Consider the following 72,089-nt stretch of genomic DNA (forward strand, 5'->3'; position numbering starts at 1 on the left):
TAACATTACAGAGCGTAATTAAAGCCATGGATGCAGAATGTGTGGTTAAGGTGATACAATATTTCTATCACTTCAATAAGTTGAAGGAAAAAGAGAAGAAGTACGTAACTCATTAACATTACGATTTTATGTATGCTTCAAAATAATTGATGAAATGAATACAAAGATGAGGTTAACAATTTTTTGTTTACAATGTTGGTCTGGTTGCCCAGTTGGAGTTCATAACAGTTGGAGACACCGATTTCTAAAGGCAGCTTCTGGACCACGAATGTTGGCTGTCAATAGATGTAAGTGAGTAAACGTTATGGATGATGGACTGATATAAATGTGTTGTGATTGGGTTGGTGTGATAGTTTAATTGACTTTTTTTATACTGCAACACATTCACTTGCAGCTTTATCTCATATGAAAGCATGACGACGAGGCATAGAGGATTCGGAAAATGATGACCACCAACACAACGAATTGGTTTCTGGTGTGATGTTGAGTGTGTTTTTGTTTCAATGAACTATTGTACATGTTTCTTTGATATATTTTACACTTGTGGATAGTCGTACTAGCAACGAAGCTATGATGAGAGGAATGTTGAATTGAAAAGTAGAGGGCGAAAAAGGGGTTACGTCCAAATAGTATGAGCAGGTACTGTACAGAAATGTGATGGGGAAGGAGGTAGAGTTTGGTGCATCATGGGTGGATAAGCTGTACATGCCTCTCAACCTTGATCAGCATTGGGTGGTGGTAAAGATGAATCTTAAAGTTGAGACAATACTTATGTATGACTAATTGAAGACAGCCACCCATAAGCTACTGTCGGATCTCCTCCTTAGCCTATTAAGGGATGTGAAGAAGGGACCTTGGCCGATCGACATAAGTCCAAGGTCCCCACAACAAGATAACGGGCGAGCTGAAAGTTCAATTATTTGTTACTCAGTTTAGTTAAATTATTTACTTGTTTCTGAAACCTATTGACTTATTGTATTGGACAGGGGGGATTGCGGTGTTTTCATCTTAAAAATGATTAAGTTGTTATTCGCCGGCCTTCATTTGGATGTAACTACGCTGTCCAACATCCTTGCATTCCGACTGAGGATGGAACTTGACATGTTGCATAGGGTTCACAACATGTAGAGTGAGTTAAAATTAAGAATTTTAGTGTAGTGTTAGTGTATGGAGGCAATGTGATGAACAATGTTAGTCCATAAACAACTATTTTATTATTGATATATTTTGTTGGAGATCTTTTTCCATTAGTTCACGGGTTTGTAATTTTGTGGGATGAATTTAATGTGTTGGACAACTATGTGAGGACTTGTTACCTGTTTTGGATGACTTAAGTGACACCCCTCGCAACTTTAAGAACCTACGAATTGCAAAATACAGCTACTAGTTAACACATGAAACATAAATTAAAACGTCCTAAACATTAAATTAAATCATAAAGTAGGACAACATAAATTAAAACATTAAATTAAATCATAAATTGTTCAACTCCGTCATCAGTTGTTGTCATTGATCTCCTTGCTACTCCCTACACCTTTAACCAATGTAGTATTTCTCTCGCCATCGTTCCCCTACAGACCCATTCTTGACTCATCTCCTAGGCCAACTTCCTTGCTACTTGCTGGTTGCAGGAAGCAAATGATGAGATAATCTTTAACACTCGGTGGCAGCACGTTCAGTTCATCCTCGAACTTCTTATTCATCAGGAACCAACTTACTTCCAAATCTTCCATATCATATCCACAATTCTTAACTAACCTTCTCCTACAATACAAGCATACCTCAAATAGGTTTTCGTAACTGAGAAAAGTTGGAAACTCATCATCCCTATTTATGATTAGCACCCATTTAAGCGGTAGAAGAATGTTAATTTCTATTACAACCCTGATAGCCATTGCGTTAAGGGAATTACTAAACCCATTATCCCTTGGTTGAGTGATAGTCTGTTGGAAATGTGCCCTAAATCCAATCATATGATGATACATTACGAACATTTCACATGTTAAACTAATCTAGTTTAATATAAAGGACAAAGATTATTGTTTGAAGCTATCTCATATAAATGTTATATGCTTAAACGATAAGTCCAAGGAATATGTAATTGGGAGGATGTGATCTAAAGAAGTTAGATTCATGAGACCATTCTCTTTCGTATACATATCCTAAATGTTCCTGATCATAGAGTTGCCAATTGGGCATTGATAGTCCGTTAAGATCAGTACGTGCTATGTCTTCTCTTAAGGAGAGTGACTGGTCTCGAGTCATTGGTGTGACTGACACCAAGACAAGCATGTAGGTGCTCAATAGAGAATGAGTCCATTAAACACGATCAACAAGGAGTTCTCATACTCATGTCACATGAGAACTAATGGTTGGGATAATGCAAAGTAGTCCTTTGACCTGAGGCATCATAGTTGTCTTGTGGTTAGGTCCTTGATCTTTGACTATGTCAAAGTCACTCCATCAAAGGGTGTCCACTGCATAGTTAGGGTAAAGCCACTTAGCCATAGAGGTAGTGTTGGAAGTATGCCCACAAAGCCAATCATTTGATGTAATAGCTTTTGGAATACTTATTGTATTAAACTTTTGTATGTTTAATGAAGGGCAAAGCTTATTGTTAATCACTATTTATTGTATCATGTGTTTAAGCAATAAGGGAATCCAAGGAATGTATTTGATCTAACAGACAAGTGATTTAAGTAAGTTAGATTAACGAGACATTTCTCTTATGTTCATTCCTAAAACGTTCCTAGCCATAGGATTGCCAATTGGGCATTGACAATCCGCTAAGGTTAGTATGTGTTATGTCGACTCAAGAGTGAGTATGACTAGTCTCAAGTCATTTGGTGTTGGACGCTAAGACAAACACGTAGGTGCTCGAAAGAGTAATCGAGTACACTGAACAACGATCAAAAGAGAGTTCGAACATACATGTCATGTAAGAACTCGATAGTTGCAATATGCAAAGTAGTCCTTTGACCTGAGGCATCATAGATGTCTAATGGTTAGGTCCTTGACCTTTGATCATGTCAAAGGCATTCCATTGGAGTGTCCACGGCATTGTTGGGGTCAAGCTATCTAGTCATGTAGGCATATGAATGCACAACAAGGGATCTCTAACCTTCCATGGTGGAAGGAGAACTCTAAGATATGATTCGAGAGTCTTTGGCCAAAGCATATGAATATGACTTAGGAAGTTTGTTCCAAATCTTATTCAATAGAATCATATGGAGAAGTATCACATTGGATAATAGACATGAAACAAACTATCACTTAAACAATGTGATTAAGAGTATTGTATTAGAGAAGGACCATATTGCATTGTAGTTGTAACTGGATAGGTTCTCCAACCAATTCTACTTAGCTTGGGTAACCATGACATGCTGCTAGGTGTCACTCATGGTTTGTGGAAGCCCTAATGATTAGCAAACACTAATTTTAAGGGGAGAATTGAAATGTGGTTTCGATTCACAATCGATCGTTAAGAGTAACAATCGCCCACTACCTCGCTAAATGGAACCTAATGGATCGTACACCGAGTAAGGATGAAAGTGAAGAAATTAAATGAAATGGATATGCAATTAAATGGTTTAATTGAAGAATGGTCAAAGTTAATTAATTAGTTAATTAATTATACGAAATGTTCGTATTGGGCTTTTAAGTTGGTTTTGGTCCACAAGGCCCATTATGTTTAAGTTGTATGACAACTAAAACAAAATGGGCAATTAGCCCCATAAAATCAACATGGCCGGGCATAGGGTGAGTGGATGCAAACTTGGATTAATTACAAGTTTGCCACTCACATGTGATGAAGTATAAATTCAACTTTATAGCTTTATTTGATTTTAAGGGTTTTCTTTGAGGCAAAGAGGTGAAACATTTGTCTCTCTTTCTCTCTACAAAGAGGCTGGCCACATAGGGAAGATTTAGCTAGCAATCTTTTCTTCTCTATGTTATCCATTTCATCTTCACATCACATCCTTGGTGTGGAGACTTAGAGACATCAAACCTTTGGTGTTTTTGGAGATCCTTTCCTCACATCCTCAAGGACCAAAGGAGCACAAAAGGGGAAGGAAATCACAAGCAGGATCCAATGAGCAAGGAGGTGACTTGAAGGCCCTCCACTTGGGTGAATCCCTTGTGTAAACAAGGATGAGCTTCAAGGGTAATAAATCTCTAAATCCTTCCTTCTCTTTAATGTTGTTAAAGAGTCTTTTGGTTCACCATTAACTAGGCTTTGAAAGTCATGGGTTTTAGAATTGTTTTTGGATGCATGCCTACTTTAATGTGTTAATAGTTTGCATATGTGTTCAAATATTCTCTCATGTTCTTAGCTAGGACAAAATTTTTCCTTCAAGTGGTAACGGAGCCTAGGCCTAGTTTATGGTGAATCCTTTTGGGTTTTGTGTTTTTCATGGTTTGTGATTTAAATGTTGTAAATGTTACAAGCTTTGTTCTTGCTTTTGAATATAAATTTTGCTAGGAAATTTAGCATCTCAAATGTTGTAGATGTAGTTCATTTAAGCATGAATATTGGAACTAACATTTGGTGCCATGTATGTTGGGAAATTCGGCCAAATCCAAAGGGTGATTTTTTGGGTTCATGTTTGTCTTGTAAAAGAGTTTTAAAGTGACTTTTGGAACCCCTAAGTACCCTAGGATGTTAACCCTCTTTTATGTAGTGAAAATTTGAGTTTTATTGTGTGAAAATATTCATGGAGCTCTTATGAGTTTTCTTGCATGTTCTTCAATGTTCTTGAGTTTCTTACCAAGAACAAAAAGGTTTGGAGATTTGATTCAAAGTGTTTGGTGTTTTTCATAAAGTTTTGGTTTATTTTGATGGGTGATGGATTATTGGTGAGAGATGATAAATGCTATTAATGTTTCACAAAACATTTTTCTTACAACCCATCCCATTCACCTTTATCCTCACCCACTTATTCCACTTGCATGCACATTTATCACCAAAAACCTTTTCACACTCCTTTTCCCTAATAAAACCGGCCAACCCCAAGTGGGGGTGATTTTGGACCTTTTATGCAATTACATAAAGTTTTGATACTTTTGTGTTTTTGTATTTTGGCCCAAAAGTTTACGTTTTTACGTTAAGGCCCAAAAACTCTAAAGGACAAATTCTTTTGCTCCTTTAATGATGTTTTTACATTATTAAAATTTTGGGTTCTAGTTGTAATTATATGAAGTTGTGGACTTTTGTGTTATTACAAAATGACCCCAAAAGTTTATGTTTTTGCATTGTGGCCCAATTGTTGTGGTCATAGTTTCCTTTTGGCCCAAATAAGATGAGAACAAAATGGTTTTGTCTCTTTAATGAGAATTGGAATTTCATTTCATTTAGTTCCATTTGAATCAATTCTATGGATCTGAAAACCAATTGTTTAAGTTGTTTTCTTAGTTAATGTGATTGATTAAGAAAAGGGTGATTATGAACCAAAGGCCTAGATAATTGAGCTATGTGATTGGCCGATTTACATTATGAATGTTTGGGCTAAGTAGTTTAAGATTTGAATGTAATTTGATTAGTTCAAGTTTGTTGTAAATGGACATAAGTCTATCTAATGTGTTGTAAAAGGGCATAAGCCCTTCTCTTTATTTCAAATATTCCTATTTGTTTATTTGTATGCAAATTGGAATAGTTGGGTCCAACGCCAATAGGAAATAACGGTTTAATTGGATTAAACGCGTAACTAAAATCAACAACTACCTACCTTAGACCCAAGGTCCAACACAAGGCTCGTGTTGGATCAAATTAAATGGTTCATAATCATCCTAAGACCTAATATGACTATATAGTCCATATGAGGATGCAAAGCATTCGTTAGTAGTTCCATATAGTCTCGCTTGTTTCATCGAAATAGTGGGAGTATTATATACTACTAAATCATATTAACTTGGACCAATGGTTGTGATAGGCCCAAGTTCTTTTAATAAGATTAAAATGTTTTTGATGTAGCCCAACACTACTCCCTCAATAAAACGAATATTAAGTTGATAAGCGAGAGATGCTTTGAACATCTCTTCGTAGGCCTTCCACCATGGTGGGCTTCAATCGTTTGTGACTCATACACCGTATTCGTCCAGTTCTGGGGTATGCAAAGTATGTGCTTACATTCAGGAGAAGCCTATAAACATATGATGAAGTGAAGGTAGGCAACGAGTATGGTCAATATGATATTCTTCTGAGGCCATTCTTGAACCCCTACTTGAACTAGCATGGTGGGAATGACTTAACTAAGTGCAATGGTGCCAATATGATATTCTTCTGAGGCATCATTTTCTAGAGGCCAAACTAGATGGGTAATTACAAAAGTTGTAAATGGCTAAAGCGTTATCCTCTCATCATTATTATTGCTAGCCAATATGATATTCTTCTGAGGTGGGCTTGGTAATGGTGAGCCTCCCATACCCCGCTAAGAGTTCAACATAACTCTCGAATTCCATTGAGGGATGTGGAATTTGCCGAAAATAGTGGGTGGTACTATTTGATTTAAGACCCAATCAAGTAGTTTTAAAATCAACAATCTAATACGATTTCTGTTATGTTATGTAGTTAACGACATGCCTAAAATAATACCCACCATTATACTTGACAAAAGGGGCCTTAGGGGCCAACGTTTCCTTGCTTGGTATCGCCACATTGAGAATGTCTCAAAGGTGAAAGACATATTGTATGTGCTTAAGCAATCCCCTCCTCATGTACCTCCTACGAAACTAGCTGCAAAGGAGGAGTGTCAAGATTATGCTAGACACTATGAGGATGACTTACAAACCAAATGCTTAATCCTCACTTCACTTAGTGAGGAGCTTATGAAGCTACATAAGCACATGGACACTTCTTGTGCCATGGTTGAAAGTTTGCATAAGATGCATGACATTGAGACTAGTAATATACGATTCTCAAATGTTTGTAGTCTAATGAATGCCAAAATGGCAAAGGGGACATCGGTCCATAAACATGGACAAAAGATGGAAAAGATCTTTCAAGATCTTGAAAGTTTAGGAACTTCCATTGATGGGAAAATGGCCCAAGACTTTTTCTTTGCATCTCTCTCGGATCATTTCACTAAGTTTATTGTAAACTATAAAGTGAATAGATTCGATCATACTTTAACCGAGATGATTGACATGTGCTGTAAGTTTGAAAAGGGTTTCAAAAAGGGCAGTGGGAGTGAGAATGCAATAACAAGGAAAAGGTTGCATAAGAAGAAGGCAATAAAATCCAAAGGAACATGCTTTCATTGTGGAAAGGATGAACGTTGGAAGAAGAAATACAGGGTGCGCATTGCGAGCCTTATGACACGAACTTTTGAAGAGACTATTTCCGTCATAGAGAGTGCTTTTACAGTGAGCTCCAATTCCTGGATATTTGATTCAAGCGCTAGTCAACATATCTGTAATACGATGCAGGGACTAGCAGAGAGCAGGACATTGCGCAATGGAGAGATGGTTGTGCGAGTTGGGAACGGCACTAAAATCTTTGCAAAAGCAATAGGCACCTACATGCTTAAACTACCCTCTGGGGAAGTCATGGAACTTAAAAATTGTTTATATTTTCCTTCATGTATAAAGAATTTGATTTCTATCTCTAAGCTTTTACGAGATGGGCACTCAGTATTTTTTGACAAAATGAGTTGCACTTTATACTTGAACAGTCATATTATCTCTCATGGTAATATGATAGAGGGACTTTTTCATCTAGAGACAAATAGTGGGATGCACTGTATTGAAAGCAGGAATACCTCAAAACCCAAAAGGGCTAGAGAAGAAGTTAACCAAGAAAGGATGTGGCATCTTAAACTTGGACATGTGAACCTTGATAAGATTCGCAAGATGTCGAAAGACGGATATCTCCGCCCATTAGGTAATGACCAGATGGGTACTTGTGAATGTTGCTTGAAAGGGAAGATGACCAAATCTCCATTCACTGGGAAAGGAGAGCGTGCCACTGAAATTCTAGGGTTAATCCACACTGACGTTTGAGGACCTATGTCTACTACGTTGAGAGGAGGCTTCTCCTACTATATCACATTCACCGATGATCACTCTCGGTTTGGCTATGTGTATCTTATGAAGTACAAGTCAGAATCCTTTGAAAGGTTTAAAGAATTCAAGAATGAAGTTGAGAAGCAAACTGGGAAACAGATAAAGACCCTAAGATCGGATCGAGGGGGTGAATATCTGAGTAATGAATTCCTAGACTACCTCAAGGAGTGTGGAATAGTATCACAGTGGACTCCACCAGGAACTCCTCAACATAACAGAGTTTCTGAACGGAGAAATCGAACCTTGATGAACATGGTTCATTTTATGATGAGTTCCGCTGACTTACCAGTTTCATTCTGGGGATATGCACTACAAACATGAGCTTATTTGCTAAATAGAGTGCCTTCCAAGTCAGTTCCACAAACGCCATATGAGATATGGCATGGCAAAAGCACAAATCTTCATCATATTAGGATTTGGGGTTGTTCGGCTTACGTAAAAAGGCTTGAAGCTGACAAGCTTGAAGCAAGATCAGTTAAGTGCTATTTTGTGGGGTATTCCAAACAGACTTTGGGATACGAATTCTATAACCCTGACGACCAGAAAGTCTTTGTCGCCAGAACTGCTATGTTCCTTGAGGACGAATTCGTTCTCAAAGGAAGTAGCAAGAAATCGATAGAAGTGAAGGAAATTAATGAGATTAATGATGAACCACAAACAAGCACTCGACAAGTTGACAACCCTGTTCCTGAACCCCTAGCTCCACGTAGATCTGAACGGGTTAGTAAGCCACCTAAGAGGTATGGCTTAGATAATGACTTTGGGGAATTGCACCTTCTAGGTGACAATGACACAAAGGAGGACCCTAGAGACTACAATGAAGCAATGTCCGACATTGATTCAAAGAGATGGCAAGAGGCCATGAAATCCGAGATGGATTCCATGTATCAAAATCAGGTATGGACTCTTGTAGACCCTCCAGAAGGTATAGTACCTATTGGAAACAAATGGGTCTTCAAGAGGAATATATGCATTGATGGAAACGTGGAGACTTATAAGGCTAGACTAGTAGCCAAGGGTTATAGGCAATAAGAAGGGATTGACTATGAAGAAACCTTCTCTCCTGTAGCCATGATTAAGTCCATTCGGATTTTGCTTGCTATAGCTGCGTACCATGATTATGAGATATGGCAAATGGATGTGAAGACGGCCTTTCTGAACGGCTACCTAGGGGAAGAGCTCTATATGACTCAACCCGAAGGTTTCGTGTCCAAGTCTGAAAAGACTAAGGTATGCAAGCTTCAAAGGTCCATTTATGGACTTAAGCAAGCCTCCAGGAGCTGGAACATTCGTTTTGATACTGAAATCAAATCGTTTGGTTTTACTCAAAACGAAGACGACAATTGTGTTTATCAAAAGGTCGTTGGGGATGCAGTTGTATTCCTAGTGTTATATGTAGATGACATATTACTATTCGGGAATGACACTGCAATACTTTCTTCTGTAAAAGTGTGGTTGTCCAAAACCTTCCACATGAAAGATTTGGGAGATGCATCTTATGTACTTGGGATAAAGCTCTATTGTGATAGATCCAGAAAATTAATTGGATTATCCCAATCTATGTACATAGATAAGGTGCTAAGTAGGTTCCAGATGAAATAATCTAAGAAAGGTCTTCTTCCTGTGAGACATGGAATTCACCTTTCTAAGTCCATGGGACCTAAGACTCCTGAAGAGATACGGCAGATGAATGCTATTCCTTATGCTTCAGCCATAGGAAGTCTCATGTATGCCATGATATGCACAAGGCCTGATATCGCATATGTTGTGAGCATTACTAGTCGATATCAATCTAACCCAGGATCAGAACACTGGAAAGCTGTCAAGACGGTCCTTAAGTACTTAAGAAGAACTAAGGACATGTTCCTCGTTTATGGAGGAGGGATAGAGTTGAGAGTAGAAGCCTATACAGACGCAGATTTCCAATCTGACGTCGATGATAGAAGTTCCAACTTCGGATATGTATTCACTCTGAATGGTGGGGCTGTTAGCTGGAAAAGCAAGAAACAAGAAGTAATTGCTGATTCCACGACAGAGGCAGAATATGTCGCTGCAGCTGAAGCCGGCAAAGAAGCGTTCTGGATGAAGAAGTTCATTACTGAACTTGGAGTGGTTCCAACCATTACATCACCAGTAACTTTGTACTGTGATAATAGTGGGGCGATAACTCAAGCCAAGGAACCCAGGGCTCATCAAAAGAACAAGCATTTTGACAAGCGTTTTAATATCATTAGAAGATATGCTGCCGAGGGGAAAGTAAACATACTCAAAGTTGCCTCAGCCGATAACGTAGCAGATCCACTGACCAAGCCAATGTCTCAAATCCAACTTGACCGCCATATGGAAAAGATGGGTATTAAATACATGGGGAGGTGGCTTTGAGTGCAAGTGGGAGATTGTTGGAAGTATGCCCACAAAGCCAATCATTTGATGTAATAGCTTTTGGAATACTTATTGTATTAAACTTTTATATGTTTAATGAAGGGCAAAGCTTATTGTTAATCACTATTTATTGTATCATGTGTTTAAGCAATAAGGGAATCCAAGGAATGTATTTGATCTAAGAGACAAGTGATTTAAGTAAGTTAGATTAACGAGACCTTTCTCTTATGTTCATTCCTAAACCGTTCCTAGCCATAGGATTGCCAATTGGGCATTGACAATCCGCTAAGGTTAGTATGTGTTATGTCGACTCAAGCGTGAGTATGACTAGTCTCAAGTCATTTGGTGTTGGACGCTAAGACAAACACATAGGTGCTCGAAAGAGTAATCGAGTACACTGAACAACGATCAAAAGAGAGTTCGAACATACATGTCATGTAAGAACTCGATAGTTGCAATATGCAAAGTAGTCCTTTGACCTGAGGCATCATAGATGTCTAATGGTTAGGTCCTTGACCTTTGATCATGTCAAAGGCATTCCATTGGAGTGTCCACGACATTGTTGGGGTCAAGCTATCTAGTCATTTAGGCATATGAATGCACAACAAGGGATCTCTAACCTTCCATGGTGGAAGGAGAATACTCTAAGATATGATTCGAGAGTCTTTGGCCAAAGCATATGAATATGACTTAGGAAGTTTGTTCCAAATCTTATTCAATAGAATCATATGGAGAAGTATCACATTGGATAGTAGACATGAAACAAACTATCACTTAAACAATGTGATTAAGAGTATTGTATTAGAGAAGGACCGTATTGCATTGTAGTTGTAACTGGATAAGTTCTCCAACCAATTCTACTTAGCTTGGGTAACCATGACATGCTGCTAGGTGTCACTCATGGTTTGTGGAAGCCCTAATGATTAGCAAACACTAATTTTAAGGGGAGAATTGAAATGTGGTTTCAATTCACAATCGATCGTTAAGAGTAACAATCGCCCACTACCTCGCTAAATGGAACCTAATGGATCATACACCGAGTAAGGATGAAAGTGAAGAAATTAAATGAAATGGATATGCAATTAAATGGTTTAATTGAAGAATGGTCAAAGTTAATTAATTAGCAAATTAATTATACGAAATGTTCATATAGGGCTTTTAAGTTGGTTTTGGGCTTCGGGGCCCAAAAGCATATTGGTCCACAAGGCCCATTATGTTTAAGTTGTATGACAACTAAAACAAAATGGGCAATTAGCCCAATAAAATCAACATGGCCGGGCATAGGGTGAGTGGATGCAAACTTGGATTAATTACAAGTTTGCCACTCACATGTGATGAAGTATAAATTCAACTTTATAGCTTTATTTTATTTTAAGGGTTTTCTTTGAGGCAAAGAGGTGAAACATTTTTCTCTCTTTCTCTTTACAAAGAGGCCGACCACATAGGGAAGATTTAGCTAGGAATCTTTTCTTCTCTATGTCATCCATTTCATCTTCACATCACATCCTTGGTGTGGAGACTTAGAGACATCAAACCTTTGGTGTTTTTAGAGATCCTTTCCTCACATCCTCAAGGACCAAAGGAGCACAAAAGGGGAAGGAAATCACAAGCAAGATCCAAGGAGCAAGGAGGTGACTTGAAGGCCCTCCACTTGGGTGAATCCCTTGTGTAAACAAGGATGAGCTTCAAGGGTCATAAATCTCTAAATCTTTCCTTCTCTTTAATGTTGTTAAAGAGTCTTTTGGTTCACCATGAACTAGGCTTTGAAAGTCATGGGTTTTAGAATTGTTTTTTAATGCATGCCTACTTTAATGTGTTAATAGTTTGCATATGTGTTCAAATATTCTCACATGTTCTTAGCTAGGACAAAAATTTTCCTTCAGGTAGGTGAATGCGCAACAAGGAATCTCTAACCTTCAAACCGTTTTCGGGAGAATACTCTATGATATGATTAAGAATCTCTGGCCAGAGTATGAATGAGATTTAGGAGGTGATTCCAAATCACATTCAAGATAATCATATAAGTAAGAGAATCACATTGGATAGTAGACATGAATAAACAATCAAACCAAACAATGTGGTCAAGAGTATTGTATTAGAGAAAGATTGTATTGAATTGTAATCCTAAACTGAATAGGTTCTCCACCTCTTCTGATTAGCTTGGGTAGCCATGACATACTGCTAGGTGTCACTCATGGTTTGTGGAAGCCTTAAAGGTGTGTAATCACTAAAGGGAAAATGGAAAGTAAGTTTCAATTCACAATTGATTTGAAGAGTTCTAATCGTCCACTGCCTCACTAAAAGGAACCTAATGGATCGTACACCATGTAAGGTAGAGATTGAAGAAATAATGGAGATGAGTAAGGATAATTAAATGGTTTAATTACTTTTGGCTAGGATTAATTAATATGTTAATTAATCAAATGAATAAGTTCATTATAGACCTCTGGTTAGTTTTGGGCCGTAAGGCCCAATAGGATTTGAATGTCAAGCCCATTAACTCAAGTTGTATGACAACTTGAATACACAAAGGGCTTAAAAGCCCAATAAACCCTTAAGGCCGGCCACATTAGAGGATGAAGGGTTTTGGTTCTTTTGTCTAGGGGTGGGTTCAAAAAACCGAAAACCGAAGCTGCCAAACCGAATCGAACTGAATCTGGCTGGTTCGATTTCAATTTTTGAGGTCTGAAAATTGAACCGGACCGAACCGAACCAGAAAAAAAAAGTAATATATAAATACTAAAAAACATGCAGGCATCAAGGTTTGAACCCCTTCCCTACAGGTTGGGGTTAGTCGTTGCAAGCCCATTTGACTGTAGGCTTTGAATTGTTATAATTGCACCAGTACGTTATTTATAGGTTTCTTGTATTTAATGCTTTATAAAATTTCTTAACTTTACAAGCCCTAGCCGTCTCACTCCCATTTCCCATTTCCCATTTCCCATTTCATATCTCAAACACTCTCTCTCTCCCATTTCCCATTTCCGCTACTTCCTCAGTCTCTCTCTCTCTCTCTCTCTCTCCCCTTCCTCTCTTCCTCCAAATCATTCTCTCTCTAGTCTTCTCCTGTCCTCCTCCTCTTCTTCCAAATCATGATTTTCCCGTCTTCCACACCATGATTTTCCCTCGCCCCTTTCGAGTCGGAACCCCCTCCAAATTGGAAGATTCTAATCCTGGTTTTCCGATCTCTCACAGGTAATTTTCAAATCAAAACGAATATGATTTATAATTTTATATTGTGATTTACTGAATTAAAATGGGTTTTTCTTTATTTTGTTGGGATTTTATATAATCTTCCAATTTGGCAACAGATGCATAGGTGTTGCCATGGCTGACGAGAGGTTTGGGACTAAAAACAAACCCCCAAGGTAAAAATCTCTCATGGTTGGCTGCTATTTAGCTCTATTGGGTTTATTTTCATGGAAAAATCAAAGAATTAACACATGCATGTGTGTTTTTCTCTGCATAAGCTCTCAAATCCATAACAAGAAAGGCGCACTAACACCTAATAATGTCAGATCCATGGCAGATTTGTTCCAGATTAAAAAAAAAAGCTTTATGTGTTCAAGATCCATGGCAGATTTGTTCAAGAAAGGCTCTCTGTGTTTTTCTCTTCAGTGCTCAATCAATCTTTTCAGATTTGTTCCAGATTAAAAAAAAAAAAGTCTTGAAAAAACCGAAACCGAACCGGAAAAACAGAACCGAAAAAAAACCAAACTGAGAAAAAACTGAAAAAAATTGAACCGAATCGAAATTTTGGTTCGGTTTCAGTTTTGGAAAAAAACCGAACCACTGAGAACCGAACCCAGCCCTACTTTTGTCACTTCATTGAAGGGACTATATAAAGAACTTTATAACATTTCATCGTTAGGGTTTCTTTTATAGAAAAGATGAGAACACAATGCTCTCTTTTCTCTCTAAGAGGCCGGCCACCCTAGAGGAAAATAGCTAGCAATCTTATTTCCTCTAGGTCATTTATCTCTTCATCAATGCTCTCCTTGGTGTGGAGACTTAGAGGTTCTCTATTTTGGGAACTTGGAGAATCCATTCTACCATCCTTATCCAAGAAATCCATGGAGCTAAGAAGTAAGGAATGAAGGCCATATCTCTTGGGTAATTAGCCTTTGCTTATGCATAAAGGAATGAACAAAGGTATAATATTTCTCACCTCACTTTGTTCTTGAGTTGAGTCTTGGTTCACCATAACTACTAGGCCTTGAATTTTATGGGTAAAGTTTTGTTTTTGAGTGCATACAAGCATGATTCCGCCCTTGAACTGTTAATAGCATGCATAGATGTTGCTCAAATGAACTAGTTTTCACAAATATTTCCTTCAAGTGGTATCAGAGCCTAGGTCTAGTAGTTGGTGAATCCTTTTGGGTTTTGTAGATCATAGTCTTTGATTTGAATGTTGCAATTGTTACAATTTTTATTCTTGCTTCTTTGAATGTAAATTTTGCTAGAAAATTTGCCATCTCAAATGTTGTAGATGTAACATGAGCATGAATTTTGGAGCTAAAATTTAGTGCCATGTTTTTGGGGAAATTTGGCCAAATCCAAATGGTGGATTTTTGGGCTCATGTTTGTCTTGTTAAAAGTGTTTTAAAGTGACTTTTGGAACCCCCTAAGTACCCTAGGATGTTAACCCTCTTTTGAGTAGTGAAAATTTGAGTTTTAATGAGTGAAAACATTCATGGAGCTCTTATGGGTTTTAATGGATGTTCTTCAATGTTCTTGGTTTGTTCTTGTTGTTCATACCAAGAACAAAAAGGTTTGTTGTTTTGATTCAAAAAGATGTTTGGTTGTTTATTTGTTTTTGCTAAGTGATGGATGGTAAGTTTTTCAATCAACACCCATACCTATTTTACTATTCACACCATACCAATCACTTACAACTTTCAATCCTTTCAAACTAATCAACTCACACACACCATCACTCACACTACTCCTTGGCCGGCCACTCTTTCAAAAGGAGTACTTTTGGGGCTTTTATACAATTACATAAAGTTTTGATACTTTTATGTATTTGTGCTTTGACCTGAAAGTTAACGTTTCTACGTAAAGGCCCTAAATCACTTACGGACAAATTGTTTTGCTCATTTAATGAAGCTTTTGTATTTGTTGAAATTTTTGGGTTCTAGTTATAATTACATGAAGTAGTGGACTTTTTTGTCTTTACAAAGTGACCTCAAAAGTTTATGGGTGTTATGGGCGTGACCCATTGAGCAGAAAGCAAAAGAAGATAAAAAGAAGCAGACATAATTGCGGTGGTGATGGCATACAGAAAAGGGAATTATGGGCGTGACCCATTGAGCAGAGGATCGGATTTTCTTTTAAATGATGTGATTTATTTTTTTTATTTTTCAGAGACATCTGTATAACCCCATCAAAGGGTAATCATAAAAAAAAAAAAAAAAAAAAAAAAAACGGCAAGCCCAAAATAATGGGCTGGAATGTTATATGGGGGCGAAGGCCCATATGCCCAAAAGAGCCAGGCCCTCTATTATCACGAACCAAGTGATCAAAAGTATGTCTAGTACTACAAAAAAATTATTTGGCAGCCTACCACTATTATCACCAACCCGATGATCAAAAGTATGTCCAGTACTCCAAAATTATTTGGCAGCCAGGCCCTCTATTATCACTAATCAGGTAATCCAAAGTACGTCTAGTACTACAAAAAATTATTCGGCAGCCTGCCGCTATTATCACCAACCAGGTGATCAAAAGTACGTCCAGTACTCCAAAATTATTTGACAGCCTACCTCTATTATCACCAACCAGGTGATCAAAAGTACGTCCAGTACTACAAAAAATCATTCGGCAGCCTGCCGCTATTATCACCAACTAGGTGATTAAAAGTATGTCCAGTACTCCAAAATTATTCGGTAGCCTGCCGCTATTATCACCAACTAGGTGATCAAAAGTACGTCCAGTACTCCAAAATTATACATGAGCATCACTTATGTCAATCATACATAAACATTCATGAGCATCACTCATGTCAATCATACATAAGCATTCATGACCATTGTTTGTACCATACTTAGGGCCTCCGTATTTAGATCTCGTATAAATACTCGGGGGACTCAAATGTAATTATGTAATAAAGGAAGAGGCAAATATGTAATAAGTGAGGAGCCCTTATTCTATAAAAGGACTCCTCACTTTTCTCATTAAGAGAAGCCAATTTTTAAGCCTGACCCTCACCCTCTCAAAGCCTCACTCTCATTACAGAGGCTCTCTCTCTCCCTCACAATCCACTTAGAGAAATACAATATCAGTGTGGATGTAGCCCAAACATTAGGGTGAACCACGATACATCTTATGTTATTTACTTTCTTGCAGATTCACGGTTGGATTTACGTTGTTCCAAGACCCCTCCGGTTTTGTACATCAACATTTGGTGCCGTCTGCGGGAATCGACACGAAAAGTTATGTCGGTTCTCTCTCAATTTTTCACCTCTGCTGTGAATTTGCAAAATCGGCAAAAAACCCAACAACCCAAAGCTTTCCCAGAAAAACCCAGAAGCAGTCAAACTCTCTCATTCTCACTCTTCTCCCTTCTCTCTCTTTCAACTCTCGCCATCTCACCCTTCTGTGTGACACAGAGAAGCCGAGCACCAGAGAGCCGCCACCCCACCGGACCACCAAACCTCTGGCTCTCATCTTTGTCATACACTCTCTTTCGGCCCTCTCTATGTGCACGCTGCACAGAAACGTAGCAGGAACACCACCCTCATTGGCCATTTTTCACCGACCGAGGTTGGAATGCAGAAACAATTCAGGAAACATGTCCCATTTTTCCGGCGAGGAGACCCGCGAGCCTCCTTGTTTTTTTTCTTTATGTTTAATTGAAAATATACATACCCCGAAACCCGACCCATTACCCAACCTCGCCTCTAAGTCCACCAGCGCCATCGACATCACAACCTCATAGATGGCCCTCAAGATATATACTTCGGTAAGCATATACACAAAAGATATGGGATCCGAGTTCGAATTCGTTTGTGTCACCGGGGCGTCCAGTTTCATCGGCTCTTGGCCGTCATGAGACTTCTAGAGCATGGGTACACCGCCCGTACCACCGTGCATGACCCCACGAATCAGAAGAAGGTGAAGCATCTGCTGGACTTGCCAAAGGCGAAGACACACTTGACGTTGTGGAAGGCAGATTTGGCGGATGAGGGAACCTTTGATGAAGCCATACAAGGCTACAGCGGAGTGTTCCATGTCACTACACCTATGGACTTTGAATCCAAGGACCTCGAGCAGCACAGAGACAGAAAAGGGGAGTTAACGATGAGTGGATTAGGTTTGGGTTATCCAAGGAGGTAACGAGTCAATTGGAGGTTGGGGATGAATTGGGTCGAGGGCATTTTGGATATACTTGCTCTACTAGGTACAAAAAGGGGGAGTTTAAGGGTCAGTAGGTCGCTGTGAAGGTCATCCCTAAAACAAAGCTCAATAGCGACAGGAACGAGATTCTCAGGCGGAATCTGACCGAAAATTTTGATCTTTCCGGTGATTTGCCAAACAATCCTGATGGGAAGCTGAATAAGGCAGTTCTTCATGGCCCAATTTCTTTGCAATCTATGATCGTGTCTATTACTGGCCACATTTTACAGCGATTCCAACTTTAGTAGATGCTGATGGAGATACCAAGAAAAGCAAAGATGACATCACCGTCCACTGCCAATGATGAAAGTAGAGATACAGATAAGCTGTCTTACAACATTACCATTATTATTCCGCTTTGGTGTTGTCTGCCATCTGCCAAAAGAGAAAAGAGAAAGAACAGAAGTGCGAGAAACAAAAGCAGAAAAGAAAAGAGAAAACGAAAGCAAAAGCAAAAGCAAAAAAAGGAAATGGCATTATTCCCTTATCTGTCATCTGCCAAAAGAAAGAAAAATAAAGAGAAAGGAAAAGGTAAAACGTTCAGTAAGTGCAATACGCACATGGAAAAAGATCTGTAACAACCCAGTGTGCACCAACGATCTGCAACTGTCGAAACCTTTATTTTTGAATGATGTAATTTATTTTTCTTATCTTTCGGAGACATCTGTGTAACCTCATCAGAGGGTAATAATAATAATAAAAAAAAAAGGCAAAGCCCAAAGTAATGGGCTGGAATCTTGTGTGGAGGACGAAGGCCCATAAGCCCAAAACAGCACCAACTAGGTGATCAAAAGTACCTCTAGTACTTCAAATTTATACATGAGCATTACTCATGTCAATCATACATAAACATTCATGAGCATCACTCATGTCAATCATACATAAACATTCGTGAGCATCACTCATGTCAACATTCATGAGCATCACTCATGTCAACATCCATGAGCATCACTCATGTTAATCAACATAAACATTCATGAGCATCACTCATGTCAATCAGCTTCAAAAGCTTCATTTACAAAAGCTCTAGCTTCAAAAGCTTCATTTACAGAAGATTCATTTACAAAGCTCTAGCTTCAAAAGCTTCATTTACAGAGCTCTAGCTTTGAAAGCTTCATTTACAGAGCTCTAGCTTCAAAAGCTTCATTTACAAAAGCTCCAGCTTCAAAAGCTTCATTTATAGAGCTCTGGCTTCAAAAGCTTCATTTACAGAGCTCTAGCTTCGAAAGCTTCATTTACAGAGCTCTAGCATTAAAAGCTTTATTTACAAAAGTTCCAACTTCAAAAGCTTCATTTACAAAGCTCCATCTTCAAAAGCTTCAAAAGCTTCACCTACAAAGTTTCAATGCAGGGTATACAAATACCGCCTCTGAACAACCACCACTTCGGTCCATACATGGATTCAATTTGAAGTCTCCAGCTAACAGACTCTATTGACCGAAGACTTGGGGGACTACATTATGTACCATATATTGGGCCTCAACTGGGCCTTATGAGAAATACTTGGGGCACTTAGCCCATTATTTATGTACTGAAGAGCGAGCCCTTCTTCTATAAAAGGGACTCCCTCACTTTCATTAGAGAGCACCCATTATTCATGTATTGAGGAGCGAGCCTTTATTTTATAAAAGGGACTCCCTCACCATCATTAGATAGCATTGCCACCTACTGAGCAACCGCCTCGCCGTAAACATCACTCCTAACCCATTATTCATGTATTGAGAAGCTAGCCCTTATTTTATAAAAGGGACTCCCTCACCGTCATTAGAGAGCATTGCCGCCAGCTGAGCAACCGTTTCGCCACGAGCATCAACTCTAACCCATCATTTATGTATGGAGGAGCGAGCCCTTATTCTATCAAAGGGACTCCTTTACTATCATTGGAGAGCATCGCTGCCTACTGAGCAACCGCCTCATCGCGAGCATCAACTCTTAGCCCATCACTTATGTATTGAGGAGCGAGCCTTTATTCTATAAAAGGGACTCCCTCACCTTCAACGCCACAAGCCGAGCCAACCAAAGCAACATAAGCCACAAGCATAGCAGCCTCGCAACATATGCTACTTCTAGTTGAGCATCATTTCAGATTAAGCACCGCCTCATATCGAGTATCAGTTCTAGACGACATCTAGTTACTTCGGCCCACACATGGACTGAATTTCAAGTCTCCAGCCAAAAGACTCTCTTGACTAAAGACTTGAGGGACTACTGTTTGTACCATACTTACGGCCTCTGTATTTAGATCTCATATAAATACTCAGGGGACTCAAATGTAATAAAGGAAAGGGCAAATATGTAATAAGTGAGGAGCCCTTATTCTATAAAAGAACTCATCATTCTCCTCATTAAGAGAGGCCAATTCTTAGGCCTGACCTTCACCCTCTCAAAGCCTCACTCTCATTACAGAGGCTTTCTCTCTCCCTCACAATCCTCTCAAAGAAATACAATATCAGTGTGGACGTAGCCCAAACATTGGGGTGAACCATGATACATCTTGTGTTATTTACTTTCTTGCAGATTCACGGTCGGATTTACATTGTTTCAAGACCCCTCCGGTTTTGTGCATCAACAACCATCATTCATGTCAATATTCATGAGCATCACTCATGTCAACTTTCATGAGCATCACTCATTTCAACATCCATGAGCATCACTCATGTCAATCATCATAAACATTCATGAGCATCACTCATGTAAATTAACATAAACATTCATGAGCATCACTTATGTCAATCAGCTTTGAAAGCTTCATTCATAGAGCTCCAGCTTCAAAAGCTTTATTTACAAAAGCTCTAGCTTCAAAGCTTCACTTGCAAAGCTTCACCTACAAAGCTTCAGTGTAGGGTATACAAATACCACCTCCAAACAAAAGCCACTTCGGCCCATACATGGATTCAATTTGAAGTTTCCAGCCAAAAGACTCTATTGACTGAAGACTTGGGGGACTACACTATGTACCATATATTGGGCTTCCACAACTTGGCCTTATGAAAAATACTAGGGGGACTTAGCCCATCATTTATGTATTGAAGAGCGAGCCCTTATTCTATAAAAAGGACTCCGTCACTTTCATTAGAGAGCACTCATCATTTATGTATTGAGGAGCGAACCCTTATTCTATAAAAGGGACTCCCTCACCATCATTAGAAAGCATCGCCGCCAGCTAAGCAACCGCCTTGCCACAAGCATCACTCCTAACCCATCATTTATGTATTGAGGAGCGAGCCCTTATTCTATAAAAGGGACTCCCTCACCATCATTAGAGAGCATTGCCGCCAGCAGAGCAACCGCCTTACCACGAGCATTAACTCTAGCCCATCATTTATGTATTGATGAGTGAGCCCTTATTCTATAAAAGGGACTCCCTCACCTTCAACGCCACAAGCCGAGCCAACCAATGTAACATAAGCCACAAGTATAGAAGCCTCGAAACATGTGCTACTTCTAGTTTAGCATCATTTCAGATTGGGCACCACCTCATATCGAGTATCAGTTCTAGACGACACCTAGCTACTTCGGCCCACACATGGACTGAAGACTTGGGGGACTACTGTTTGTACCATACTTAAGGCCTTCGTATTTAGACCTCGTATAAATACTCGGGGGACTCAAGTCTAATTATGTAATAAATGAAAGGGCAAATATGTAATAAGTGAGGAGCCCTTAGTCTATAAAAGGGACTCCTCACCCTCACAATCCTCAAGCCTGACTTTCCTCATTAAGGAGGCCAAGTCTTAGGCCATAGGAAGAGAGCACACAGAAAATAGGCTAGAGAGCACACTGCCTCTAGCCTTCTCGTATATTCATCATTCAGAGTGAAACAATATCAACATCAATGTGGATGTAGCCCAAACATTGGGGTGAACTAGGATACATCTTGTGTTCTTTACATTCTTGCAGATTCACGGTCGGATTTACGTTGTTCCAAAACCCCTCCGATTTTGTGCATCAACAAATGTTATTAAAACAATTTGGTCCTATTACAACTATTGTTCCATATGATTGATTTAGTAGTATATAATACTCTCACTATGCTTGTAAAACGGTTTTTAAAGCAAGAATATATGGTACTACTAACATAAGCTTTACATTAATTGATGGACTATATAGTTGCCTTAGGGCCTTAGGATGACTATGAACCTTTGATTCGATACAACACGAGCCTAGTGTTGGATCTTGGTCTAAGGATGGTGATTGATTTTAGTTACGCGTTTAATCATATCAAGGCGTGTTTTCTTATTGAGCGTTGGACCCTACTACTCCAATTTCATGCATATCAAATAAAACAAGAAAATGAGTACTTCAAACTAAAGAAGAGCTTATGCTCTTTTACAACATTTGATCAAAACGAATTACTTTAAAGTAAAGAAGAGCTTATGCTGTTTTACAATATTTGATCATGTTGATGCACAAAATCGGAGGGGTCTTGGAACAACTTAAATCCGACCGTAAATCTGCAAGAAAGTAAAGAACACAAGATGTTTCGTGGTTCACCCCAATGTTTGGGCTACGTCCACACTGATGCTGATATTGTTTCACTCTGAATGGTGAATATACAAGAAGGCTAGAGGCAGTGTGCTCTCTAGCCTATTTTCTTTCTATCCCATTTTCTGTGGCCTAAGCCTTGCCTTCAATCTTGGCCTCCTTAATGAGGAGAATGATGAGTCCTTTTATAGAATAAGGGCTCCTCATTTATTACATATTTGCCCCTTCATTTATTACATAATTACTTTTAGTCCCCCGAGTATTTATACGAGGTCTAAATATGGAGGCCCTAAGTATGGTACAAACTGTACTCCCCCAAGTCTTCAGTCAAGAAAGTCTTTTAGCTGGAGACTTGATATTCAGTCCATGTATGGGCTGAAGTAACTAGATGTTGTCTAGAACTGAATACTCGATATGAGGCAGTGCTCAATGTGAAATGATGCTTAACTAGAAATAGCACATGTTGCGAGGCTGCTCGGCTTGTGGTTTATGTTGCCTTGGTTGGCTCGGTTTGTGGCGTTGAAGGTGAGGGAGTCCCTTTTATAGAATAAGGGCTCGCTCCTCAATACAAAAATGATGGGCTAGAGTTGATGCTCGCGGCGAGGCGGTTGCTCAGCAGGCGACGATGCTTTCTAATGATGGTGAGGGAGTCCCTTTTATAGAATAAGGGCTCGCTTCTCAATACATAAATGATGGGTTAGGGTTGATGCTCGCAGTGAGGCGGTTGCTCAGCAGGTGGCGATGCTCTGTAATGATGGTGAAGGAGTCCCTTTTATAGAATAAGGGCTCGCTCCTTAATACATAAATGATGTGTTAGGAGTGATGCTCGTGACGAGGCAGTTTCTCAACTGGCGACGATGCTCTCTAATGATGGTGAGGGAGTCCCTTTTATAGAATAAGGGCTCGCTCCTTAATACATAAATGATGGGTGCTCTCTAATGAAAGTGATGGGGCTTGCATAAACTACCGGGGATTAGGCGCCAAATGTTAATGCACAAAACTGGAGGGGTTTTGGAACAACGTAAATCCGACCGTGAATTTGCAAGAATGTAAAGAACACAAGATGTATCGTGGTTCACCCCAATGTTTGGGCTACATCCACACTGATGTTGATATTGTTTCACTTTGAATGGTGAATATACAAGAAGGCTAAAGGCAGTGTGCTCTTTAGCCTATTTTCTGTGTGCTCTCTTCCCATGGCCTAAGACTTGGCCTCCTTAATGAGGGAGTCAGGCTTGAGGATTTTGAGGGTGAGGAGTCCTTTTTATAGACTAAGGGCTCCTCACTTATTACATATTTGCCCCTTCATTTATTACGTAATTACACTTGAGTCTCCTGAGTATTTATACGAGGTTTAAATACGAAGGCCCTAAGTATGGTACAAACAAGATTAAAAAGTATGCTTATATGTGATGAGACCTAAAACCGTCACCCAAACCATTATTAAGTTGACAAGTGTGATAGTGCTTTGAACACTTTTTCGTGGCCTTCCATCGTGGTAGGCTCCGATCATTTGTGACTCGTACACCAACTTCACCTTATCATGGGGGAGTACAAAGTGCGTGCTTACACTCAGGAGGAGTCCTATACACATACATGATGTTGTGAAGGTAGGCAACGAGAATGGACAACATCATATCATTGTGAGGTTGTTCTTGAACCCCTACCCTGACTTGCATGGTGGGAATGGTTTAACTAAGTGCAATGGAGCCAACATAAAATCATTGTGAGGCATCATTCTCTAGAGGCCAAAAAAGATAGGCACTTACATGAGATGTAAATGAGTAAGCGTACTCTCTCATTATTATTGTTGCTAGCCAACATCATATCATTGTGAGGTGGGCTTGGTAATAGTGAGTCTGCCATACCCTACTAAGAGTTTCCTCCAAAACTCTCGAATTCCGATGAGGGATATGGAATTTTCCAAAAATAGTGGGTGATGCTATTTGATTTAAAGACCTAGATCAAATGACTTAAAATCAATCAATTTATATTCGTTATGTATTTATTTACCGATATATTTGCAAATGCTATCCAAACTTGACAAAGAAAAGTCGAAGGCTTTAGTTTCCAGACTTGCTACCACAATCCCATAGATTGTCTTGAATGGATTGTATATGTACCTAAGTAGTCTCATTCTCACAATCTTCCTATTGATAATGTATCATTGGAAGAACATGTTAGATAAGTCTATCATAAAGAGGACAACACTTTTAGTGTCATAATTCTTCACTTACAAATCGTTGTATGAAGAAATAAGAGTTGCTTTGAACAACCCTGAGTTAACGCAAACACTAGTGCTTGTTTCTTTGTTAAATGAACAAGGAACTTGAGAAGTAAGCACAAAGGCATGGACGCTTTATGTGCCATGATTCTTCACTTACAAATTGTTGTATGAAGAAATGAGAGTTGCCTTGAACAATTCTTGAAAGTTTGTAATTATGTTTAGAACATAATGGTTGATTGACAAAAATAGTCCATCAACATGGACTTATGATGATTTTGAATCATTGAGTATTGAAGTGTTAAACCACTTCAAGAGACGGAAACTAGGCAAGGACTTCACCTTTGTGTCCCTATCCAAATGGTTCACTAAGATTATTGTAAACTATATAGTGAACATTAACTGCACACTCTCCAAATTATTTGATGTGTATAACACAATTGAAATAAGTTTCAAGAGAGATAGTGGGAGTTTAGGGACCATGACTATTGTAGCCAAAGGAGAAGTCAAATGAAGAAGGCGAAAAACTCCAAGGGAACAACCTTTCTTTATGAAAGGATGGACATTGGAAGGGGTATTTGAAAGAAATTTCTTGCAAGTGTCCAGAACACACCTTTCGAAGGTGTTGTAAAATGTTCTTGAATAGTTCAAAATAGTTGGTTCTTCTACTTGAATGTTTGATTCCGTATTAGTAAATGTGTTTTACAATCATTGTAAAAGTGTGGCTAATAAGAAGTAGAAGATTAATGAGAGAAGAGAAAGTACTTCACATTCGAAACGTGAATCAAATATAGATCTTTGCGAAAGCAGATAGTGCTTACTTCCTCATATGCACTACCAAAGAAATTGGAAAACCAAAGATTATCTTTACATTCCAATTTGAATAAGGAACTTAATTCCATCACTATAGTTTTAAGAGATGGATAAATGTTTTGTTTAAAAAACATTGTTCTTTATTAATGAATGATTGGATTATAGTAATCCAATTAATTGTCTCTATATTGTAGAGATAATGTGGTAGTGTTAACTGTTTAGAATATAACGAAGCTTAAAACCCAAAAGGTTGCAAGGTAGTGACTAATCCCACTGAGTTGTGTTACCTCTAAAACATAAATTACAAGTTGGTTATAGATGATGCTTTGGATCGTTAGATCCTGATCCAATGCCTTCTTATTAAAATTGTATAGAGGCGAAATGTTCGAATCTTTATTCTTTTGGAAAGAATAAAGAATCACAAAGTTGTTAAGGTTAATTCACTTAGATGTTAGTGGGACTTGTCCACAACATAATACTACTAATGTTGTATGATATTCACCAAAGATCGCTCTCGGTTGGACTATCGTTTATTTTGATTAAACACAAGTCCAAATACTTTGCAAAAGGTTTCAAAGAATTCAAGAATGTAAGTTGATGAGTAAGATGTCTAAAGTATTTATCTCCTTAGATTTGATCCAAGAAAATATAACAGTTTAGAAGAGTTTCCTTGAAAGATAATGGATTTCTCCATTGGGAGAAGAACAAACTCGAATAAGATTTAGTTCGTTTGATGTTATCAAATACCCATATATAGGATATATATTTCTAAGACAATGATTGTCAATTACAAGATCTTCCAAAATTTTCATGACTCCATAGGATGTAGTGAAGGAAAATTTTAGGGAAACATGTTCATTTGAGCAACATCATATAGCATGCAATTAACAATTAAAGGCGGAATCATGCTTGCAAGCACTCAAAAACAAAACATTACCCATGAAATTCAAAGCCTAGTAGATTGGTGAACCAAAACTCAACTCAAAACAAAGTGAGTTGAAATTGTACCTTTGTAGATTCCTCTTTGCATAAGCAAAGGCTAATCACCCAAAGAGAGGGCCTTCATTCCTTGCATAATAAACCTATGGATTTGGATGGATGAATAGGTTTCTCCAAGTTCCCAAAATAGGGAACCTCTAAGTCTCTTCACCAAGGAGAGATTGGAGAAGAAATGAGTGACCTTGGAGTAGTGGGATTGCAAGATGCACCCCCAAGGTGGCCGGCCTCTTTAGAGAGAAATGGAGAGACATGTTCTCTCCAATTTTCTCCAAAACAAACCCTTAATGAATTTTGGCTATAAAGTCATATTTATACCTTTATTCATTTGAGTGGCAAACTTGTAAATAAGTCCAAGTTCACTACCCTAAACAATATGGCCGGCCATTAGGATATTTTGGACTAATTGGGCCTTTGTGAACCATTATTCATTAAGTTGTCATACAACTTAAGTTAATGGGCTTGACGTTCGAAGCCCATTGGGCCTTAAGGTCCAAAACTATCCCGAGGTCTTTAACGAACTTATTCGTTTGATTAATTAACATATTAATTAATCCTTGCCATAAATAAATGATTAAACCATTTAATCATTCTTACTCATCTCCATTGTTTCTTCAATCTCCACCTTACACGGTGTGCGATCCATTAGGTTCCTTTTAGCGAGGCAGTGGGCGATTAAAACCATTTTATATCGATTGTGAATTGAAACTTACTTTCAATTCTCCCTTTAGTGATTACACACGTTTAGGGCTTCCACAAACCATGAGTGACACCTTGCAGCATATCATGGTTACCCAAGCTAATCAGAAGAGGTAGAGAAAACCTATTCAGTTTGGGATTACAAATGCAATACGGTCTTTCTCTAATACAATACTCTTGACCACATTGTTTGGTTTGATAGTTTATTTATTCATGTCTACTATCCAATGTGATTCGTGTGCTTATATGATTACCTTGAATGTGATTTAGAACGACTTTTCTATATCTCATTCATACTCTGGCCAGAGATTCTAAATCATATCATAGAGTATTCTCCCTCAAACAGTTTGAAGGTTAGAGATCCCTTGTTGCGCATTCACTTGCCTCCATGGCTAAGTGGCTTAACCCCAACGATGCCGTGGACACTCCAATGGAATGACATTTGACATAATCAAAGATCAAGGACTTAACCACAAGACAACTGTGATGCCTCAGGTCAAGGGACTACTTTGCATTATCCCAACCATGAGTTCTCATGTGACATGAGTATGAGAACTCTTCGTTGATCGCGTTCAGTGAACTCATTCTCTACTGAGCACCTACGTACTTGTCTTGATGTCACACACACCAATGACTCGAGACTAGTCACTCTCCCTGAGAGAAGACATAGCACGTACCGATCTTGACGGACTATCAATGCCCAATTGGCAATCCTATGATCAGGAACATTTAGGATGTGTCAACGAAAGAATGGTCTCATGAATCTAACTTCATTAGATTGCATTCTCCCAATCACATATTCCTTGGACTTTATCGTTTAAGCATATAACATTTATATGAGACGGCTCAAACAATAATCTTTGCCCTTTATATTAAACTAGATTAGTTTAACATGTGAAATGTCCGTAAAGTATCATCACATGATTGGTTTTAGGGCACATTTCCAACAATCTCCCACTTGCACTAGAGCCAATCAGCTTGGTCATCAGTGATGATACCTCTTCTGTAGTCATTTCATAAATGGCTGAATAGTAGGCCTAGACAATGGATATCTATATGTTATCCATAGAAGCAACCTTGAGAATAACGACGTCACCATTATACATGATTCTTAATCATGTGGTTCAGTCTCTCATTTGAGTTCGGACCTTGATGAGACTTTGATTCCCTAGCTTGAGCTATCGCCCCATTAGTGTCATAGTGTCAGTACACTAGATACACTTTCTGGTTGGAACCGAATAGAGAGTTCATAAATGAACTTTCCCATCCAAACAACATTGTTGTAAGCTTCTATATGGCTATATATTTTGCATTCATAATGGAACACACTAAAGTCATTACTTTAATGTTTCCATCCAAATATCTCTTTAGTCATAATAAAGAGATATCCGTTTATCTCTTCATTCATAATGAAGAAACATCCAATGATGGATTAGATTCATAATCTAATACATTTACGCTTCCATTACGTTACTCTAATTCTTCCTCATTCTTTGAGGAATCTATCCTTTAGTATTTCTTAAATACTTAAGGACTCACTTGATAGTTGCCATGGTTCTGATCCTGGGCTTGCACTGATATTGTCTTGTACCGTTCTAGGTACAACTCATATCAATGTTTTTCATACAATATGAAATACATAAATCACCTTCTGCTTATGCATAAAGGATTCTATTTACGCATTATTTCTTTGGGAGTCAAAAGGGCACATTCCCTTTGAGAAGGGCAACTTGCTAGTCACATTAGAGTCATCCTTCTAATTGAAGTTTATCATCATATGAGAAACTTCCTAGCAACTTTTGTCTATTATTAGGGATTGATATAATCAAATTATATCTTGAAATCTATCAATATAGATTTCCATCCCATGTATATAGAATGCTTAAAGTCATAACTTTAACGAAGAAATATTCTTTTCATTTCCAAAATTAATATATCATATATACATTCATATATATCACATATATATATATATATATATATATATACAAATTTAGGAATATGATTAACTCCCACTAATCTTTTGTAAACCTAGTAAACAAAAGATTCATTTACATCTTTATGAGAAATCAAGCGATTTGACCTTTCTCTCATAAGACGCTTATAGCTCCCACTAGCTTGCTAAGATCCATGATGGATGGATCTCTACAACTTACATGTCTTGTGATTCATAGTTTTAGACATATATTATCAAGACTATCTTAATAATGGTTTCGAAAAACCCATATTATGTCCAAACATTGAATCACCATTTAGTTGTAGCTAGCAATCTTCGAATTAATTGAAACCAAGACTATCTCAAAGATGGTTTCTTCAAAGTCAACCATTCTCTTTGATTGTAGTGACCTTAAGCTACCAATTAGCTTATAAAGGTTTCATTATTTCGGGTCAAATGGTACTTTACCATTTCCTTGAGTATATATCATATATATACACTCAATGTAGTCATAAGGATTTTCATTCTTATTTCTTTCGAATTAAGAGGTGTAACTCTATGACATAGTCATAAAGTTCAAACCATTCAACTGAGACGGTTTATAAATCCTTCTCGACTACCTTGGAGATTTTGGTATAGGAGCTAGGTTGTTATATTTGTTGATTAATTTCTTGTCTCTCAAAGAACCCATTCTTTGAGTTCTATCTCTCGTTCATTTGCTCTTAGGCAAATCACATTGTAGGATTACAATGAACTATCCAACAAAACAACATTTGTTAATTGGTTTATAGAAGCGATATCCAAAAGTTAATTTAAGGATATCCTACAAGATTGTTATCAAACAAATATTGCTTATAAGCACACAACCCCAAATCTTAACATGCTTAAGATTTGTCTTTCTTTCCAACTACATCTTATGGAGTCATGAAAAATTTGGAAGATCTTCTAATTGACAATCATATTGTCTTAGAAGCATATATATCCTATATATGGGTAATTGATAATATCCAACGAACTAAATCTTATTCAAGTTCGTTCTTCTCCTAATGGAGAAATCTATTATCTTATGATGCTTCTTTCCTTGATATCTTTCAAGAAAACTATTCTAAAGTGTAACCATTCCTTGGATAAAATCTAAGGATGTAAATACTTTAGACGTCTTACTCATCAACTTACATTTCTTGAATTCTTTGAAACCTTTTGCAAAGTATTCGGACTTGTGTTTATTCAAAATAAACTATAGTCCAACCGAGAGTGATCTTTGGTGAATGTCATCCAACATGAGTAGTATTATGTTGTGGACAAGTGCCACTAACATCTAAGTGAATTAACCTCAACAACTTTGTCATTCTTTCTTCTTTCCAAAAGAATAAAGATTCGAACATTTCGCCTCTATACAATTTTAACAAGAAGGTATTGGATCCGGATCTAACGATCCAAAGCATCCATCTATGACCAACTCGTAATTTATGTTTTAGAGGTATCACAACTTTAGTTGGGATTAGTCACTACCTTGCAACCTTTTGGGTTTTAAGCATCATTTTATTCTAAACAGTTAACACTACCATATCATCTCTACTATAGAGACAATCAATTAGATTACCATAATCCAATCATTGATTAATAAAGAACAATGTTTTGTCAAACAAAACATTTATCCATTTCACATAGTGACGGAATTTAGTTCCTTAAAATTGGAATATAAATACAATCTTTGGTTTTTCCAATTTCTTTGGTAGTTCATATGAGGAAGTAAGTACCATCTGCTTTCGCAGAAATCTATATTTTATTCACTTTCCGAATGTGAAGTACTTTCTCTTCTCTCATTAATCTTCTACTTCTTATTAGCCACACTTTTACAACGATTGTAAAACATAGTTACTAATACGGAATCAAACATTCAAGTAGAAGAACCAACTGTTTTGAACTATTCAAGAACAATTTACAACACCTTCGAAAGGTGTGTTCTTGACACTTGCAAGACATTTCTTGCAAATACCCCTTCCAATGTCCATCCTTTCATAAAGAAAGTTTGTTCCCTTGGAGTTAATTTTATCTTCTTCATTTGACTTCTCCTTTGACTACAATAGTCATGGTCCCTAAACTCCCACTATCTCTCTTGAAACTTATTTCAATTGTGTTATACACATCAAACAATTTGGAGAGCATGTGTTTATTGTTCACTACATAGTTTACAATAAACTTAGTGAACCATTAGTATAGGGACATAAAGGTGAAGTCCTTGCCTAGTTTCCGTCTCGTTAAGTGGTTTATCACTTCAACACTCAATGATTCAAAATCATCATAAGTCCATGTTAATGGACTATTTTTGTCAACCAACCATTATGTTATAAACATAATTACAAACCTTCAAGAGTTGTACAAGGCAACTCTCATTTCTTCATACAACAATTTGTAAGTGAAGAATCATGGCACATAAAGTGTCCATGCCTTTGTGCTTTCTTCTCAAGTTCTTTGTTCATTTAACAAAGAAACAAGCACTAGTGTTTGCATTGACTAAGGGTTGTTCAAAGCAACTATTATTTCTTCATACAACGATTTGTAAGTGAAGAACTAATAACACTAAAAGTGTCCTTGTCATTATGCTAATCTTCGTAAGTTCCTTTGTTCATTTAACAAAGGATTAAGCATTGGTTGTTTGTGTTGTCCTCTTCATGATAGACCTTTCTAACATGTTCTTCCAATGATACATTATCATTAGGAAGATTGTGAGGATGAGACTGCTTAGGTACATATACAATCTATTTAAGACAATCTTTGGGATTGTGTTACCAAGTCTGGAAACTAAAGCATTCGGCTTTTCTTTGTCAAGTTTTGGATAGCGTTTGCAAATATATTGGTAAACAAATACATAACGAATATAAATTGATTGATTTTAAGCCATTTGATTCGGGTCTTTAAATCAAATAGCACCACCCACTATTTTTGGCTAATTCCATATCCCTCATTGGAATTCGAGAGTTTTGGATGAAACTCCTAGTAGGTTATGGGAGGCTCACTATTACCAAGCCCACCTCACAATGATATGATATTGGCTAGCATTAATAATAATGAGAGAGTACGCTTACTCATTTGCAACTAATGCAAGTACCCATCTTATTTGGCCTCTAGAGAATGTCACCTCACAATGATATGATATTGGCTCCATTGCACTTAGTTAAGTCATTCCCACCATGCTTAGTTCATGAAGGGGTTCAAGAATAGCCTCACTATGATACGATGTCGGCCATCCTCGTTGCCTACACTCACCTCATCATATGTGTATGGATTCCTCCTGAGTATAAGCATGCACTTTGTACTCCCCCATGATAGGGTGAAGCCGGTGTACAAGTCATAAACGATTGGATCCCACCACGGTGGAAGGCCTACGAAAGAGTGTTCTAAGCACTCTCACGCTTATCAACTTAATAATGGTTTGGTTGAGGGTTTTAGGTCTCATCACATATAAATATACATTTTAATCTCTATTAAAACTATTTTGGTCCTATTACAACTATTGGTCCATATGATTGTTTTTAGTTGTATATAATACTCCCACTATGCTTATAAAACGGTTTTTAAAGCAAGAGTATATGATACTACTAACATAACCTTTGCATTCATTTGATGGACTATATAGTTGCCTTAGGGCCTTAGGATGACTATGAACCTTTGTTTAGATTCAACACGAGCCTTGTGTTGAATCTCGGTCTAGGGATGGTGATTGATTTTAGTTACGCGTTTAATCACATTAAGGCGTGTTGTCTTAGGGGCCTTGGACCCAACTACTTCATTTTCATGCATATCAAATAAAGCAAGAAAGAAGTACTTCAAAGTAAAGGTGAGTTTATGCTCATTACAACATTTGCATAAAATAAATTACTTTAAAGTAAAGAAGAGCTTAAGCCCTTTTACAACATTTGATCAAATCAAATTACAACCAAAATCTAATCTACACATTCCCATGGTTCAAACAAATTTGAAACGGCCTATCACATAGCTCAATTATATTAGGCTTAGGTTCATAATCACCCTTTAATTAATTAACACTTTAACTAATTAAATTGAATGCAACATTTTCATTTGGTTTTTGTATCCATAAAATTGATTTAAATGGAGCTAAACAAAATGAAAATCCAATTCTCATTTAAAGAGACAAAACAATTTTGTTCTCAACCTAATTTGGGCCATCATGCAATAACCACAACTTATTTGGGTCATTAAGCAATTAACCTCAACTTTTGGGCTATGTTGCAAAACTTTTGGGGTCACTTTGTAAAGACACAAAAGTCCACTACTTCATGTAATTACAATAGAACCCAAAATTTAATCAATGCAAAAACTTCATTAAAGGAGCAAAACAATTTGTCCTTTAGCGTTTTTGGACCTAAACGTAAAAACGTAAACTTTTGGGCCAAAGTGCAAATACACAAAAGTATCAAAACTTTATGTAATTGCATAAAAGGCCCCAAAAGTACCCCCACTAGGGGGTGGCCGGTTTTGGAAGAGGATATGAGTGATGTGTGTGTTGATTTGTGAGTTTTGACATAAAGCATGCAAGTGCACAAGTGGTGTGTGTGAAAGGGAATTAATCCTTTCACACCCACCATTATTTCTATTGCCATTTAAACAAATATCTAAAACATTTAAACATTTGAAAATGCATAAAACATAAACTTTATGAAATAAATCAAAACTTTGAATCAAAACACAAACCTTTTTGTTCTTGGCAAAAATGTCAAAAACAATGAAGAACATTCATGAAAAACCCAAAATTTTTCCATGAACTTTTTCCACCCAAAAACATTCCAAAACCATTCAAACTTTAGGGAAATAACATCTAACCAAACTAGGGTACATAAGGGTTCCAAAAGTCACTTGAAAACACTTTTAACAAGTCAAACAAGAACCCAAAAATCCACCCTTTGTTTTTGGCCGAAAATTCCCAAAGTCATGGCTCCAAATTTTAGCTCCAATATTCATGCTCATATGAACTACATCTACAACATTTGAGATGGCAAATTTTCTAGCAAAATTTACATTCAAAAAACAAGAATAAACCTTGTAACATATTACAACTTTTAAATCACAAACTATGAACTACAAAACCCAAAAGGATTCACCAACTACTAGACCTAGGCTCTGATACCACTTGAAGGAAAATTTTAGGGAAACATGTTCATTTGAGCAACATCATATAGCATGCAATTAACAATTAAAGGCGGAATCATGCTTGCAAGCACTCAAAAACAAAACATTACCCATGAAATTCAAAGCCTAGTAGATTGGTGAACCAAAACTCAACTCAAAACAAAGTGAGTTGAAATTGTACCTTTGTAGATTCCTCTTTGCATAAGCAAAGGCTAATCACCCAAAGAGAGGGCCTTCATTCCTTGCATAATAAATCTATGGATTTGGATGGATGAATAGGTTTCTCCAAGTTCCCAAAATAGGGAACCTCTAAGTCTCTTCACCAAGGAGAGATTGGAGAAGAAATGAGTGACCTTGGAGTAGTGGGATTGCAAGATGCACCCCCAAGGTGGCCGGCCTCTTTAGAGAGAAATGGAGAGACATGTTCTCTCCAATTTTCTCCAAAACAAACCCTTAATGAATTTTGGCTATAAAGTCATATTTATACCTTTATTCATTTGAGTGGCAAACTTGTAAATAAGTCCAAGTTCACTACCCTAAACAATATGGCCGGCCATTAGGATATTTTGGACTAATTGGGCCTTTGTGAATCATTATTCATTAAGTTGTCATACAACTTAAGTTAATGGGCTTGACGTTCGAACCCCATTGGGCCTTAAGGTCCAAAAATATCCCGAGGTCTTTAACGAACTTATTCGTTTGATTAATTAACATATTAATTAATCCTTGCCATAAATAAATGATTAAACCATTTAATCATTCTTACTCATCTCCATTGTTTCTTCAATCTCCACCTTACACGGTGTGCGATCCATTAGGTTCCTTTTAGCGAGGCAGTGGGCGATTAAAACCATTTTATATCGATTGTGAATTGAAACTTACTTTCAATTCTCCCTTTAGTGATTACACACGTTTAGGGCTTCCACAAACCATGAGTGACACCTTGCAGCATATCATGGTTACCCAAGCTAATCAGAAGAGGTAGAGAAAACCTATTCAGTTTGGGATTACAAATGCAATACGGTCTTTCTCTAATACAATACTCTTGACCACATTGTTTGGTTTGATAGTTTATTTATTCATGTCTACTATCCAATGTGATTCGTGTGCTTATATGATTACCTTGAATGTGATTTAGAACGACTTTTCTAAATCTCATTCATACTCTGGCCAGAGATTCTAAATCATATCATAGAGTATTCTCCCTCAAACAGTTTGAAGGTTAGAGATCCCTTGTTGCGCATTCACTTGCCTCCATGGCTAAGTGGCTTAACCCCAACGATGCCGTGGACACTCCAATGGAATGACATTTGACATAATCAAAGATCAAGGACTTAACCACAAGACAACTGTGATGCCTCAGGTCAAGGGACTACTTTGCATTATCCCAACCATGAGTTCTCATGTGACATGAGTATGAGAACTCTTCGTTGATCGCGTTCAGTGAACTCATTCTCTACTGAGCACCTACGTACTTGTCTTGATGTCACACACACCAATGACTCGAGACTAGTCACTCTCCCTGAGAGAAGACATAGCACGTACCGATCTTGACGGACTGTCAATGCCCAATTGGCAATCCTATGATCAGGAACATTTAGGATGTGTCAACGAAAGAATGGTCTCATGAATCTAACTTCATTAGATTGCATTCTCCCAATCACATATTCCTTGGACTTTATCGTTTAAGCATATAACATTTATATGAGACGGCTCAAACAATAATCTTTGCCCTTTATATTAAACTAGATTAGTTTAACATGTGAAATGTCCGTAAAGTATCATCACATGATTGGTTTTAGGGCACATTTCCAACATGTAGTTGGAAAGAAAGACAAGTCTTAAGCATGTTAAGATTTGGGGTTGTGTGCTAATAAGCAATATTTGTTTGAGAACAATCTTGTGGGATATCCTTAAATTAACCTTTGGATACCACTTCTATAAAACAACTAACAAATGTTGTTTGTTGGTCAATTCATTGTAATCCTACACTAGGATTTTCCTAAGAGCAAATGAACGAGAGATAGAACTCAAGGAATGGGTTCTTTGAGTGACAATATGATGATCAACACATATTACAACCTAGTTCCTACACCACAAGCTCCAATGTAGTTGAGAAGGATTTAAAAACCATCTCAGTTGAATGGTTTGAACTTTATGACTATGTCAGAGTTACACCTCTTAATTCGAAAGAAATAAGAATGAAAATCCTTATGACTACAGTGAGTGTATATACGACATATACTCAAGGAAATGGTATAGTACCATTTGACCCGAAATAATGAAACCTTCATAGCTAAATGGTAGCTTAAGTTAACTACAATCAATGAGATTGGTTGACTTGGAAGAAATCATCTTTGATGTAATCTTGGTTTCAATTAATTCAAAGATTGCTAGCTACAACTAAACGGTGATTCAATGTTTGGACATAATATGGGTTTCCGTAACAATTATCAAGATAGTCTTGATAATATATGTCTAAAGACTAGGAATCACAAGACGTGTAAGTTGTAGCGATTCATCCATCGTGAATCTCAGCAAGCTGGTGGGAGCTATAAGCGTCTTATGAGAGAGATCAAATCGTTTGATTCCTCATAAGATGTAAATGAATCTTTTGTTTACTAGATTTACAAAAGATTAGTGGGAGTTAATCAGATTCCTAAATTTGAACATATATATGATATATTAATTTTAGGAATTCTTCTTCATTAAAGTTATGACTTTAACATTCTATAACGATAGAATGAATATGGGAGTCATAGTCTATATACATGGAATGGAAATCTATAATGATATATTTCAGGATATAGCTGGATTATATCAAGCCCTAATGATAGACAAAAGATGCTAGGAAGTTTCTCATATGATGATGAACTTCAATTAGAATGACAATTCTAGTGAGACTAGGAAGTTGCTCTTCTCAAAGGGAACGTACCCTTTGACTCCCAAATAAATAATGTGTAAATAGAATCCTTTATGCAAAAGTGGAAAGGTGATTTATGTATTTCATATTGTATGAAGAACATTGATATCAGTTGTACCAAGATCGGTACAAGACGATATTAGTGCAAGCGCAGGATTAGAACCATGGCAACGATCAAGTGAGTCTTTAAGAATTTAAGAAATACTAAAGGATAGATTCCTCAAGGATGAGGAAGAATTAGAGTAACGCTAACGAAGCATAAATGTATTAGATTATGAATCTAATATCATATCCAACATTGGATGCCTCTTCATTTTGAATGAAGAGATAATAGGATATCTCTTTATTATGACTAAAGAGATATTTGGGTAGAAACGTTAAAAGTAATGACTTTAGTGTGTTCCATCATGCAAAATATATCGCCATATAGAAGCTTACAACATTGTTGTTTGGATGGGAAAGTTCATTTATGAACTCTCCATTTTGATTCCAACTAGAAATAGCTCAAGTCAAGGAATCAAGGTCTCATCAAGATCCGAACTCAGATGAGAGACTAAACCACATGATTGGGAATCATGTATAATGGTGATGCCCTTATTCTCAAGGTTGCTTCTATGAATAACATATAGATATCCATTGTCTAGGCCTACTACACATTTTTGAAATGAATTCAGAAGAGGTATAATCATTGACGACCAAGCTGATTGGCTCTAGTGCAAGTGGGAGATTTTTGGAAATGTGCCCTAAATCTAATCATATAATGATACATTATGGACATTTCACATGTTAAACTAATCAAGTTTAATATAAAGGGCAAAGATTATTGTTTAAAGCCGTCTCATATAAATGTTATATGCTTAAATGATAAGTTCAAGGAATATGTAATTGGGAGGATGTGATCTAAAGCAGTTAGATTCATGAGACCATTTTGTTTCGTATCATATCCTAAACGTTCATGATCATAGGATTTCCAATTGGGCATTGATAGTCCGTTAAGATCAGTACGTGCTATGTCTTCTCTTAGGGAGAGTGACTGGTATTGAGTCATTGGTGTGACTAACACCAAGACAAACATGTAGGTGCTCAATAGAGAATTAGTCCACTGAACACGATCAACAAGGAGTTCTCATACTCATGTCACATGAGAACTCATGGTTGGGATAATACAAAGTAGTCCTTTGACCTGAGGCATCATAGTTGTCTTGTGGTTAGGTCCTTGATCTTTAACTATGTCAAAGTCACTCCATCAGAGGGTGTCCACGGCATAGTTGGGGTTAAGCTGCTTAGCCATATATGTAAGTGAATGCGCAACAAGGGATCTTTAACCTTCAAACCATTTTAAGGAGAATACTCTATGATATGATTAAGAATCTCTGGCCGGAGTATGAATGAGATTTAGGAAGTCGTTCTAAATCACATTCATGGTAATCATATAAATAAGAGAATCACATTGGATAGTAGACATGAATAAACTATCAAACCAAACAATGTGGTCAAGAGTATTGTATTAGAGAAAGACTGTATTGCATTGTAATCCTAAACTGAATAGGTTCTCCACCTCTTATGATTAGCTTGGGTAGCAATGCCATACTGCTAGGTGTCACTCATGGTTTATGGCAGCCCTAAAGGTGTGTAATCACTAAAGGGAAAATTGAAAGTAAGTTTCAATTCACAATCGATTTGAAGAGTTCTAATCGCCCACTGCCACACTAAAAAGAACCTAATGGATCGTACACCATGTAAGGTAGAGATTGAAAAAATAATGGAGATGAGTAAGGATAATTAAATGGTTTAATTATTTATGGCGAGGATCAATTAATATGTTAATTAATCAAACGAATATGTTCGTTATATACCTTGGGTTAGTTTTGGGCCTCAAGGCCCAATAGGATTTGAATGTTAAGACCATTAACTCAAGTTGTATGACAACTTGAATACACAAAGGGCTTGAAAGACCAATAAAATCTTAAGGCCAGCCACATTAGAGGATGAAGGGTTTTGTTTCTTTTCACTTAATTGAAGGCACTTTATAAAGAACTTTATAACATTTCATCATTAGCGTTTCGTTTGGAGAAAAGATGAGAACACAATGCTCTCTTTTCTCTCTAAGAGGCCGACCACCATAGAGGAAAATAGCTAGCAATCTTACTTCCTCTAGGTCACTCATCTCTTCATCAATGCTCTCTTTGGTGTGGAGACTTAGAGGTTCTTTATTTTGGGAACTTGGAGAATCCATTCCACCATCTTCCTCCAAGAAATCCATGGAGCTAAGAAGTAAGGAATGAAGTTCTTATCTCTTGGGTGATTAGCCTTTGCTTATGCAAAGAGGAATCAACAAAGGTATAATATTTCTCAACTCACTTTGTTCTTGAGTTGAGTCTTGGTTCACAATAACTACTAGGCCTTGAATTTCATGGGTAAAGTTTTGTTTTTGAGTGCATACAAGCATAATTTCATGGGTATAATATTTCCTTCACGGTCATCATGATTTCTCGATCCCTAAATTGCATTGGTATTCGAGGGATTTTGACCCACACCCTTAAGTATGTTATCTGGTCTGATTCCTTGAACTGCTCCGTCCACCCTTGCAAGTGGAAAATCTTCCCTTTCACATACCAAGGATGATTTTCGAGGACGTAACAACTTCGTCCTTGTCAGTGAAATGCACTGTGAACCACTTGTTATCAAAGTGATCCACAAATGTGGTGTTTTTAACACATTTTTTCCAACACACAGCGAGTTCCCTGTGGATGAACTCCGTATCCTCGGATTTCCCAAACATTTTACCCATCAACACCCTGGACTTTAAATGGGTCATGTTCACAGTGGAGACCTTGTTGGTATCAACCCTTGTGACACCCCTTTCCAATGTGAACAGTTGTCTTTTTCCACGACAAATAGGGGTTGACCATGGTTAGGGACCGAGAATTAATTTGCCCATGAAGGAAGATTGGGAAAAGAGATTGATCTCCTATGGCAGGAGGAAGTTCCAAGAACTTGTAAGTTGGCAGTCATTGGAAAAGTGAAAAAAGACTAAAAGGTAGTTTTCAAGTTGGGGTTTGAATGATGAAATAGCAAGGAGATTATGGCAAGCACTTAACACCACCATCTTTAAATAGAGGATTAAGGTGGCATGCATAACATAACTAACAGTCAAATAATGATGACCAATATAGCAATTATCTATGCATAGTGAAGTCATATGTGCATGCAAACTTCACACCCTTAAGGCACATAAAGGGCATAACCTACCCACCAATACTTTGCATGGCAAGAGGAGATGTCTCTGCAGTTATTCCTACCCCTTCATCTACCAACGTGGGTGTTAAATTTGTAGTCAAAATTTTATTTCACATGGGATGATAGTTTATGACATGTTATGACACTAAACCCTAGTAAAGAAACCTCGACAAAGAAACCACCTGGTTTGGACACGTGTAGGGTATGATTGGATGTTTAGGCCAACACCGAAGGCTGAAGTCAAAGCTCCCCCATCACCAAATTTACCACATGGGTGGCCAAGATTAATCCTCGTCATAAGCATTTCCCCCTTCAAAAACTTCATTTCCCTCTATTGCAGCTGGCGCCTAAAGTATCCACGTGGTGTGCTCAGATAATGCGGCATGGAAATATGCTAGGAATATTGAATTTTTATGAATAAAAAATGATAAAAAAATAAAAAAAAATGTTAAAAAATCACCAAAATGATGGTTAATAGTGTTTTCACTAGATTGGCCATAAATTTGTAAAAAAAATGAAGTAATTTTTTTCATAAATGGAAATATATGAAAAAATAATAGCAATGCTTGTATGGACAAGAGATGTGATCCTGAGCGTCTCCTTACTTTTTGGAAATTTTTAATATTTTTATTTTATTTTATTTTATTTTTATCATTTTGTTTCATGAAAATTCAATATTCCTAGCATATTTCCACGTAGTATTATCTGAGCACGTCATATGGATACTTTAGGTGCAAGCTGCGGGTAGGAAATGGAAAATTTGGGGATCATTTTCCTCCCCCCCTAATTGCCCTCAACACAGTGCATTAACTCCCATCTCCCATCTCTTTTTAATTCTCACCTCTCCTTGCATCTTTATTTCCTAACTCTCCTTACATGTGTGATGAATCAATCACTCCACTCAATCATGGCAACACCACCCAAATCGCCTCCTCAACCCTATCCAATACCCCAACACCCAAAACTCCTTGCGAATTCCTCTTTAATACACCAATAGCCATAATTCATCTTCCGATCATTGTTAATACCCTACTCGGAAGACCAGTCCAATCCTATTTCATACTCCCACTCCCACTCCCACATATGTTTATCCTACACCAAATTCCAAATCTAAGAAACCAATCACCAGTAATACACCCCATGGAAAAGAACTAAAGTGTGGCAACAAGGGCCACAATCAAGGCGGAATGGTGGTAGGCATCATTACAACAGTGCGTTTTCAAGTATACATTGGTCAAAACACATTGTTTTGTTTTGCAAGAGGAAACACGTCAAGTTGGTTAGGGAAATTGAACATAGTCGTCACCAGTTAGGGTCTGTTGAAAAGGCAAACCAAGACTAAAAAAATAGAGGCAACGAGGATTCTTGCCTCCATCCGTCACATGAAATACTTGAAGAAACACGTTGTGCATGAATGGGTTAATAGTCAGTGTGCAAATTTATTTTGTGCTTCTGGAAGTACCTAAATGACAACACAGCGGCATAGCTGAGACAAATATTCATAATTGCTCATAAACCCACACACAACCAAAATGGCGAAATATCACACCCCATTGAATTGATATCCTATAAATACAAGCCAAGAGTGTGACTCCCATTTGTTTGATGGGTTTGACAAATTTTGTTCATTGTAACTGTAAGGGATCTGATTGGGACTGCATTTTGCCCTCGCACAAGGAGGACATCGTAAGAGATGGTGGTGACTACGAGGACCATGAGTATGTAAAAGTGGCTTATAAGCCACCCAATTGGATCCTTAAGGTCAAATCTCCCTTCTTATATATTTACTACTCGTTCTTATGTACATTTTGCGCACTTTTTTAAGTATATCATAATGTCAAGCTTCAGTAACTGACTCAATTGTTATTGTCATAATTGTTCATAAGCTGTCACAAATATTCATAAACATTCATCATATGTCACAATTCGTGTAGGCCAATTTCCAGCACTGGTGTTACATTGAAACTTTATAAAACAATTGTGGCACATATAAACAGTAGTTGATCCCCCATCCAAAAACACTTCAATGTGTACCTAGTATAGGTCTTCACAATTGCAACACAATGCATCAGAACCCAGCACAACCTTTAGACGTATCTTCCCAACAAAAACACCTAGTAAAAGAAAAAAAAATAAAGGTATAAGATTACTGTACCCCTCTCTAGCGGACAAAAACACCCCAGTGAGCAAAAAAAAGAAGTATTTAATTACTGGACCCCTCTCTTTAGCCGACCCTAGTAAACGAAAAAACAAAATTAAAGGTGTAAGATTACTGTACAATCTCTCTAGCGGACAAAAACACCCCTAGTGAACAAAAAAAAAAGGGTATAAGATTACTCTACCCCTCTCTCGAGCCGACAAAAACACCCCTAGTAAACAAAAAAAAAAGTGGGGGGGGGGGGGCGTATACGATTACTGTACCTAACTCGCTAGCTTACAAAAACACCCCTAATGAACAAAAAAAATTCAAGGTATAAGATTACTCTACCCCTCTCTCTAGCAGAGGAAAACACCCCCAATGAACAAAAACAAAGTATAAGATTACTGTACCCCTCTCTCTAGCCGACAAAAACACCCCCAATGAACAAAAAAAAAATTATAGGTATAAGATCACTCCCTATCCCCCTCTATTTGTTTCCCCTTCGATGTGTGAAAGTATACATCAAATGCCCGCCTTTAACTTTCTCTCGGACAAATACATACCCAACAAAAAAAAATAATTTAAATGTTTTAATCACTCTGGCGCACAACAACCCTATTCAACGCATGAAACTGGGTCATTACTGACCTATCACTGTTTGAAAATGGTACCCGATATCATTTGAATTTTTTGGGAATTTAAGTTGTCCCCACACCCCCCCCCCAGCATCAACAGTTACATCATAAAGTTTTCTTTTCCTCCCAAAACTCTCCATCTCCTACCACCCCTCAAACATCATTCTAGTGGAAATGTTGCATACGTTGGAAACATTCTTTGTCGTTCGAAACCCAGTCATGGTTTTGTTTTGCTTCTCATCACCAGCCTACCCAGTACACAATGTTTTCTTGATTTGCGTTGGGTTCAGAGTCGTTGCTTTCCAAATAGTGGACGACATACTTCATTCCTTAAACTAAATTTCAAATTTGGTGAGTTTGGAAATACCGAACCCTACAAATAAATTAGGTTATTTATGTTAATTTGATTGATTATGGAAGTTGGTTGATGAAATTTGTTGAATTTGAGCTCAGAGTTGATGAAATTATTTGAAAATACTGGATATTTGTGGATTTTTTGGAAATTTTCTGTGGGTTGTGGGTCTATGAAATGCCGTTCACAAGTTGTGTATAAGGGGTAGGTTGTTCTGTTTATGTTTTCTTTTAGTTATATTGTTCAGGTACGAATGATTTGCGTTGATGAAAACATTGTTAATCATATGAATTAAGTTGATATTACTTTAGTCATGAAGGTTTGTTCCCCCTAGGGTTGCCATACTTCATCGAAGGTGTCTTGATAGGAGTGAAAAGTAATGTGGCTATGAACCTAGAGTTCTTCGAGCTCGTAAATGACATGGATAAGTTCAACGGTTATTCATATGGTGGGATTTCGTTTGAACAACTACATGAAAGCCTCTCTTTTACTGCTTCTAGGAGAGGAAGAGGAATAATGGATGGTTATATGGAAGGAGTATGGAGGACGAAAAGGAAGAAGGTCAGGGGAACTAAAAGGTGATAGAGATCCAGATAGGGTTGCAAAGGGTTTAGTTATGCTTTTCAAGTACTATTGGTTAGTTCATTGAGCAATAATACTGTTTAAATTATTGTGATTAAGTCCTAATTCAGTTTATGTGCAAGTGTGCGCATATGAAATAATTCCCCAACTGGAGAAGCCATTACAGTATTGTAAGATGATTGATCCAGCAGCCATCCCAAGAATTCTCTAGTGGTCAACAACTAAAAAGCATTCTGATAGGAGCATATTTATGCGACTTAATTAGCTTGTTTCCTTGCATTTGCATTGCTAGTACTTAGTAATTTTAGTATTTAAAGCTATTTTTGTGCAATTTCAGGTTTTAAGGACAAAGTATGCAAACATGTGCATTTTGGAGCCTTTTGGAGCAGTTTTGGGCATGAAATGGATAGCTTATGCTTGGAGCAAGGTGGATGGACGAAATTGAAGATCAAAGAAGGCTAGGAATGAATAATGAGATGAAAGAAATGAAGAAATGAAAGTGAAAAACAAAGAGTTCAGAATTGGAAGCCAAAGTTTCTAAAGTTGGAAGTTTCTATTCTTGGAGGTTTCCATCTTTGGCTCTAAACTTTCCTAATCCTAATTCACCTATGTTCCAACTGCAAGGAGGCTTCCTAAATATGTTACGTTGCCTAATTACATATTTCTAGAAGCCCTAAACCTTCCCTAAAGTCCATGCCACCCCAAATCTGCAAGGATCCTTCCTTGCCGCAATTCCCTTTCCCTTTCTCTTCCAAAATCTGCACATATCCCTCTTTCTTACCTATTTTCTGACCCAAAATTGCATTACCCTTTTGTCTCAATCCTTGCCGCACAAGGGGAGAGGATTCTTACCTATTTTGTGACCCAAAACACATTCCTAAATCTGTCCTACAATTTCTTCCGAATTTCCCTTTCCTATTCTCTTTAATTCCTGCACCTTTCTTGCCTATTTTCCATTGATTTCTGTTTCCAAATTTAATAAATTCGTAGCCCTTCCTTTCCCTATAAATAAGACCCCTTTCTCACCATTCTAAGCACTCCACCTTTCACCATAACCAACCTATATCCATCAACCACCACAAAAACCTTCAACCATCCCTTGTGCCGCAGCAAAGAAGAAGGAAGGAGACCCTTGGACGTGCTCGCCATTCAATTTAGATTGCTGGAGCGTTTTTAGGTGTTTTCATTCTTTGTTTTTAATATCTAAATTTATGTATCTTTGTTTTGCGTTTATGAGGAACTAAGCCCTTCTTGGCTAGGGGGCTATTCAATACCATGATTATACTTGCATTATGAATTGATTACCTTCAGTTGTTATTTCATAAGTTGTGAATTCAATTTGCTTAACCGTTTGATTGATAACTTATTCTTCTATGTTTATTAAGAGTGCACACTTAGATTTCATGCAAGGATTTGAAGCTAAAATATAAGGGAGTTTCACCTAATAGTTACAAACTTATATTTGCAAGTAGTGGAGATCGCTTATAAACGATTGTGTTAAGTGAATTCTTGGCAAAAGTTTCATGCTTTTCATAGTTACAATTGTCTTGTCAATGCTTATAGTTTTCATGAAACTTAATGATCTTTGATTGTACCTTTATTGTGCTTTTCACATAGGGGACTTTTAGAGAATGCTTTGAATTGTTGTATGTGCTTTCCCATCCAATTCATTAACTTAAGGAGAACTTGAAGGTTAAAAAAGTGCTGTCACAGTTAACCTGGAGTATTGAGTTTCATGACTTATTGAGAGAAGCAATTGGAAATCAATTTGAATGCAAGTGTGTCATGTGTGGAGAAGAACTCTTTAGCTAGCCCATCATCCATCTAATTCAACAAATTTCGTGCAAATCTGTTTAGTTTTAATTCTTGCTTTGTTTTCCTTATTTTCGTCCAAAACCAAAATCCCCTTTACTATATTGAGTCATATTAGTTAGAACTTATTTTAGATTGTGTTTTTAAGTGTTTTGAGTCAAGATATAATCAATTTTCGTCCAAAACTTGTGTTAGTAGCAGAAACTGCCTTAGTGTTGTTTTTGGGCAGTTTTGAGTCTTTTAAGTTTGTTTTGAGTCTTGTGAGTCTTGTTAAGTGTTTTTAAGTTTATTTTTGCGTTTCTAAGTCAGTTTAGAGTAGATTAGCAATCCCTCCTAATCCCCAGTCCAGAACGATCCCTACTTATCCATACTACAATTGTCAACAAGAGGGTTTAATTTGTGTGTTAAGTTAATTTTCGCATCACATTCCATCCATGAGCAGTTGCAAATGTACATTACTGAGAGCCAAAAGGTATGACTTAATTTGAAAATTATGAACTAGGTTAATGATGGTGAACATGTGTGAATGTTTATGAATGTTTGTGAAAAATATGTGTGACAAATGTAATTCTAAGAGTTGCGTTAAATGGCAGCCAATGGGGATTCGAGAGATTGTGCCCGCTGAATCAGAGAGGGACAAAGGATACTACACATGGGGCGATGATGTTAATGTAGTGATGCTTAACACCTTTACTCCCAATACAAATGATGTGGGCGAGTTCAAAGTACAAATAAGGGAGTTGAAGGTGGCTTTGGCGTGCTTGGTGCATGAGAAGGATATTTCAGAGAGGAAGGTCTTGAACATGGTGGAAGAGTTGAGCGAGAAGATCAAGGAATTGAGAAGTAAAACATGTGGAGCGGAAGAATGAGGAAGAAGAAGAAGAACACAAAGATGTGGAAAAGGAAGAGGAAGAGGAGGAGGAAGAAGAAGAAGAAGAAGAAGAAGAAGAAGAAGAAGAAGGAAAAAAAAAATAGATGAAGAATGAGAAGGAGGAGGAGGAGAAAGAAGAAGAAGAAGAAGAAGAAGAAGAAGAAGATGATGATGATGATGAAGATGAAGAAAGAGAAAAAGAAAAAGAAGAAGAAGAAGAAGAAGATGATGATGATGATGATGATGAAGATGAAGAAAGAGAAAAAGAAAAAGAAGAAGAAGAAGAAGAAGATGATGATGCTGATGATGATGATGAAGATGAAGAAAGAGAAAAAGAAAAAGAAGAAGAAGAAGAAGTAAAAGAAGAAAAAAAAAAGTATATGAAGAATGAAAAGGAGAAGGAAAAGAAGAAGAGAAGAAGGCAATCAAAATGGGGTTTATGAAGGCAAAAATGGGGAGGCCGAGGGATGAAGGGGGAAGGATGCCATGGGAGGTGTGGAGGGATGAGGGTTTGAACTAGCTTCTATGCACTATTGAGTGGGATAGTCCTAACGCTGTATGTGAGGAGATTCTTGGACTAATTGGAGAAGTTATACTAGTCAAGTATGAAGAAGCCAAAAGTTCCGATGATGAGGTTGTTATTTACGCAGCTGAGGGTTAGGAAAAAGACTACAGGAACTTGTACCGGTTGAGTATAAAGAAGCCAAAAGGGTCGACACATGAGAGGACGTCAAAGACTGTGGGAAGGTGAAAAAGAAGACGAAAGTCGTTTGCCATACAACTTTGATCTTTGATGTCACAAAGTGCAAAAAGTTGCAAGAAGGTGAGATGAAGGACAATGTTCTATAAAGAGGTGACGTATTTAAAGCATTGGACATAAACTGTGTGGTTAAGGATGTCGAGTATTTCTATCAATTCAAGAAGGTGAAGGAGAATCATAAAAAGTAAACGATAATTAACGTCTGGATTTTATGCATTGGAAATTATATTGATTAAACTACTACAACGATGAGCCTTATTGTTTTTTTTTGTTACATTGTTAGTCTGGTTACCCAGTTAGAGAATACGGCAGTTGAAGACACTGATTTCTGAATGCGGCTCATTCACAAGGTAAGGTGGTTGTCAACCAATGTAAGTGACTAAACTCTACTTGGTTTGGAGTTATATTAATGTGTTGGGATTGCATTGTGTCATTGTATAATTGTAATTTCGGTATTGCAGCACATTTATTTGCAGCTGTATCTCCTAAGGAAGCATACAGAGGCTCGGAGGGTAGGGAAAGTGTTGGCCGCGAACACAACCGACTGGTTTCTGGTAAAGCATCCAACCAAATGTCTATTAATACTATAAAGTTTGGAAATTCTGATGTTGGGTGTGTTTTCAAATGTTTTAGGTGTTGTACGTTTTTTTAATTTACTTTCCAATTATGGATAGTCGTGTTGGACGTTGGACCATAATCCAACGGTTAATACGTCTACACAGTTAATTTAAGGATTTCTTGGAATATAAATAAGATTAGGATTTAGTTAATAGCTATAACTTGTATCCCAAGTAAAGTTAATATATTCCAGATTTCCTTGGGCAAAAGGGCTCCTAATTCTATCCTATTTGGAATCAGATTTGGTGTATCAATTATTCTTGGACTACAAGGATTCCTAATGATATTATTATGGGTAGATTCATTAGGGTTAAGTCCATATAAATACAAGGCTAAGGTCTCTGCTCACAACACACAGAAACTCATATGAATGCCCCATTAGTTCAAGTATAAAGGAGTGTTGAGTGTGTAGAAGATTTTGGTCAACTGACACATTATTCCACAGGATTCCAATATGATTTCCACCAGAGTAAAAGTCCATAATTGATCTTATTTCGCACTGTTCTATCAAAGATGGTTCATCTTTCCTACATGCCATGTTGACTTTGAGTACTTTATCTGTTGAGCATTATTTATGGATTCATTTAGGTTAGTGTTTTTAGTTGTTTATGAAATATATAAAGTCTAACAGTTGGTATCAGAGCAGGTCATAATACAACTAAAGACCTACTCAGTAAACCCTAAAACATGATGTCTTGAATCGATGGCATGTTTTAAGTTTTGCTCAATTTCCATACTCATGTTTCACTGCAAAAAGAAATTGGTTTTCTATGTGAACTGCAGTTTTGATCTTACATCCAAATTGTGCACTTGGCAACACCATCATGCTGAACCTCCATGAAAACTGCATAACTTTTCCTGCATATAATTGCATGCACATGGCAACACCATCGTGTTGGATTAATCTGTGGAATTTGAGGATTATTAATAGATTGTATAACCATTCTATTTTAATCAAGAATATCTTTTAATAATCTTATGGTATGAATCTGGGGAAACTTTATCAAGAATAGCAGCAAATCATGGATCAATCCTATAATAGTGGCATGCCGAATGTGGAGAAGCATATATATAAATCTATTTGTTTTATTTTTCTAAACATAAATAATTTTGGGAATTTATATATATATATATGTCGCAACTGACACACTCCGACCTAAATCAAGGCATGCTAGACGTCACGTGAGGGTGACGTAGCCATGTGCGCCATGCGGAAATGAAGGTGATAAGATAATGTGGGTAAATAAAAACCAAACTAGCTAATTTACACTAGGTAAGTATATAAGTGCGAGTGAAGGTATTTAAAGTATAGATACACATATTCAGAGCATAGGCAACCTAAATGTAGTCCAACAGGCTAAATGTTAATTATACAGGATATGAAAGAAACCCTACATTGTTTGGAGTTTGTCAGAACCGTCGTACAGTCCTCGTGAGCCACCAACACGAATGCCTAACTAGAACCTGGAGGGGCGCAAAACAGAAAATGTTAGTGGGCAAAAACAAAGCTTTTAAAAACCATTTCACTTTTCAAAAGTAATAACCCCTCACCGTAAAACCCGTATACTTTCCCAGAAAATACTAATACATACGTATAGAGAAATCATGCTCAAGAATAGCAAAAACCAATTATATGCCATGTCAAGTATCTCATCAATGAACTAGGTAAGTCAGGTAAAATAAATCAATGTAAAATGATGTGCTAGCCTGAATCTCCTAACATGACATGTACGGTTGAACAAAATTTGATGTGGTAGAAACTAACACACAAATTAAACCGTATAATTTCGACAATTGTAGTATGAGCAATTAGGGATCGTTCGGAGGGATGCTAATCAACACAAATTAAACTTAAAAACTGGAAACTAAGCTAGACTAACACAAAATAAGAACTGAGGGGGATTTTTGAACGAATTTTAACAAAAATAAAGTAAATTTCAGCAAACGAATTAGGTCTTATACAAGATATAGGTGAAAGGCTAGCTAGAGGTCTTCTCCACACATGAAACATATGCACATAAATCGATTTCCAGTTATTCTTCCTATAAACCATGAATGACAATGCCCTAAATTAACCGTGAACAACACTAATTAATTCTTAGATTTTCCTAAGTTTATTGAATTGGACTCAGCGACGCAACCAAATTATTCTTCTCAAGTTCCCTAACTATGAAAAGCATGATAAAGATACATCTCGAAGATCATTAAGTTCTGTGAAAATCATAAGCATTGACGAAGCATTCGTAACTATGAAAAGCATGATACTCCTGCCAAGAATTTACTTAGCTCAATCATGACTAGTGACTTTTACTACTTGCAAATATAAGTTCATAACGATTAGGTGAAACGAGTGTGCACCCTTAATAAACATACAAGAATAAGTTTTCTATAAAGCAGATAAGTAAATCGCATTCATGTTTTATGAAGTAATAACTAGATGTAATTAATTTATATAAAACATATGATCATGGCTTCGAATTCACCTCTAGGTAAAAAGAAACTTAGCTACACATGTTCATCATAATTGAAAAGCAATCTAAAATAAACATTAAAACTAAACAAGGATAGAAAGAACTCTAGAAACTCCAATGGATGAGTTGCGGCACAACCTTTGAATAAGCCATGTGGGAAGTATTTAGAATAGGATAAGTATTTTTTTTTAAGCTGGAGATATTATGAGATAATGTTGTATAAAATGGGATAAGGTTAGATAAGATAAGGTAAACTGGATAAGATAAGATAAGTCTGGATAAGGTTAGATAAGATCATATCTTTCCTTGTCTTCCAAGCTTCCAAATTTGATTCCTCTAGATTTTAGCACATATTTAACACATGTTAAACACCAAAAATGTCCAGCCCCACTGCTCTACATGCATGCTATCCAATCCAAGTCCAAAACTGCTCCAAATTGCTCCATTTAGCCATTTATTGTCATCTTTACCAATTGGACCGACAATAATACGAAAATAACATAAATTACCAAAATAAATGGAAATTAACTAAGAAAATGAAAAGAAATAAGATAACAAAGTCACATAAATATGCTCCTATCAAACCTATGAAGGATTTATTTTGAAAAACATGTTCATTTGAGCAACATCATATAGCATGCAATTAACAATTAAAGGCGGAATCATGCTTGTATGCACTCAAAAACAAAACATGACCATGAAATTCAAAGCCTAGTAGATTGGTGAACCAATTAATCAACTCAAAACAAAGTGAGTTGAAATTAATACCTTTGTAGATTCCTCTTTGCATAAGCAAAGGCTAATCACCCAAAGAGATAGGGCCTTCATTCCTTGCTTCTTAGATCCATGGATTTGGATGGAAGAATAGGTTCTCTAAGTTCCCAAAATTGAGAACCTCTAAGTCTCTTCACCAAGGTTAGATTGTAGAAGAAATGAGTGACCTTGGAGTAGTAGGATTGCTAGATGTACCCTCCAAGGTGTTGGCCTCTTTAGAGAGAAAATGGAGAGACAATTCTAACCAATTTTCCCCCAAAATAAACCCTTAATTTTTCCTTAATGAATTTTGGCTATAAAGTCATTTATATAGTCACTTCTTTAAGTAACCTAAACAACCAAAACCCTAATTCATCTAATATGGCCGGCCATTTAGGGATGTTTGGGCTTTTGGGCTTTAATGAATCTTTATTCATTAAATTGTCATACAATTTAAGTTAATGGGCTTGACGTTCGAAGCCCATTGGGCCTTAAGGTCCAAAACTATCCCGAAGTCTTTAACGAACTTATTCGTTTGATTAATTAACATATTAATTAATCCTTGCCATAATTAAATGATTAAACCATTTAATCATTCTTACTCATTTCCGTTTAATCTCCAATCTCTACCTTTTACGGTGTGCGATCCATTAGGTTCCTTTTAGTGAGGTAGTGGGCGATTAAAACCATTTTACATCGATTGTGAATTGAAACTATTTTCAATTCTCCCTTTAGTGATTACACACGTTTAGGGCTTCCACAAACCATGAGTGACACCTAGCAGCATATCATGGTTACCCAAGCTAATCAGAAGAGGTGGAGAACCTATTCAGTTCGGGATTACAAATGCAATACGGTCCTTCTCTAATCTAATACTCTTGACCACATTGTTTGGCATGATAGTTTATTTACTCATGTCTACTATCCAATGTGAATCGTTTGCTTATATGATTTCCTTGAATGTGATTTGGAACGCATTCCCCAATCTCATTCATACTCTGGCCAGAGATTCCAAATCATATCATAGAGTATTCTCCCTCAACTGTTTGAAGGTTAGAGATCCCTTGTTGCGCATTCACTTGTCTCCATAGCTAAGTGGCTTAACCCCAACGATGCCGTGACACCCCGAGGGGGTGAATTAGACATAATCAAAGATTAAGGACTTAACCACAAGACAACTGTGATGCCTCAGGTCAAAGGACTACTTTGCATTATCCCAACCATGAGTTCTCATGTGACATGGAATATAAGAACTCTTCGTTGATCACGTTCAGTGAACTCATTCTCTTATTGAGCACCTACGTACTTGTCTTGATGTCACACACACCAATGACTCGAGACTAGTCACTCTCCCTGAGAGAAGACACAGTACGTACTGATCTTAACGGACTGTCAATGCCCAATTGGTAATCCTATGATCAGGAACATTTAGGATGTGTCTACGAAAGAATGGTCTCATTAATCTAACTTCATTAGATTGCATTCTCCCAATCACATATTCCTTGGACTTTATCGTTTAAGCATATAACATTTATATGAGACGGCTCAAACAATAATCTTTGCCCTTTATATATTAAACTAGATTAGTTTAACATTTGAAATGTCCGTAAAGTATCATCATATGATTGGTTTTAGGGCACATTTCCAACAATCTCCCACTTGCACTAGAGCCAATCAGCATTGGTCATCAGTGATGATACCTCTTCTGTAGTCATTTCATAAATGGCTGAAAAGTAGGCCTAGACAATGGATATCTATATGTGTTATCCATAGAAGCAACCTTGAGAATAACGACGTCACCATTATACATGATTCTCAATCATGTGGTTCAGTCTCTCATTTGAGTTCGGATCTTGATGAGACCTTGATTCCCAGGCTTGAGCTATCGCCCCATTAGTGTCATACACTTTCTGGTTGGAACCGTATAGAGAGTTCATAAATGAACTTTCCCATCCAAACAACATTGTTGTAAACTTCTATATGGCAATATATCTTGCATTCATAATGGAACACACTAAAGTCATTACTTTAATGTTTCCATCCAAATATCTCTTTAGTCATAATAAAGAGATATCTGTTTATTTCTTCATTCGTAATGAAGAAACATCCAATGATGGATTAGATTCATAATCTAATACATTTACGCTTCCATTACGTTACTCTAATTCTTCCTCGATCTTTGAGGAATTTATCCTTTAGTATTTCTTAAATACTTAAGGACTCACTTGACAGTTGCCATGGTTCTGATCCTGGGCTTGTATTGATATCGTCTTGTACCGTTCTAGGTACAACTCATATCAATGTTTTTCATACAATATGAAATACATAAATCACCTTTCTGCTTACGCATAAAGGATTCTATTTACGCATTATTTCTTTGGGAGTCAACAACTTCTTAGTCTTACTAGAATTGTCCATTTGATTGAAGTTTATCATCATATGAGAAACTTCCCAACATCTCTTGTCTATTATTAGGGATTGATACAATCCAATTATATCCTAAAATCTATCAATATAGATTTCATTCCCATGTATATAGACTATATCTCCCATATACATTCTATCTTTTTATAGAATGCTTAAAGTCATAACTTTAACGAAGAAGAATTCATTTCATTTCCAAAATTAATATATCATATATATTTTAAATTTTAGGAACATGATTAACTCCCACTAATCTTTTGTAAAACTCGTAAACAAAAGATTCATTTACATCTTGATGAGAAATCAAACGATTTGATCCTTTTTTCCTCATAAAATGCAAATAGCTCCCACTAACTTGCTAAGATCCATGATGGATGGATCTCTACAACTTACATGTCTTGTGATTTATAGTTTTGGACATATATTATCAAGACTATCTTAATAATGGTTTCGGAAACCCATATTATGTCAAAACATTGAATCACCATTTTAGTTGTAGCTAGCAATCTTCGAATTAATTGAAACCAAGCCTACCTCAAAGATGGTTTCTTCAAAGTCAACCATTCTCTTTGATTGTAGTTACCTTAAGCTACCAATTAGCTATGAAGGTTTCATTATTTCGAGTCAAATGGTACTTTACCATTTCCTTGAGTATATATCGTATATGCACTCAATGTAGTCATAAGGATTTTCATTCTTATCGACTACCTTGGAGCTTGTGGTATAGGAACTAGGTTGTTATATTTGTTGATTACTATCTTGTCTCTCAAAGAACCCATTCTTTGAGTTCTATCTCTCGTTCATTTGCTTTTAGGCAAATCACATTGTAGAATTACAATGAACTACACAACAAAACAACATTTGTTAGTTGGTTTATAGAAGCGATTTCCAAAAGTTATTTTAAGGATATCCTACAAGATTATTATCAAACAAATATTGCTTGTTAGCACACAACCCCAAATCTTTAACATGCTTAAGATTTGTCTTTCTTTCCAACTACATCTTATGGAGTCATGAAAATATTGGAAGATCTTCTCATCGACAATCATATTGTTTTAGAAGTATATATCCTATATATGGGTAATAGATAACATTTAACGAACTAAATCTTATTCAAGTTCGTTCTTCTCCTAATGGAGAAATACATTATCTTATGATGCTATTTTCCTTGATATCTTTCAAGGAAACTCATCTAAAGTGTTACCTTTCCTTGGATCAAATCTAAGGAGGTAAATACTTTAGATATCTTACTCATCTATTTACATTTCTTGAATTCTTTGAAACCTTTTGCAAAGTATTCAGACTTGTGTTTATTCAAAATAAACTATAGTCCAACCGAGAGTGATCTTCGGTGAATGTCATATAACATGAGTAGTATTATGTTGTGGACAAGTGCCACTAACATCTAAGTGAATTAACCTCAACAACTTTGTGATTCTTTCTTCTTTCCAAAAGAATAAAGATTCGAACATTTCGCCTCTATACAATTTTAACAAGAAGGTATTGGATCCGGATCTAACGATCCAAAACATCCTTGTTTCACCAACTCGTAACTTATGTTTTAGAGGTATCACAATTTAGTTGGGATTAGTCACTACCTTGCAACCTTTTGGGTTTTAAGCATCATTATATTCTAAACAGTTAACACTACCATATCATCTCTACTATAGAGACAATCAATTAGATTACTATAATCCAATTTCTTTGGTAGTTCATATGAGGAAGTAAGTACTATCTGCTTTCGCAGAGATCTATATCTTATTCACGTTCCGTATGTGAAGCACCTTTTCTTCTCTCATATATCTTCTACTTCTTATTAGTCACACTTTTACAACCATTTGTAAAATATAGTTACTAATACGGAATCATACATTCAAGTAGAAGAACCAACTGTTTTGAACTTTTCAAGAACATTTTACAACACCTTCGAAAGGTGTGTTCTTGACACTTGCAAGACATTTCTTGCAAATACCCCTTCCAATGTCCATCCTTTCATAAAGAAAGTTTGTTCCCTTGGAGTTATTTATCTTCTTTATTTGAGTTTCACCTTTGACTACATTAGTCATGGTCCCTAAACTCCCACTATCTCTCTTGAAACCTTTTTCAATTGTGTTATACACATCAAACAATTTGGAGAGTATGTGGTTATTGTTCACTACATAGTTTACCATAAACTTAGTGAACCATTAGGATAGGGGAAACAAAGGTGAAGTCCTTGCCTAGTTTCCGTCTCGTTAAGTGGTTTAACACTTCAACACTCAATGATTCAAAATCATCATAAGTCCATGTTAATGGACTATTTTTGTCAACCAACCATTATGTTCTAAACATAATTACAAACTTTCAAGAGTTGTACAAGGCAACTCTCATTTCTTCATACAACAATTTGCAAGTGAAGAATCATGGCACATTAAGTGTCCATGCCTTTGTGCTTTCTTCTCAAGTTCTTTGTTCATTTAACAAAGAAACAAGCACTAAGTGTTTGCATTGACTAAGGGTTGTTCAAAGCAACTCCTATTTCTTCATACAACAATTTGTAATTGAAGAATTATGACATTAAAAGTGTTGTCCTCTCTATGATAGACCTTTTCTAACATATTCTTCTAATGATACATTATCAATAGGAAGATTGTGAGGATGAGACTACTTAGGTACATTTACAAGCCATTAAAGACAATCTATGGTTTTGTAGTACCAAGTCCGTAAACTAAACGTTCGGCTTTTATTTGTCAAGTGTTGGATAGCGTTTGCAAATATATTGGTAAACAAATACATAACGTATATAAATTGATTGATTTTAAGCCATTTGATTCGGGTCTTTAAATCAAATAGCATCACCCACTATTTTTGGCAAATTCCATATCCCTCATTGGAATTCGAGAGTTTTGGATGAAACTCTTAGTAGGTTATGGGAGGCTCACTATTATCAAGCCCACCTCACGATGATACGATATATGGCTAGCAACAATAATAATGAGAGAGTACGCTTACTCATTTGCAACTAATGCAAGTACCCATCTTATTTGGCCTCTAGAGAATGTAACCTCACAATGATATGATATTGGTTCCATTGCACTTAGTTAAGTTCTTCCCACCATGCTTAGTGCGTGAAGGGGTTCAAGAATAGCCTCACGATGATACGATATATAGCTATCCTCGTTGCCTACACTCACCTCATCATATGTATATGGATTCCTCCTGAGTATAAGCATGCACTTTGTACTCCCCCATGATAGGGTGAAGCCGGTGTACAAGTCATAAACGATTGGATCCCACCACGGTGGAAGGCCACGAAGAGATATTCTAAACATCTCTCGCTTATCAACTTAATATTGGTTTGGTTGAGGGTTTTTAGGTCTCATCACATTTCAATATACATTTTAATCTCTATTAAAACAATTTTGGTCCTATTACAACTATTGGTCCATATGATTGTTTTAGTTGTACATAATACTCCCACTATACTTTTAAAACGGTTTTTAAAGCAAGAGTATATGTTACTACTAACATTAGGTTTGCATTCATTTGATGGACTATATAGTTGCCTTAGGGCCTTAGGATGACTATGAACCTTTGTTTAGATTCAACACGAGCCTTGTGTTGAATCTCGGTCTAGGGATGGAGATTGATTTTAGTTACGCGTTTAATCACATTAAGGCATGTTGTCTTAGGGGCGTTGGACCCAATTACTTCATTTTCATGCATATCATATAAAGCAAGAAAGAAATACTTCAAAGTAAAGGATGAGCTTATGCTCATTACAACATTTGCATAAAACAAATTACCTTAAAGTAAAGAAGGACTTATGCCCTTTTACAACATTTGATCAAATCAAATTACAACCAAAATCTAATCTACACATTCCCATGGTTCAAACAAATTTGAAACGCCTTTCACATAGCTCAATTATATTAGGCTTAGGTTCATAATCATCCTTTAATTAATTAACGCTTTAACTAATTAATTGAATGCAACATTTTCATTTGGTTTTTGTATCCATAAAATTGATTTAAGTGGAGCTAAACAAAATGAAAATCTAATTCTCATTTAAAGAGACAAAACAATTTTGTTCTCATCCTATTTGGGCCATCATGCAATAACCACAACTTTTTGGGCCATATTGCGAAAACATAAACTTTTGGGGTCACTTTGTAAAAACACAAAAGTCACTACTTCATGTAAATACAACTAGAACCCAAAATTTAAATAAATTCAAAAACTTCATTAAAGGAGCAAAACAATTTGTCCTTTAGCGTTTTTAGGCCTTAACGTCAAAACGTAAACTTTCGGGTCAAAGTACAAATACACAAAAGTATCAAAACTTTATGTAATTGCATAAAAGCCCCAAAAATACCCTATTTTATTAGGGTGGCCGGTTTTTAGGGATAAAAAGGAGTGGTGGGTGTTTTGATTTATTAGTTTTGTCAAAAACAATCAAGTAGTGCTTTCACCTTTCATAAAAATAATATATGTTTTGATGATTGATATTTCTTTCATCATTTATACAAATATTTAACACTTTAAATACTTTCATAAAAATAATATATGTTTTGATGATTGATGTTTCCATCATCATTTATACAAATATTTAACACTTTAAATACATGATAAATCATTTGAAAAACATATATCATAAACTTTATGAAATAAATCAAAACTTTGAATCAAAACACAAACCTTTGTGTTCTTGGCAAGAACATCAAGAACATATGAAGAACATCCATGAAAACCCATAAGAGCTCCATGAATGTTTTCAAGCCAAAAAACTCAAATTTTCATCATTCAAAGTGAGGCTAACATCCTAGGGTACTTAGGGGTTCCAAAAGTCACCTTAAAACCATTTTAACAAGACAAACATGAACCCAAAAAATCACCCTTTGGATTTGGCCGAAAATTCCCAAAATCATGGCACCAAATTTTAGCTCCAATATTCATGCTCATATGAACTACATCTACAACATTTGAGATGGCAAATTTTCAAACAAAATTTACATTCAAAGAAGCAAGAATAAAGCTTGTAACAATTACAACTTTTAAATCATAAACTTATGAACTACAAAACCCAAAAGGATTCACCAACTACTAGACCTAGGCTCTGATACCACTTGAAGGATTTATTTTGAAAAACATGTTCATTTGAGCAACATCATATAGCATGCAATTAACAATTAAAGGCGGAATCATGCTTGTATGCACTCAAAAACAAAACATGACCATGAAATTCAAAGCCTAGTAGATTGGTGAACCAATTAATCAACTCAAAACAAAGTGAGTTGAAATTAATACCTTTGTAGATTCCTCTTTGCATAAGCAAAGGCTAATCACCCAAAGAGATAGGGCCTTCATTCCTTGCTTCTTAGATCCATGGATTTGGATGGAAGAATAGGTTCTCTAAGTTCCCAAAATTGAGAACCTCTAAGTCTCTTCACCAAGGTTAGATTGTAGAAGAAATGAGTGACCTTGGAGTAGTAGGATTGCTAGATGTACCCTCCAAGGTGTTGGCCTCTTTAGAGAGAAAATGGAGAGACAATTCTAACCAATTTTCCCCCAAAATAAACCCTTAATTTTTCCTTAATGAATTTTGGCTATAAAGTCATTTATATAGTCACTTCTTTAAGTAACCTAAACAACCAAAACCCTAATTCATCTAATATGGCCGGCCATTTAGGGATGTTTGGGCTTTTGGGCTTTAATGAATCTTTATTCATTAAATTGTCATACAATTTAAGTTAATGGGCTTGACGTTCGAAGCCCATTGGGCCTTAAGGTCCAAAACTATCCCGAAGTCTTTAACGAACTTATTCGTTTGATTAATTAACATATTAATTAATCCTTGCCATAATTAAATGATTAAACCATTTAATCATTCTTACTCATTTCCGTTTAATCTCCAATCTCTACCTTTTACGGTGTGCGATCCATTAGGTTCCTTTTAGCGAGGTAGTGGGCGATTAAAACCATTTTACATCGATTGTGAATTGAAACTATTTTCAATTCTCCCTTTAGTGATTACACACGTTTAGGGCTTCCACAAACCATGAGTGACACCTAGCAGCATATCATGGTTACCCAAGCTAATCAGAAGAGGTGGAGAACCTATTCAGTTCGGGATTACAAATGCAATACGGTCCTTCTCTAATCTAATACTCTTGACCACATTGTTTGGCATGATAGTTTATTTACTCATGTCTACTATCCAATGTGAATCGTTTGCTTATATGATTTCCTTGAATGTGATTTGGAACGCATTCCCCAATCTCATTCATACTCTGGCCAGAGATTCCAAATCATATCATAGAGTATTCTCCCTCAACTGTTTGAAGGTTAGAGATCCCTTGTTGCGCATTCACTTGTCTCCATAGCTAAGTGGCTTAACCCCAACGATGCCGTGACACCCCGAGGGGGTGAATTAGACATAATCAAAGATTAAGGACTTAACCACAAGACAACTGTGATGCCTCAGGTCAAAGGACTACTTTGCATTATCCCAACCATGAGTTCTCATGTGACATGGAATATAAGAACTCTTCGTTGATCACGTTCAGTGAACTCATTCTCTTATTGAGCACCTACGTACTTGTCTTGATGTCACACACACCAATGACTCGAGACTAGTCACTCTCCCTGAGAGAAGACACAGTACGTACTGATCTTAACGGACTGTCAATGCCCAATTGGTAATCCTATGATCAGGAACATTTAGGATGTGTCTACGAAAGAATGGTCTCATTAATCTAACTTCATTAGATTGCATTCTCCCAATCACATATTCCTTGGACTTTATCGTTTAAGCATATAACATTTATATGAGACGGCTCAAACAATAATCTTTGCCCTTTATATATTAAACTAGATTAGTTTAACATTTGAAATGTCCGTAAAGTATCATCATATGATTGGTTTTAGGGCACATTTCCAACAACCTATAGCTCATCCACCAAATCCTGCACACGAGTCAGAACCACCCAATATGGTCTGTACGACAGGCTGGGTGTAAATAGGTACGCTCAAGTGCTACGATTACGTGAAGGCTAAGTGAAGTATCAGAAGTCACCTACTAGTCAGAACCACCTAATGTGGTTTGTACGACAGGTTGGCACCTGCCTTAGATCCAAGGTGAGCATATGGTGCGGGAGGCGAACGATCACATGAAGGCTAGGCCCTGGCCTTGGGCGGAGCACTAACACCCGGGTGTAAGATAATGAGCATTAAATATATCTCAACATAACCAAACATAGTATAATCATTATTACCAATATGTACTCACCTGAAGCTTACCTAAGCGTTCGCAGCATCATGTAATAATATGCATATCTATACTAATGCACATACTAAAATGTAATGCATTTGACATGGCATTTAAGAATGTAAATCCATTTAAAACAATTTCTTGGAAAACTGTAAAGCATTATACATATATATAGAAAACAAAAAGCCCACTCACTAGTATGTAGCAGGGTCGTAACCCCTGAGTCTCGCCTGGCTACACTCGTCCTCCGGAAATGTCTCACCTATATGCAAAACAACTAAATTAACGTTAATTCGAAAGTACATAACCAAAACCGTGTAATAACTTCTCATACATTGCTCAATTGGGTTATTTGAATATATCATCGTGGCCTACTCAACACCATGAGCATCCCCATGTTTTTACAATAATTTTTCGATGCCCCACGCACCCTCACATGCCGACCAAGGCATGGCCATACGTGCCTGCCACGCGCAGGCACATGCCTGGCACATTGGACGGAATCTTTAACGTCGTTAGAGAATTTTCCGCTAAATAATAGAATATTCTATTAAATATACCTAAAGATGTTAGTATATTCCGTCAAAGTTGATGGAATATGCTCATTTCTTCTCAGGTGTTTTGCCGGGTTCCGTCGCCGGCCGTCGCTGCGTCACTAGATTCTGGAAAAATCTTTAAACCTTAATATCTTCCTTGTTTTTCAACCAAATTGCACAAACTTTATATCAATTTGAAGCCCTAAACAAGTAGAACCCAATCTTACCTCTCAAAGGTCCTAAAACTGATGAAATATAGTCGGAATATTCCAGTCAACCTGCAACTCAAGGAACTAGCCTATCCCAATGTCCAAAACCTTCCAAAAATTGTTCCTACGTCTCTATGGAGTAGTTTTAGGACTCCCTTAAGCTTTAAAACCCCTTGAAATAACCACGATCACGACGGTGCAACAGAACACCATGCCAGAGCTCTTAGGTTCTTGGGTTCCCGTGATCTGTTCTTTGATCCAATGGTTTGGATGGTGTTTGAGAGTTGAAGGCTCGGATCGTATGGACAAGGGAGAAGAGTCAAGAAGGTTTGCACGTGTGAGTGTATGTGTGTATTACAGGATTGGGCAGAAATAAAAGAAACTAAGCCTTGATTGGGCTATGGAATTAGGGCCTAACAATTGGTCCAAGGTTGTAGGAAAAGAAAAGAAAATGATTGGTAGATTAAGTGTAAAACCAAAACTTATTCATCTACACCTATTTGTTCATAACATTTCCGTTACGAACTCGATTTGATCCTAATTTACGTCGACTCTCTCATGACGTCAAGTACAATTTGATCACATTAGTGGAAAAATAATAATTTAAAACTATATACATTCGAGTGCAAAATCGTCATTTCCACACATTCGAGGATAAAAATATATAATTATTTTGGATGGGTCATCACAACCTACCCCTCTTAATAAAATTTCGTCCCCAAAATTTATCTACACCAGCACACAACATATCAATATCGAACCAAAAGTTCTGTACACCAGCACACAACATCTCAAAATATCTTCTAATTTCTAGATGGTTCTACGGATTGCCTGTCTATCTGTGGATGATATGCCATACTATAATGCAATTTCAAACCAAGAGATTCCTGAAATGCCACCCAAAACTTAGAAGTTAATCTAGAATCCCGATCGAAAATAATACTAATCGGAACCCCGTGGTATTTAACAATCCTTGCTATAAATAACTCAGCTAATCGGCTTAAAGAATAGTTCTCTCGAATTGGTATAAAGTTTGCTAACTTAGTAAGCCGATCCATTATCACCCAAATGCCATCGTAACCATTTCGCATACGAGGAAGCTTGTACACAAAATCCATAGTAATATTTTCCCATTTCCACTAAGGAATGGGAAGTGGCTGCATTAATCCAAAAGGCTTCTTCCTCTTAGCTTTAACTTGCTGACAAATCGCACATCAACTCACATATTCAACAATCTCTCTTTTCATGCCAGGCTAAAAGTAGAAAGGTCGAATAGTGTGATAAATCTTGGTACACCCAGGATGCATCGCATAAGCCAATATGTGTGCCTCATCTAGAATATCTTTCTTTAATTTTGCAATATTCAACACGTACATCTGACTTCCCTGCATAAGCATAACATCAGATTCTCGAATTCTGAGATCTTTCTTTTTCCCTCGTCACACTGCCTCTGCTAATTCGTGAGACTCTTCATCCTCCGCTTGAGCTTCTAGCATACGATCTATTAAAATCGATCTGGCCTAGAAACTAGCAAGTAAAGCTTCTTCCTGATCTATCACTCTCAAATCAACTTCAGTAGATCATAATTCTATAAGGAGAGAGATATGGCGAGTATATAAGGCATTAAGACGACCTTGAGATTTCCTGCTAAGCGCGTCTGCCACAAATTTGCATGACTAGGGTGATACTCAATCGTGCAATCATAATCACTGAGTAGTTCTACCCACCTCCACTGCCGAAGGTTAAGATCTTTCTGGGTGAAAACGTACTTGAGGCTTTTATGATTAGTGAAAATTCGGCACTTCTCTCCGTATAAATAATGCCTCCAAATCTTTAGAGCAAAAATAATGGCTGTTAGCTTGAGATCATGGGTAAGGTAATTCATCTCATGAGGTTTCATCTGTCGCAAGGCTTATGTGAATACCCTACCATGCTGCATTAACACATAGCCTAAACCATTCAAGGAAGCATCATTGTAAATCTCGAAGTTACCACTATCGTCTGGAAGCGCCAAAATAGATGGGTGAGTGAGACAATACTTTAACTGTCGAAAACTCAACTCAAAATCATCGTCCCATTTGAATCTAACATCTTTTCTAGTCAACCTTGTCAGTGTTAAAGCTATAGCAAAAAATTCTTTAACAAACCGTCAGTAATAACCTGATAAGCTGAGAAAACTCCGTACCTCAGCGATGGTTTATGGTTGCTCCTAGTTTTCGACTGCACCTACCTTCTATAGGTCCACCTAAATACCCTGAGCTAATATTACATGCCCTAAAAATGCCACTTGATCTAACGAAAATTGGCATTTGATAAACTTAGCATATAATTGGTGTTCCCTTAATTTCTTCCAAACCAGAGTGAGATGTCGAGTATGCTCTGCCTTAGACTTAGAATACACCAAAATATCATCAATGAAGACAATAACAAACCTATTGAGGTATGGATTAAATACTCGATTCATTAAATCCATAAAAGTTGCGGGTGCATTTCTTAATCTGAATGGCATCACGAGGAATTCGTAATGACCATATTGAGTCCTGAAAGCCATCTTAGGAACATCTTCACTTCTGATATTTAATTGATAATACCCAAACCTCAAATCAATCTTGGAAAACATGCAGGCACCTTGAAGCTAGTCAAATAAATCATCTATACATGGCAATGGATAACGATTTTTAATTGTTACCCGATTCAGTTGTCGATAATCGATACATAGCCTCAAAGTCTTATCGTTTTTTTGTACAAATAATACTGGAGCTCCCAAGGTAAAGTACTAGGCTGAATAAAACCCTTATCAACTAATTCCTGCAACTGGGTTTTCAATTCCCTCAACTCAGCAGGAGCCCTTCTGTAAGAAGTTAAGGAAATAGGATTTTTACCCAGAAGTAAATCAATAGTGAACATTATTTCTCTATTTGGTGGTAATCCAGGTAAATCATCTGGGAAAACATCAGGGAAATGTCTAACTACTCGAACATCCTCCACACGGATAGGAGTAACTTCATTCAATACCACGTGAGCCAAATACCCCTGATAGCCTTTCCTCAATAGCCTTTTAGCCCTCACGACAGAGATAATGTCTTGCTTCAATCCACTATGTACACCCACAAATGTAACCACAGGCAAGCTCGGCCGATGAAAAGTAACTGTCTTCTCATAACAATTTATCTTGGCACGATTGTAGTGTAACCAATCCATGCCTAGAGTAACATCGAAATCAATAATATCTAATAGAAAAAGATTAGCTAGCATAACAATGTCCTCCACCAGAACAAGACATCCTTGATATACCCAGCTAACATAACATGTCTCACCTCTAGGCATCGAAAACTCTAACTCATAACCGAGAGGTGTGGGGTAGGGTTGCATCATTTGAACAAACGTATGAGAAATAACAGAGTGTGTGGCACCAGAATCAATTAATACTCTAGCAAAATGGCCAATAATATTTAATGTACCCATAATCAGATATGGGTTGTTCTGACCATCCTGCAAGGTGATATGGTGAACATGGCCATGTGGCAGTTGTCGTCCTTCACGACTCTTGTTACCTTGATTTCCACGTCTTTGTGTACCTCATCCCTGACCAGGCTAGTTAGGTTGCCTTGATGATCCTGCATTGCTAGAAGTAACCTCAACGTTTTTGGACTATCCTCCGAGATACCACTGTGATGCACCAGCTGGATATGTCGAATATGACGCATAACCTCCTGTATACTAAACGTAATCACTCTACTGATATGGATCATGTGGATCCTAATACTATCCGCCAGAATATGGAGCTATATCACCCTGATAATGATATGCTCTACCATAACCAGTCTGAGTATTACCACTAGGTCCTGGAACCTGCTGAATAAGAACTGGTGGTGGTAAGGCAGATGATTGGGGCTTCTGCTGGCTTTGTGGGCACTGGATAGCCCAATGTCCCATCTGACCACAAACAAAACATCCTTTGTTACCTTACTTGCACTCCCCAAAGTGTCGACTATCAAACCTACGGCAAAATGGACCACCATAACCACTAAAACCTCTCTGTCCCTAGAAGCAAGAACCGCCTGAACTGCCACCCCTCCATGATGCCGTGGAATTCAAACCCCCACTAGAAGAACGAGAACTAATATCACTTCTCTTAAAACTCTACGTTTTACGAGGTCCCGGTGATGACTGATCTTTATCTTTATTATTGTTTTTCTTTTGATTATTATCTTTTTCTTCCTCTTACTCACTGTCACTGGGCATGTTTTTAGAATCCTCAACTCACAGTAGAATCTCATAAAACTCCTGATATGTAGAGCAGGGAGTCGTGGTCGCCATAAAATGCCACTTCTTTCGAGTACCCCACTTAAATCGTCGAAACATCTCAGCAAGATTCTCAGTGATAAGAGCATATTTATGTGACTTAGTTATTTTGTTCTCTTGCATTTTCATAGCTAATTTCTACTTAATAGAGTGCTTTAAGCTATTTTCGTGTGTTTTCAGGTTCAAATAACAAAGTTGGCAAGAAAAAGCAATTCGGAGCATTTTAGAGCAGTTTTGGGCTTGGAATGGACAACATATGCACGGAGCAAGATGGATGGACGTTTTTGAAGATCAAAAGAGGCTAGGATTGTGCTAAAGAGTTGAAGAAATTAATTCAAGACATAGAAGATAAGGAATCAGCTAAAAAGAAAGAACATTATCTTAATCAACCTTATCTTATCCAACATTATCCAAACTAACCTTATCTTATCTTATCCTATCCTAATCTCATCCTACCTTAATTCCAGCTGCAAAGGGGGATCAATTTCACATTAAATCACCTAAATATTAGGTTTCTAGAAGCCGCACCTAGCCTCTCTAGAAGGTTTGTGCCGAACTCCCTATCCCTTTTCCTCCCTGGAATCTGAACAAGAAAAGTCATTTTTCGTTGCTGATTTGGAGTCCTAATTTCCCTCCTTCTCAGTCTTTGCTGAACCCTAGCCCTATAAATACACATCTCAGCACCACAATTCACACCATTCAAAAAACCACACACATAAGAGCCTAAAATCAGAAAAATACCCACTTGTGCCGCAACCTTGGAGCCATGCCTGCCATTAAAGACCCTTGGATTGTTGGAGTGTTTCTAGGTGTATTCTATCTTTTGTTTCAATGTTTAACTTTAATTGTCTTTGTTTAATTGAAAACATGTGGAACTCAATTCGTTTTAGCTAGAGGAGAACTCAAAGCCATGAACATATATGTGATATGAATTGATTACATCTAGTTATGATTTCATAAATCGTGAATGCAATTTACTTATCTGTTTGATTGATAACTTGTTCTTATGTGTTGATTGAGGATGCATACTTAGTTTGCATGCAGGGATTTGATGCTAAAATATAAGGGAGTTTCACCTAATAGTTATGAACTTATATTTATAAGTAGTGGAGGTCGCTAGTCACGATCGTGTTAAGTGAATTCTTGGCAAGAGTATCATGCAGTTCATAGTTATGAATGCCTTGTCAATGCTTATGATTTTCATAGAACTTAATGATCTTTTATATGTATCTCTATTATGCAGTTCATGTAGGGAACTTGATAAGAATAATTTGGTTGCGTCGCTAAGTCCAATTCAATGAATTTAGGAAAATCTAAAAGTTAATCTGTGCTTCTCACGATTAATTTGGGGCATTGTCATTCATGGTCAATGGGAATAATAATTGGAAATCGACGTGTATGCATATGTGTCATGTGTGGAGATGAACCCTCTAGCTAGCCATTCACCCATTAACATGAAGGGAAATCTTAGAGATTAATATGGGATTTCGAAATGACTAGCATGCATATACAATTCAAAATTAATATACATTAGCAACGGAAGCATGTTATCAAATAATATCAAAGCTATAGTCATGCAAATCCCTTCAAGGTTCATAGGTTTATATATAATGCATCTAAAACATTTAAGTTAAGAACAAAGTGAAGGAATAGATCTATACCTCTTGATCTAGATTTTAGACCAAGGATGGACCACCTACAAGCCCTTTGCTCCTTGAACTCCTTGATCCTAGCCTCCCTCCTTGCCTCCTCCACTTTGTTGGTAAGAGTGCTCCTAGGTTCTCCTTTAGTCTCCAAAGGAGAAGACCTCTAAAGATCCACACCCACTAGTGTAGTGAGATGGATGGAGGAATAACCAAAAGAGTGAAAAAGGATTAGCTAAATCACCCTTAAGGTGGCCGGCCTTTGTGTAGTTTTAGAGAGATATTTCTTTTGCCTCTTTGTTGTTTTAAACACACAAAAACCCGAAGGAATAAATCTCTATAAAGTTCGTTATATAGACAAAAAGAAACCTAGTCAATAACTTGACTTAATATCTCTCCCTCTCCACTTTAAATGGCCAGCCCCTTTGTGTTGGTTTGGGCTTTGGGCTTTTATTTATTTCTAGTCATCCAATGCTTGAATAAAAGCCCAATGGGTTTAGGCCCAATGGGCCCAATTAAACCCGAACGTTTCTTTAAGCCCAAAACGATCTTTTATCGCTTTTATGATTTCTTTAGACTTTCTAAATTAATCACAACACTTAATTAATCCAATTAAGTATTTCCATCATCCATTAATTACTCACCACAAGAGTGTATCGGTGTACAATCATTTTAGGTTCTAATTAGCAAGGTAGTGAGGTGATTGACATCAATCCAATTGATTATATTTAATTCAATCACTTAGTGAATTAAAACTTCCTTTTAATTCACCTTCTTCTTTGATGACTACATTTAATCATCTAGAAGAACTCACAAGCTATGAGTGACATCTAACCATATATCATAGCTGCCCAGACTAATGTAGAAGTTGTTCGGAGAACCTATTCAGTTGGAATTACAATGTAATTCGATCCTTCTCTAAAACAATACTCTCAATCACATTACTAGGGTATGGATATATTATGTCAAACCCCTAATGTGATTATTCCTTCTTATATGATTCAATTGAGTCGTATAGGAACGCTTTCCTTTATTACGCTCGATACTTCGGCCGAAGATTCCCAAATCATATCTTAGAGTATTCTTCCTCTCTTATCGAGGATTAGAGATTCCTTGTTGCGCATTCACTTGCCTTCATGACTAAGTGGCTTAACCCCAATTATGCCGTGGACACCCACGAATGAGGTGACTTTGACATAATCAAAGATTAAGTACTTAGCCACAAGACAACGACGATGCCTCAGGTCAAAGGACTACTTACATTATTCCAACCATTAGAGTTACTTGCTTGACATGTGAGTAGACCTCCATGCAAGTAGTCTCGTTCGATTGTGTTCAGTGAACTCATTCCCTTAATGAGCACCTACATACTTGTCTTAGTGTCACCACACGAATGGGATGAGACTTTCCATCCTTCCATTTGAAGCAGACACAGTATGTACCGGTCTAAGCATTGTCAGTATCCCTCCGACAATCCAATGACCAGGAACCTTTTTGGACATTATGGTTATGTGAAGAAGGTCTCTGTAGTCTAACATCATTAGATTACTTCTTCAATCGATCCATTGTCCATGGATTCACTATTTAGGACATATATCGTTTATTGAGATAGTCCTAATTAGTATCTTTGCCATTTGATGTATAAGAATCATCTATACATCCATTCATTTGTCCTGAAAGGTTTCTTCCAAAGATTGACTTTCAGGGCATATTTCCAACAATCTCCCACTTGCACTAAAGTCAATCACTAGTGTATCTTATACATGCTAGTTGAGAGAGCTTATGCTCGTAGGTTAACTCGGTTATGTATTAATCCCTTTTATTATTTAAAAGGGATTTACTTATCAAATGTTTCCAAAACATTTGATGATGTCTCTTTCTTGTGTTCGAATACTTTGATGAGACCTTGATTCCATGGCTTGAGCTATCGCTCCATTACGTTGTAGTATCCTACTAACGACCTTATGGTTTGGATTCAATCATTGGTTCTATAAGAACCCCTTCATTCAAAACACCTTTTTGAAGCAGTTTCTAAAACAATATATCGTCATATATTTCGTTTGTATACTTTGTACAAACTTTGCTCCAACCTTGAGACCATTGTAGTACAATACTAACAATTCATTCATATGATTAGTACTTCATCCATTATGAAGTTCCATTTGTTAAAATGGCTTATTTTCACTTTGGTTAACAACCTAAGTGAATGAAAGCTTCCAGAGTCCCACTCTGATGTTTCTTTCTTTAAAGGCAATAATACTCTTTCAGTTGCTTTGGTTCTGATCCTGGGATTTAGTAATATCTTATAGTGACAACCCCTGTGGTTCTTCACTTTTGGATATCTACTTCACAAGTCCATACATGTGTCCTTTTTGTGATTTTGTGACACATTCATTATAAGGGTTATGAAAGTGATTTCCTATCACATAGGAAAATGCTTTCTTAAATCTACAACATTTGAGATTTAATTTCCCTATTTAATATCCTTGAGATAGCCTTGCTATATCAATAAGTCAAATTTCAAGTCTATACTTCAAAATTGACCGTGTCATGTTTTGTCATTTCTCGAGTAACATCTATGTTTTATCAAGTCTATCAAATAGACTTTATTCACATCTTGTTGCTCAAATTATGACATCACTCCCACTAGCCTTGTTGTAACTTAGCATTCATTCAAAAATAACAATTATATTTTCTTGATTTGAATGCATATTGCTCCCACTTAACTTAAATGAATCATACACAAAAGAATTCCTTCTCAAGTAATTCCATTTGAAATGTGTGACTTGTTTCATTAAGTCTATTCATTTAAATTATATGGTGTCATACACCATACTTCAAGTTTTAGTCATACTAAGACCTTTAATGTAGTCATATAAGAATTATCCAAGTCTTTAGTGGAAGCATGGCTCCTACTAAGGATATAGAAACTCAACCATTCCTTCTAGGTGGTTGATATAATTCTTTATCAAAACTACATAGAGCATTATAGTTACATGAGATGTTGAATTTGGATTGTCTTGTTGTTAAACCATATGTTGTGACTCATTTTGAAACTATTTCCCTTTTGTTTCATCAACTTGTCCATATGCTTAGTTATTTAGCTTGTTCTCATAAAAGAGAATAATGGACAACTCCCAACATATAACCATTTTATGCTAGGTTGACGAAACCAACATTCAAAGACTATTCTTTAGAATGTCACACAACATAGAATTTTAACGTTTGAAGAGCTTGAGTCCTTTTAACAATTAAAATTACAAACTTTTAATAATAGTCAAGTACTATTATTCTTTAGACAACTATAAACCAATCACATTCAAGTTTATATCCATTTTCACACCTCCCACTATTTCTCTTGACTTTAATGAGAAATCATTTCATACATTCAAAATGTATAAAAGTGGAGTATATTGGAAGAAGACATTGTTTAGTAGCTTTAAAACATTTCAAGCTTATTTGTTTCAATCTTCACTAAGTTAATGTCTTGTTATTAAGTGACTAAAGTCTTTAAACATTTTATAGATTTAGACACTTCTTTCTTGGTTTAATCACTAACACAATTGACATTTTAAAACCTTTTAAAGAATGCCCAATTAGTTGTTCAAAACTACTAATTGAATCAAGAGTGATCTTGATCATTGTGTTTCAAGTGATAACCATATAAGAAACGTTTTTCTTATTACTTATATCATTATAATGTGATCTTCCTTTTCTTCAAGAAAGGATTCTCTAAACTTTTGTCAATTCATATAGAACTCATAGGTAGACAAATGGAACCAAATCTAAAGATTCATTGTATCCTTTTATGTCCTACATGTGAGATCTATCCATAATTGATAAATCTAAAGTTTGGTTATCACATTACAATAAGTGATATAACTCTTGTATCTCATCTAGGATACAACAAGACAATTTTCAATTCATAACACTACTTTAAGGAAATAGTATATTAAAAAGGCATTCTTCACATTACATTAATATGATAATTCAAACATTCATAATGTTTAATACAAAAAGTATTACCTCTATACATTTAGAGACTAATTTAAATACCTTTATACATTTAGGCACTAATAGTGGTATTCCATCATATGAAGCCACATAATAAGTTCTTATCAAAATAAGAAAGTTTAAAGACAATCTTTAATACCTAACAAACTTCCTAAGTAGTGAGCAAAAAACATAGTGGCCGAACCCTTCTCCACATTTTTCCTTGCTTGTTCCTCTTCTACTTGGCTCCTCCACCTATATACAATTATACAAGTGATTAGCCCTTTATATCAAATATAAATTTTTAGAAGATCTAACATTTAGAATTGAAGATAAGAACATAAACCATACCTTGTGGCTTGTCCTTAAGAGTTGCAAGGTATAACCTGCAATTCCTCTTCCAATGCCCCTCCTCTCCACAGTGGTGG

This window comes from Malus sylvestris, chromosome 13 (genome assembly GCF_916048215.2).
Source record: "Malus sylvestris chromosome 13, drMalSylv7.2, whole genome shotgun sequence".
Lineage (NCBI taxonomy): Eukaryota > Viridiplantae > Streptophyta > Magnoliopsida > Rosales > Rosaceae > Malus > Malus sylvestris.